General features: G+C 35.8%; 7 protein-coding genes across 10 annotated transcripts in view; 1 reads left to right on the top strand and 6 right to left on the bottom strand.

The window, feature by feature from the left end:
• The window catches only part of LOC113691315 (umecyanin-like), a 1,297-nt gene extending 429 nt beyond the window's left edge, over positions 1 to 868 (bottom strand). The window contains exons 1-2 of the mRNA XM_027209417.2: positions 596 to 868; positions 1 to 197 (exon numbers count right to left, since the gene is read on the bottom strand). The exon at positions 1 to 197 is cut by the window's left edge and continues 429 nt beyond it. Coding sequence (XP_027065218.1) covers positions 1 to 197; positions 596 to 785 — 387 coding nt within the window. The 5' untranslated portion in view covers positions 786 to 868. The remainder of the gene's footprint in view (positions 198 to 595) is intronic.
• Positions 869 to 3,557: 2,689 nt separating this feature from the next.
• Positions 3,558 to 5,098, bottom strand: LOC113693590 (uncharacterized). The gene is made up of 2 exons (XM_027212134.2): positions 4,681 to 5,098; positions 3,558 to 4,408 (listed from the first exon to the last, which is right to left on the bottom strand). Exons 1-2 carry the CDS (start codon positions 4,862 to 4,864, stop codon positions 3,720 to 3,722), a joined length of 873 nt encoding a protein of 290 aa, XP_027067935.1. The 5' UTR covers positions 4,865 to 5,098; the 3' UTR covers positions 3,558 to 3,719.
• A 9,853-nt stretch (positions 5,099 to 14,951) lies between these two features.
• Positions 14,952 to 20,248, bottom strand: LOC113694004 (glucan endo-1,3-beta-glucosidase 14-like). The gene is made up of 3 exons (XM_027212834.2): positions 19,589 to 20,248; positions 17,810 to 18,840; positions 14,952 to 15,207 (listed from the first exon to the last, which is right to left on the bottom strand). Exons 1-3 carry the CDS (start codon positions 19,656 to 19,658, stop codon positions 15,127 to 15,129), a joined length of 1,182 nt encoding a protein of 393 aa, XP_027068635.1. The 5' UTR covers positions 19,659 to 20,248; the 3' UTR covers positions 14,952 to 15,126.
• A 10,160-nt stretch (positions 20,249 to 30,408) lies between these two features.
• Positions 30,409 to 33,510, top strand: LOC113691676 (thylakoid lumenal 16.5 kDa protein, chloroplastic-like). The gene is made up of 4 exons (XM_027209933.2): positions 30,409 to 30,857; positions 32,690 to 32,829; positions 32,920 to 32,992; positions 33,151 to 33,510. Exons 1-4 carry the CDS (start codon positions 30,491 to 30,493, stop codon positions 33,258 to 33,260), a joined length of 690 nt encoding a protein of 229 aa, XP_027065734.1. The 5' UTR covers positions 30,409 to 30,490; the 3' UTR covers positions 33,261 to 33,510.
• Positions 33,511 to 34,092: 582 nt separating this feature from the next.
• On the bottom strand, positions 34,093 to 38,722 carry LOC113692657 (uncharacterized). The gene is made up of 2 exons (XM_027211125.2): positions 38,506 to 38,722; positions 34,093 to 35,286 (listed from the first exon to the last, which is right to left on the bottom strand). Exons 1-2 carry the CDS (start codon positions 38,578 to 38,580, stop codon positions 34,438 to 34,440), a joined length of 924 nt encoding a protein of 307 aa, XP_027066926.1. The 5' UTR covers positions 38,581 to 38,722; the 3' UTR covers positions 34,093 to 34,437.
• A 5,000-nt stretch (positions 38,723 to 43,722) lies between these two features.
• LOC113691889 (axial regulator YABBY 5) lies at positions 43,723 to 48,074 on the bottom strand. The gene is made up of 7 exons (XM_027210216.2): positions 47,794 to 48,074; positions 46,683 to 46,814; positions 45,598 to 45,724; positions 45,407 to 45,455; positions 45,162 to 45,237; positions 44,949 to 45,017; positions 43,723 to 43,951 (listed from the first exon to the last, which is right to left on the bottom strand). Exons 1-7 carry the CDS (start codon positions 47,875 to 47,877, stop codon positions 43,904 to 43,906), a joined length of 585 nt encoding a protein of 194 aa, XP_027066017.1. The 5' UTR covers positions 47,878 to 48,074; the 3' UTR covers positions 43,723 to 43,903.
• Positions 48,075 to 62,382: 14,308 nt separating this feature from the next.
• On the bottom strand, positions 62,383 to 68,774 carry LOC113691942 (nuclear pore complex protein NUP1). 4 transcript variants are annotated; one of them, XM_027210271.2, is made up of 9 exons: positions 68,241 to 68,723; positions 66,963 to 67,015; positions 66,193 to 66,362; positions 65,150 to 65,360; positions 64,823 to 64,925; positions 64,617 to 64,735; positions 64,442 to 64,525; positions 63,446 to 64,135; positions 62,383 to 62,971 (listed from the first exon to the last, which is right to left on the bottom strand). In XM_027210271.2, exons 1-9 carry the CDS (start codon positions 68,518 to 68,520, stop codon positions 62,486 to 62,488), a joined length of 2,196 nt encoding a protein of 731 aa, XP_027066072.1. In that variant the 5' UTR covers positions 68,521 to 68,723; the 3' UTR covers positions 62,383 to 62,485. The 4 variants fall into 4 exon arrangements, with proteins under 4 accessions (XP_027066072.1, XP_027066074.1, XP_027066071.1 ...); XM_027210273.2 differs by having other exon boundaries at positions 66,800 to 67,015; positions 68,241 to 68,702; XM_027210270.2 differs by having other exon boundaries at positions 64,617 to 64,925; positions 68,241 to 68,774.
• Between the last annotated feature and the right edge of the window lie 2,066 nt (positions 68,775 to 70,840).

Genomic DNA, 70,840 nt, shown 5'->3' on the forward strand with positions numbered 1-70,840 from the left:
AGAAGATGCAACGCTGACTGCTAGCTTTTGCCCCTGAGAACAGTGGATGGTGCACACGTAATAAGATGTCCCAGCGGCCAGGGTGAAGGTGGCCGGACCATTTACTTGATTGCTTATGGGATTGGCTGTGTTGCAATTGTCGTAAGCGTTCTGTACAACTTGGGCTGCGGTGTGTGCTCCGGTCGTGAAGTCGAACACTGCAACCCATGTAGCATATCGGAACAGCAGATTATTACCCCCAAAATTGAAAAAAAAAAATCCAAACTTTTTCAATTTCTGGTTATTATCATTGACTTCATCAAGTTCGACAATGGTTGAAATAACAAAAAGCTACCAATTTACGGTGCTACATGCTACAGCTTAAGTTCCAGCCAGCCTTCCACTAGGCCTAGGAACCAAAATTTAAGTTGACCGGAACAAGCACAAGAAAAATTTTGTAAACGAATCGAATTGGATCGAACTCTTCTTATTAGACTGCTAGGTTTGCTTCCAATTTTTTTAGCAGCTATCCGGACTCCGGAATATACAAATATACAAACACTCAATCTTTACTTCTACCGGGCCAAGGAGTTCAGATGGGCCAAAAAAAACTTACCCAGACTATCCCCAGCAACGAAAGTGTGTTGGGTAGCCCAGTTGGAATAGTTATACCCACCAGAGGGGACTTGCCAGCCGAAGGTGTCCCCTACGTGGTACGTGGTGGCTGCTAAGGTGTGAACTACTAGCGTAGCAGCTGCCACCACCAGGATCTCCATTACCACCAACGAATCCTTTGCTCCGGCCATCCTTTGCTTCTCCCTGCGTCCTCCGGCCACCCTACGTCTTTATGTTGAAATTTGAGGTCTGTAAAACTACTCATTGGCGCCTGCTCTTTATATAGGACGAAAGCCAAGGATAAAGAAGCCTCGTAGTCATGCGGAGTTGGTAGGGAGGGCCATTTCATCGTCAATTGACAAATGCCTCCATAATATGGATACGTAATGCAATAGTATAATTCACTTTGGCTGGCCTGCGTTTGTTGGGAAATGAGGAGTAAGCAATTGGATCAGCATCGGCAGATGTCAACTCATGGGGAGGGCATCCATTTAAGTAATCGCTGGAACAATTCAAAGATTCGTAACAATTCAGTGACACTCTGCTGTTATCTGCAGTTAGTGAAGAGAACGAGTAGTGGCGATCGTTAGTGTAATCGATGGTCTGTGTGATAGAATTTGCCCTTTACCTTGAATGAATCGCTTTTTATTAGGGCATAGACAACAACAATAATGTATGTAGCCAGGGTCTTCAAAAATTGATCTGGGGTTGAACTGAAAACATGATCGGAAGGCAACTCGGTGGCATCGAGAATATATTATATCTCCTAGGTTTTATGTTGCTTATATTGTAGTATGACGAAGGCCCACTGAATTCCACGACTATTTCAACTAGCACCAACCAAAATCCTTTTCGAGTAATAAACATTGCAGATTGATTCATTACTTCCGGAGATACCGACCATAATTTAATATGGAAAGTCTGCTGTTTTCAAGCGTGTTGTTGGATCACGTCTCTAACCAATCAATATTTTTATCATTTTAACCAATCTTTTCAACCAAACATCAAAATAAAGAAAGAAAAAAAATCCCATGTTTTTACCACTGATTATGAGAATTATATCCCACACATACAAACATGATCTAAGAACACGAGGCTTTGCCTTGTTAACCTGTTTACTGAAAATTCAGCAGGTGTTAGTTTGTTTTTTTTTTTTTTGGGTCACAACAATAACAGTTATATAACCTATTTTAATCTAATTTGGGACAAGGGAGAGTATAATAGCCTAGTCTAGGGAAAGGAAGAGTATAATCGACGGAAAACCCTATTAGAGGAAATCACACGAAGGTGACAGCTACAATTAAATTGCAGGTTTGATGAGAGGTAAGGATCGAACCTTTGGAGTTACCAACAGGTATTAGTTAATTTGCTCAGTAATATTGAACTCGTTGGCCTGACACTTGGGTAACTAGTCGACTGACTCTGTATTTTCTTGGTGCTCTCGGTAAAGACAACCAAAGTTTTGTCGGCACCGTTCGATATTTTGATTCAACATATTAAATAAGGGTAAATTGTACATTACCCTCAAATAGTTTAATGCTTTTCTAAATAACTTTCTTATGATTTTTAAAATCTTCAAATGGTCCCTTTATGGTTAACAAATAATTTTTATTTTGACATCGAGATATTTTAGATATTTTCATCGGCTCCGTTACGAATGGCAAGTTCCATCATTTTGTTACTTAATTTTATACTATATAACTTTTGAAACCGTAGAAGAGTTATATGAAAAAGTTCTAAGCAACAATGCAAGAAGTGTAATTTATCCTATTAATAAAAAAGGTCCAGATCACATCAAATCAAAAGAAGATTAACTTCAAAGCTTTTCATTTTTACCCCAATCAATCACAACACTTAATCCTGCAATTATGCCGTTTCATTTTCATACCAAATGAGACGCCTCGTTTCAAAATTGTAATCTGACGAATTTATCACAATTGGAACCTCTGTTCGTGCAAAGAATTTCACTGATAATTTCCAGTAGTTTATGAAGTCCGACTCTGCCAGGATCAGGGGAAAAACCCGATTTAAATTTAAAAAAAAAAAAAAAAAAAAAAAAAAGAAGCTCTCTCTTGCTACCTCTCATTTTCTCTGACTTCTATCTAATACTTCTCATTTTGGCAGGCGGCCTCTCTCTTTGGGAGGGTCCATTCCATGGATCTCGTTTTATTGTGTTTTTCAATAAAATCTCTCCTAAACTTTCTTAACGAGAGTCTTTTGTTTCTCTTAGGGGTTCATAGTGAGAGTTTTCTGTTTCTTCTAGAAGTTTTTAGTGAGAATTTTTTGTTTTTCTCATTATTTTATTGTTTGATCTGAATTTATTTCAGATTTAATTGTCAAATCTGAAATTTATTTGGTTTATGGTGTATCTCAACAAATCTCATCAAGGAGCTTGAAGAACCCATTGATTACACGCCCAGAACAGAGTCAGAGCGATTTATTTATCTCATCAGATCTCATCAAAATTATTGGAGCTTGAACCCATTAATTAATAAATCTGACCATTGAAACATGCACAACAAAAAAGGAGTTACAGCAATTTATGTATTTTTCAGATCTATTTAAAATCATTTAAATCCATTATATTTGTTATTAAATTGCAAGAGGCAGCATGGGTTCATAAATGTTCATTAATGAGTCGGCGTGCAGAAGTAAACGCCTTCTGCCAACCTCGTCCCATTTCCCGTAGTGTTGCTTTAATTATCAGGTCAATCAAAGTGGAAGATGAACTGTCGACAACCACATGCTGGACTGCTACCTGCTTTCCAAATGTCTCTGGGAACTTTAGCCCTAAACTGTAATAATGCATGAAATTAATCCCAATCTTCTTCCTAAACCCAAATTTACTGCGACTTGGGCAGTTTACAAGAGCGGCAAGGCCATTGTCCCATGGTTCTTCGCATTTCTGCTCAAGAATTGCCACATTATCAAATTAAAATTCGTACACAGAATCCATCAAGAAATCCAGCTGAAATAGGGCAGGCAGCTTTTATTTATCTCCATAAATCTATAATCCGTCAATCAATATAATCACACCCAAAAAAAATATCAAAATCAAGTCACACCGAACATATGTATCAACCACTAAAAGGATGACAGTGTACACCAAAAATATCCCCAGAAACCTAACACGTAATACCAATGACAAATGACAAAAGCATGACTACTAAAGTAGCTGTAGCTGTGGCCGTGACAGGGGCAGAACTTGGCGGAGGAGAGCTCATACCCCCACCAGGTGCCCCACCGGGTGAGGTGGGTGTAGGAGCTCCTCCGGGACCAGAAGCACTTGAAGGTGTAGGAGCTCCTCCGGGACCAGGAGCACTTGAAGGTGTAGGAGCTCCTCCGGGGCCAGGAGCTGGTGAGGATGACGGCACTGATGCTGGTGTAGGTGCTGGACCCGCTGGTGTTTTTGGTGCTGGGGCTGGTGTTGCTGCTGCTGGTGTTTTTGCTGGCGCCGGGGCCGAAGTCGGTGGTGCAGGTGTAGTTGACGGTGTTGATGCTGGCGGAGGTGTGGATGAGGGTGGAGGTGTGGATGCTGGTGGAGGTGTTGATGGTGGCGATGATGCTGGTGGAGGGGTGGCTTTAGGAGCTGGAGCTGGAGCTGCACCACCTCCTGAAACGGAGACGGTCAATTTTTGTCCCAAGGAACAGTGCTGGCCGAAGGTGCAAATGAAATATGCCTGCCCTGGGGAGGTTAGATTGATTCTTGCCGGACCAACAGTTTGTAGTGAGATGGGATTGCTTGAGGTGCATCCGTCATAACTTGCCTTTGAAACTACGGCCACATCGTGAGCCCCAGTTGCGAAGTTAAAAACTGCAACAATTTACAAAGTTTCACTACTCATTTATCAAGACACTCAGAATCCTAACCTGTATCATCAAACTGAACACAAAAAAATTAAAAAAAAAAAAAATCTGATGCCAATCAAGCAAGAATTTTATATTAGTAGTTTCATAGCAGCATCGATCCATTTCTAAGTCCAACAAAAACAAAATCAAGAAAAGCTGCTAAAAAAATCTATTCAGGGTTCAGCGTGCCCTGCGACAAAGATGTAGGGGCAGGGTACATAAATATCTCGTACGTACCTAAGATATCACCAACTTTGAAGGTCTGTTGAGAAGCCCAGTTGGGATAGACCGAAGAACCGGAGGGGACTGTCCAGCCCAAGCTGTCCCCGACCACATGAGTTGCCGCATCGGTGTTTCCTAGAATAGCAGCGGCTAGAATTACCAAAAGTGGCACTGCTGCAAAGGTGGTACTTGCAGCCATACTTTCCTCTAGCTAGAGGGGCTACTTATGTGTTCTCAAGTCGACCCCTGCCTGAAGCTTTCTAAGCTTTTGCTAATTGTGGGATCCTGCTCAAGCGTTCAAGAACCCTTCCGTTTCAACCAGGGAAATCAAATATAATAGATTATAGAGAGAGAGAGAGAGAGAGAGGAAACACAAAAGAAAAGGACGTGCGATGAGTAGGATGAGTTTTCCTTGGAAGTGTGTGTGGGAGGAAGAGGATATAGCCATATAGGGGGTTTCAAAAGGATAGATTCCACGTGGAGTGGTAATAGTGCGTCAGTGGTAGCTAGGGATTGGCTATTGAATTGATGAGCAGTTGCTGAACGACTACCCGCATCAGCAATTCAGCAAACGGTAGAAACACTGTAGGAGATTTTTGGTCCAACTAGTGGTCTTCCAACTCAACTGTTCATCGTTCGGTGCGTTGGAAAATGCTTTGCCCACAAACATTGCAAAAGAGGCCTTTGATTTTTCAAGCGCCTAATGAATGTCGGGCGGTGTTAGTGTCATAATCTATAAATTTTGCTAATTCTTGAATAAAATGCGAAGCTTGTCTTTATTCAAGTCAAAATGAAACGTAGATTGAAAAGAAGTCAAAATTCGGACCGTGATAATATCATCATCATTGGCGAATGCACACGCGTGTCCGATCTTCACAGGCGTGGTGGAGTTGCTCTTACCAAAAATATCAACCGCGGATATGGTCGTGCAAATTCAAGAAGTATTCCTGGGTGGAGAACGGAATACATAGCTGATGGGCATGGCTGTAGCCTGTAATGAAGGGGTACGAGAGTACTGTATTTTCACCGGGAAGCGTGACTTTTCTAGTATTTGGAGTTAGTCTACCGTCGGTCGGCATTCCTTTATGAAAGTGGTGATCAAGGCCCACCACGCGTTTTTGCTGCTTCAAACTTTAGAAGTCAGCACAGACCGACCGCTTTCTACGCAATATTGTATAACCTATCAATTTTAGCATAGTTATTAAACACAACCCGGGAGGGAACCCGGTGAGCGAGGTGGGTCAACGGGTTACTGGTTTAACCAGTAGGTGAGAGGTTGAACCGGTGGGTCACTAAATATATTTAAATATTATAATTCATAATTTTAAATATAAGATATAAGATATAAATTGTAATAACTAATGTCATAGCAAATACTCATATAATTTAATTTGCTATAAAATAATTAATTCATATAAGAATCAATAAAATATAAAATTATTTAGTAATACACCAAATTTTAAGTATAAAATTTTATCTATATTCAGTGTAATTATCTAACTTATTTATAAGTTTTAAGTGCAAAAAAATATTAAAAATAATATTTGTCTTTAAAATGAATTATGTAATATGTTATTTTTGAAGTCTATTTTATAACTTATAGAGTTTGGGGGTCATAAATTTTTATTAAAAGATTCCAAATAAATTTGTTTTAGAGAAATGAAAAAAAGATAAAATTGAAAAAGGTTTATATATTATAAGTAAGAAATCTTAGCACCATATTGTGAAGTAGCTTGGTGGTGTCTGCGTTGTAGCAATGCTCATATGTCCAATGTTCGAATCCCATCAAAGGCATAAATTTTTTCTCAGGAACCCGGTTTGTAGACAAAACCGGCCGGGTTTCCGGTTTAAACCGGTCAAACCGCCGGTCCGTTGACTAGAATGCTCATATGTCCAATGTTCGAATCCCATCAAAGGCATAAATTTTTTCTCAGGAACCCGGTTTGTAGACAAAATCGGCCGGATTTCCGGTTTAATCCGGTCAAACCGCCGGTCCGTTGACTAGTCAACGGGTTGATTGCTTAAACGATCTAACTCAAAATCCAGTCCGGTCCAATGTCCGGTTCACCGGTTTGACTGATTCGACTGCCGGACCGAGCCGGGTTTAATAACTATGAATTTTAGACTAGAGAAAAAGGAGAGTCCGAAGAGTCTTTGTGCAGATACATAAATTTTACTAGATTAAAGAAGTATTTTGTCATAATTTTTAAATTTTTTTTACTATAAATGGGATCTAAACCCTCACTAATAGTCCAAGCAGGATTTTAAAACCCAAGCTCAGTGATTACCGCTTTCTACAGTTGAAATGTCGACCAATTTAGCTTATGGTTCTGAACACTGAACTACGAGAAGATAAGAGTCTGTTATCCCTTTGAAATGTCAGCAAAATCTAATGGCTTAAGGGTCACCATTTGTCCCGAAGATGGTTGGCTGAGGAGCCCCTCTTCGCTTCCTTTTTGTTTGGCAGGGAGTCGTTTCATATCGGACGCGGGGTTGGAACGGTTGTCAGAACAACAGCTCCTGAAGGTGTAACATTATTTATACATGATGTAACATCATTTGTACAAAGTGTAATAATAGAATAATAGCGAGTAACACTAGAACAACATTTTTGTGAGTCTCACACGACGTGAAAATCGAATTACAAGACGTGATTTGAACCGCACAAAATTTTGAGACCTCATCCAGACCGTGAACTGCCTGGGACGGTTGTCTCTGGACGAGGGGCCCTCGTCCTTTCATATCATACAATATGAGCCTAGTGAAACAAATCTAAACACATCAATATATAATAAATATTAATTTTTTTTCGCAACAGCGACAATCCACCGCACTACTGATTTTTTTTTTTTTATTGTTTTATACGGAATCTTTTTGTTTCGTATGGAGTCGTTTCATATAATATGAGTCTAGTAAGAAAATCTAAATAAATCAATACGTGACAAATAAAATTTTTGCTTTTTTTGCAATGGCAACAATCTAGTGCACTGCTGTACTTCCTTATCATTTCATGCAATATGAGCTTAGTTAGTAAGAAAAATCTAAATACATCAACACATAACAAATATAACTTTTTTTTTTCAAACCATGACAATTAAGTGGACTGTTATACTTCCTTGTGATGCATTAAACAGACTATTATACTTTTTAGTTTTTATGATGCACTAGACATTATTTAAATCTCACACCTAGGGCGCCGGAGAGATTTAAAGTGACTCTCCTAGACCATTGACCATTGACCATTGGACCAACTCCCAATGGTTACGTAACAACCATTAACGTGAAGTATTAAACTGAACGAAGAAAACCTTCAAGTCCAATTTCTTGATATACATATCATTGTAAGCCAATTGACGAGTGACTTGGGTAGTGTTTTCTCTGGCAATGACCAAAAGCCATAAAAGATGTACAGTCCACATCCATGAAGGAACCAAGAAATACAAATCGGGCATGCCATCAAGTTGGAGGCGCTGAGGCCATGCCTTTATGCGCGGCGGGCCGGGGAGCCAAGCTTGGTGGGGGTGAAAAGATGTTTGTTCTCCCCCCCGGCGGCGGGGGCGGGTTTTTTTATTCGAATTGGCGCAGTGAAATTAATGGCATTTTCCATCCTATAGAAAAAGATCTTCTTTTTATTTCTTTATTTGAAAAAATAAAAGTAAAAAGTGATGACATCTGAAGCTTTAGCCTTTAAGCATTTTTTTTTAAAAAAAAATTATTTTATAGTTGTTTAAAGCGGAAATTGAGAACTGCAAAAACAAATTCTATAGGAGAAAAAGTGCTCCTACAATGGAAAATTAGTGAGGGCAATTCTGCTTGCATCCTTTAAAGTTTGTACAACTACAGGAGTCTACTTTGTGTGTCCCAAGTACTACGTTGAAATCCCTATTATTTGTTTGACATTATGGTTGAAAAAGTAATGGATATATTTTCGTTGGAATTACGTGGTGTCAAGATAATCTTGAAGTAATGGAACATCTTAAGATAAGATATATCAACATGGAGAAGGAGGCTTAGAAAAATGGGGCTTCAAAAATTCGGAGGAATTGTTGTATTTTTGGCTAAAATAATCTACTTTTTAAAAAATAATTTCAAAGTAATGCTCTTTTAGTTATTCCTTTATTAATTTAATTATTGCCATGTAGACTCTACATCAACGGAAAAAAATTACTTGTAAATCTTTTGTTTAAATATTACATAGTTTTTCTTTATTTAGTGCCTTAAGGACATCCTGTCAACAAATTAAAAAATGAAAGTGAATCTATAATTAGTGTTTTTAAAATTGTTAATCACCCTCCAAATTGCAATGATTTTGCCAAAGAACCTTTTTTTTTTCATTAAACACGTACAGAGGAATTAAATACGCCATTAGCTATCAAAACTAGCTTTTGGGGTACGATCAAAAGGTCTCCTTTCCAATAGAAACTCGACGCTCTTCTTCCCCGGGGTCCACCTTTCTATGCAGATGGCAATTGAGGAAACTGCCGACACCTTCCAATTAGAATAAAGGCATATTTTTACTTTGTAGAGAATTTTAGAAAAAAAAGTTGTACCAGGTGGAATAATTCACCCACTATTTATTTCCCATAAAAGAAAGACAAGAAGAGGCCGTTCACATCTATTTCCTAATCATCTCCAACCACCACAAGTCAAGATGAAATTATTTTTGGAGATCCATATGTATATATTTATGCTGCTCTCTTTTTGGCAAAAAAGGAAAGATTACACCAATTATTTCTCACATATTATTGATGATAAATTTAGTTCATCAAATTTAAAATCACCAATTTTAGTTCCTAATAAATAAAACCCACATATTTTTTATGTGTGGTCAGTATTTAAAAGGCAACTCTGATAACTCACTTAATGTTAACTTAAAATTTTCACTTAATCTATTTATTTCTCCTAATTTTTCTTCACTCAAACCCTTATTTGACAAATCCAAAAATATATACACACACCTCCCACTCTTACTATCATCTTCCCTACTATTCCCACTTTCACTTGCTGTCACATTTGATCTCTTCTCACTCCTTTCTTGCCACCGCTTTCTCTTCTATCTCTCTCTTCTTTAGTTTTCTCCTCCTTTTCCCTGCTGATAGGTTGCATTTTAGTGGGTATTTTGGGCATTATTGCATAATTATTTGACTAAATATTTTCGTTAATTGGGTGGATTCTACTGATATTTTGTTTTGGTGCTAATTGCAGGGATGGTTGCTGAAAAGTGCTTAAATTCAACTTTTAGAAGATTCATCGGACGTGGGGCCCATTTGAAAAGTTGAAGAAACCTAATTGTAATAGATTTTATTTTAATATATTCCTAGGGAGTCTGGCTGCAGTTTTGGGGACAAGTAACAATTTCCGGCTATTGGGAATACTATTTATCTCTCGCGCGGCTTAGGTTAGAAGGGGGTTCTTTTTCTCTTTGTTTTGGTTCTTCTTTGGCTCTGGGAGGAGACAAAACAGCCGCAGCTTTGTAGGGAGAAAGGAATAGCCACTTTTGTTGACTTTGGGGATTCTATGAACTATTGATTTGTTCTGTGACCAAATTGAGAAGTGAAAAAACAATTGCAATCTTCCAATCTCTCGTATGTTTTCTTGCGTGAGAGAAGAGAGAAAGTAAAAGTGAGCCGCAATCGTGGACTTTGGTCATTGCTTTTCATTCTGGCTTTGACCGAAGGAAATTGAAGCAATCGTAATCCATTGTCGCTCTTTTCTCTCTTCGGTTGACCGAAGTGTACGAAGGTCAAGTCTTCCGTTTGCCTAGATTAAAGAATTGACGGCTTCCTCCAGCTTTGCCGCATGGCCTGTACTCCAATTATGAGGAGCTAATTCTTCAATTCTAGTCAAGGGGACAACTGACGATTTGGTTCAGAAATTACTGTGAGATCGAATTTATTTTAACTATTTCCTCCATTTATTAATATTTATATATTTCCTGTTTTTAAGTGTTATAGCCGTATGTATGATTGATTAGTGCGCAATAATTAATTGTTCATATAGGCTATTTTGCTATATAGGGGTGATTGAATCCGTAATTGTTCGTTACTTCTATTCCAGTAGCAACTGGCACAATTGGATTTGTGTCAGGGAAATATTTGATCTGGCTTGAATGAACCCTCGTAGCGTGTTTGTTAGTCAGGATTGGGCCTTTCTAATTACTAATGCAATCTAGAAATTGAATCCTACGGTCGTACCTAGGGTTGTTTTTGGGTTAGAGAAATAGCTAACGGTCGTACCTTAGCTATCGATAAATTAAGGAAGGGTTGGTTGTTTAGCGCGTGCGAGACAACTAGAACCAATCTATTAATAAAGGTTGGAATTATTTTTTGCATCAATGATCAGTGCATGAACCATTTCTGAAGTATACCCTTGGCTAGAGTTTCTCTTAGTTATTTCTTTTAATTAATTAGTTTCTGCATTTAATTTGTTCAGTTGGCTTTTGATACCAAAACCCCCCCATTAATCTTGATTTGAAAAGAAACAAATATTTCTCCAGTCCCTGAGGAGACGACCCTGCTTGCCACTGTCTGCTAGTTAGGGAGTTCAGTTAAATAATTAATTCAGGTATATCGGATTAAGCAAACTCTTCGGGAACAGGGTGAATCAAGTAACCCATTGCACACCTAGAGTCCCTGCTCCAGTACTCGAATTGATTATTAGCTGTTTCAGGTGGTAGTTAGGATTTATTTATTATTATTGCACAGGTTCGGCACCTGTCACCTGCTCATTTTTCTCCGACCACTACTCATTCTGCCACCTCTTCTTATTTTCTTCCCTCCTCTTTCTTTCCTATTCTCTTCTCCTTTACTTTCCCATTATTCCTTGCTTTCTCTTTTCTTCTTTCTCTTCTTCTTCTTAACTTTTGTCTCTCCATACTCCCCTTTTTCCCAGCGATTTGGTTGTGTTCCAAGTGAGGGAAAGAGAGAGGCACTAGAGAAGGAGAAAGGGGAAAAAAGAGTGGCAGAGGAAAAAAATAAGACAGAAGAATGATAAAGTGGGAGAAGAAGAGAAGAATAGAGGGAGAAAAAGAATAGGTGGTAGGAGAAGGAGTGAAAGAGAATCAAGAGTGCTGATGGAAGTAAAACGGTGGTGAAAGATGAAAATGGATGTATGTATTTTCAGGTTTGTGAAATTAGGGTTTAGATGGAGAAGAATTTAGAAAAATGATAGATTAAGGTTTTGTTTGATAAAACTGAATCTGAATTTTGAAGTTTGAATTCTGAAATCTGAATACTGAAACAATTAATTTGCTGAATTTTAAGCACTGGAAAAATATATGAATGTTTGAATTTTAATGCTAAACTTATTTATACCGTATGATAAATATTTATAGCTGAATGCTTAATAAGTTTAATTTAACAATTTTGCTCTTATATCATTTCATTCAAAAAAGAAATAGAATCTATTAGTTTAAAATTGTTAGGTATGAAAATGATAATATTTATTTTTGAATCAAATTAATATAAAAGATGAAATATATTATATAAGGAGTATGGAGAAGATGTGAAAGTCATTAAAAAGGGAGAAAAGAGAAACTAAAAATTGTTAAATAGAGAATATTATGTTGTTTAATTAGATAAGAATTTTGAAAATAATTAACAAACAAGAATAGATTTGGTAGATAAGATAAGGTAGTTGAAATAATTTTATTGATTCTTATCAGAATTAAGCATTCAATTAGGATTCCTGTACTGAAAAAAATACACACAGGTTCAGCACTGCTTAACAAATTCAGCAAATAGATTTTCATTTATCAAACACTCAAAACATCTGAATGTCTGAAAAAATTCAGATTCGACACTTTTTTATGTTATCAAACAGACCCTAAGTCAACAATTGTATTAAGTAAATTGTCTGATTTGGCATTTAAATATTGACCATGTGAAATGTTCTAACTTATTTCGGCCAAAATTTGACTTGGAAGGCAACAAAAGACCAAAAAAAGTATTTTAGTCCTAACAAATAAAAATTACTTTTTTAAATCCCTATAGAAAATTTTGGTAAATTTTCTATAGGGATCACTAATACGACGAAAATAAAATAAAGAATGGTTTGGTTAACAGGTGCCTAATGAGCCGCCGTTAAGAGGGGTCTTAAGTATTACTTTCTAGAGGGGTTTCAAGTATTAGTTCTTTAGATAAATTTAGAGGTTTTTGTTTAATGATTAAGATTGAAACTTTAGAATTTAAAGGTTCTGGATTCATACCCCTATTTTTCCTCCTCATTCCTTAAATCTCACCATTCTCCCATTTAAATTTTTTAAAAATGTAATTAATTTAAGAAAGTATATAAATGCAGGGGTATAATAATTATGATTGTGTTCACCCCTCCCCCTTTTTTAAAAAAATTAAAATATAATTAATTTGAGAAAGTATATAAATGTAGGGGTATAATAATTGTGATTGTGTATATTCATATTACAGCTTAAGTGTAATCTAGATGTGCTAACAAATGCCCACTAAAGAACTAGAAAAATTAAACAAAAAAGTCTTTGATTCATTTTGGAAAATTAAAATCATAGGTTTCATATTTGCATTCAAATTGAAGAAGGCCCATCAAATAAAGGCCGTTATTAGCGAATCCATGCTGGATCTAAACTTGACCTTGTCTTTTTCCTTTCAATAAATCTTTGATAATGTTATAGGTGTCAAATAAATCCATTTAACTAAATTTATTCATATTCATCCATGAATAGATGGGTATAGATATTTTAAATTTTTATATATGGGTATAAATATGTTATCCAATAATACCTATTTAATAAATGGGTATAATGCCCAATAATACCCAAAACCTTAAACTCATTTAATAAATAAGTATAATTGAGTAACCAACCAAATATAATTAACCCATTTAGAATTATTTTTACAATCACATCCATTTAGAATTGTCTTCAGCAATAATATCCTAATTTCTTTATCACCTTTGACCAAAGGTAGCATCAAAAAGTGGAGAACCAAACGGAAAGGTGGGAAAATATGTTAGCCAATTTTTAACTAAAAGAATAACTATGCACTTGGAGATTTTTCTGTCCTGTTTTCATTTGTATTTTCCTAGTATCCAGTTTCAAGTTCATAAGTTGGTCAATCATTGTTTAATCTGTCTTTTTCATGGTTCCAAATCCTTTCCCTATTGCACAACAAATTATTCAATTATTAAATAGTATTTAATTTTGTCACACAGCACATAGATGGAAAAAATGTTGGTAATTAGATTTATCGGGCATTATAAGTAAATATTTTAAAATTAATGATCGGTACAAACTGCAAATGGTGGTATCAATTGATAATTTAGTGTATAAAATAAATTTAGATGAGTTTGTAAAAAGTTAAAATAAATGAATTGTAAATGAATAATTGGACTACTAACTCATTTTTTTATTTATTCACTTATATGAATATCCATCTAATTAAATGAGTATAAATGGATTGACTCACTTATATCCATTACCCATTTTAACCCGTCCAGGTTACCCATTTTGATTGATAATCAGCTCTCTTTTTCTCACCTTTTTTGGTTCCTTGCGTACCAAAGTTGGAAGACAAAAGGAGAATCAAAAAGGAAAATGGAAAACCTCAAGAATGCAAACCAATAATGCTAGAAAGTTTCTTCTTGAAGTTATGGGTCAAATTTGGTTCCTTTTTAGCCTGCCTCAATCACCAGGATCATTGTCGGCTTTACACTTTGCTGAACAACCGGATGGCACTCAGAAATCAGTAGACTCTCGAAGCATCGGATGCCCATACAAAGGAAAGCGAGTGATTCAGATCCCATATTCCTTTGGATAAAATATCAATTAACATAGCAAAACTTATTTGGTCAAGGCTCCGATTTATATCAATTTCGAGCCCCAGCGAAAAGGGTAACACACTCAAGTCAATTCGGAGACGGCAATTATCGGATGGAAGAGAAGACAATTACGTCAAGTCCCCGTTAATATCATCAATCCATAGATGTGGCAAAACTTCAAAGTCGCCGTTCTACGACCGACATTGCCGTTCCCATAATCCGGACAACCGCGTTTAAGAGTCCGAAGCCAGATAAATCCCAAAAGCCAGTCAACCATTTTTGTCTTTTCAAGCACAGGGTACTAAGTTTAACTCATTATCCAGATTAACCGGAAAAAAAAAAAAAATATATATATATATATATATATATAATAATAATTAGGAGATTTTTAATTGAACTACATAGACAAGATATCAGACACCAAGTTTATTGGACATAGACATGTATACGTTGGCCAAACAAATACTCCAAACGATCAGCAACTTCGAAAGAAAAAAGAGGAAAAAGAAGTAATATGTTCTTTTAATGCACTGAACGTGACATTTGATGGTAGCTGATCTACAGGTATAAAGATTTTTCCTACTGCTAATCTGGTGTGAAAATTCAAAGCATTGGCCCCCAAGCGAGAAAAAAAAAAATGGTGGTGTAGTTTTATTCCATTCATCCACCCACTTACAAAATCAAAAGAAAGACTACACTTGAGACTGCTAATACCAACGTTTTGGACCCAAACCTCCTTCCACCTTGGATTTCCTGAAACATTGCACGTCATCAGATTTAATATTGATAGGAGGATAAACTATGAATCAATCAAAACTATAGAAACATGACAAGGACTTAAAAAATCTCTTGCTCAAGTCTCTGGCTGACGGAGGGAAAAAAGAAAAAGAAAAAGCCCATCACTTTGAACCAAACATTGAATTGTATAGCATATGCTGGTGATACCCAAGAACTGAAAACGCAGAAAGAAACATTTGAAAACATAACCCTTTATCTTGCTAAGATGAATTGAGACAAGTTGCCCAAATGATAATTTTTCATGCTACTTTTAAAAAATTAGAGCTGCATAATCTTTGCTCCAACGCCAGGCGAAAGCTGTGGCTTATAATGTCAGTGAGAGAGTAGGACACTGAATTGACAGTTCGAGAAGTCAAGAACAACACAAACTCAAGACGACAATGAGTGACAATTTTACCTCCATTTCACATGCATCTGCATAAACTAGAGGATTCCAGGAAACAACAAAAAATTTTGCCTTTCCAGTTAAATTGAGGTAATGTTTAACTTAAGAATTGACTAAAATGGCCGGGAGTTCGTAAAACATTAAGCTAAAAGCAGATTACACAATAATTAGGTTGGTAGATAGATAAAAATCCATGGCTGGGTCATATATCTGCCATGCTCCCATGCCTTGGCCCACACATTATAACATTTAGACAATTTAGAGTATCATAAATTATCTGAAGAACTCAGTTATTTTGGGTGGTCAAGTATAGAAGTTAGAGGTGAGGAAAGTATTTAGATAATTTAGATTATGATAACACCTCGGCCTTCAAAAAGCCTACCAGTACCATCCAGCAAGCCCCTTTTCATTTGCACATACTTTCAATCAATAGACCTCCAAAAGGGGATAGTGTTGCAAAAGTGTTCCACTTAAGGTTCAGCATATTACAAGTTAGCATAGTATTGAACAACATGATTATTACGAAATTGTTCAAGACCTTTTGATCAGAATTAAGTAGGTATATGAGATATCAAAAGAGTATTGCTTACTCATTACAAAATTTAGTTATGCATTCATGAAAAGAGGAAGTCAACGTCAACATTGAGAACACTTGTCAATAGGAATTTTCCTTTTGCAAGGATTTACAAAAAGTTCAACTCATTATATCCGTAAAAAAATGTAGGAACTGAAACCTTAAAAGACAAACCTTCAAAATCCATAATTGATTATTCTTTCAAATTAAACTTTGTGCAAAATCACATACTAATATTTATAAAAGGTGCCATCAACATATAAGCTCATGAGAATGAGATGGTCGAGCATAAGAAGTATAAAAGACAGTTTGGTGGTGCTTTGAATGATATCCATTTTCAGGGATTAAAAAATTTACAAGACTTTCAAACTCAGAGGATATTGTTTGACAGAATCACCTGAAAAAAAAACATATCCTAAGAATCTTTAACTCTAGCCCATGAATTCTTGCAAAAATTGCTTACAATAACATATGAGACAATAGCACCTAAAAATTAACATACTTCCTAGATCCAGGATAGGTTAGCAAACATGATTTATTACACACCGAATTTGCTAAGCTAAAAAAGATGTTATTCAAGGTTAACTCTTTCGGTCCTAGGCTTCAACATCTTTTCTAGAAAACACCAGCCCCATACCCTAACCCCATACCTAAGAATGATCTTCTTATCCAAAATAGAAGCAATATAGTCTGTCAGAGCCATAGCATTTAGGTCATCCTCTGATTGCATATTTCTGTTGAAATGTTTGTAAATGGAAATTTTAACACACAGTACGCTGATATCTCAGAGGAGAAAGACAATTTTTTCTGTTCAAAGATTTCAGAGTTGCATAGCAAAAGATGCACAATTCGCCAAACAAACTGTTTTCATGTTATAGAGAAAACTGTTCCAAGACACTATAGGGGCATAGAAGTGGCTCCTTTGGTTCTTGCCCAATTAATGATTTCCAGAATTTGAAAGCATAACAGGTGATTTCCTTTCCTACAAGTGTTTTTATCAATAGAGAAAGGATATTTTTGCAATTTCACAATCTCTAAGAGAGTAATAGGTAGTGTGGAATCGCAGGGATGCTGTTTTGTGAAAAGGTCAAAATCTTTTTAGACATCTTGAGAACTCATAAGGGTAGAGATTCTGCAAGCCAACAGTTGTTATTACGTACTAGACTGGTTAAGAAATGGTCAAGAAATACCAGACCAGTAAATAAATGGTCAAGAATGATTTGAACTTCAGCACATATGTTATCCTCAAACTCCTGAATGCCTGATTAGACAACCAATAAGGGAGCTGGGTCTTCATCCAACAAGCTTCTGCACCTCTGAAGTTAAAACGACCTACTATCTTCAGTGCCCCAAGAAAAGCTAGATCCCATCTTCATACTACTCCTTTATTACCATCAATTGTTTCATCAAACAATTTCAAAGTTTTTACCCCAATTCCGCAAAAAGGATATGCTATGAGTGTAACTATCATAATCCTAAAGATAATAATTAAACAAAATCCAAAGAATTATGTCAAAGTTTACGGAGAACACCAGAGAGGAGGCAAAGTTCAAGAGGTATAGCCGATAACTAATCACAATAAAGGCATATGAGGATACCTTCAAAGAAACTGCAGATGAAGATTTAAGTCCAGGAAACCCAATGTCATATGAAATGCTCATGTCAGGTTTGTATAGTCCATAGTTCTTCTCAGAAGCTGCACCAGGCTTTTGATCTTCATTAAACAACGCAAAAATATATGCTTTCAACACAGTTTTTGGCCTCAAAGGTGTTCCCTTCTTCTTAGCAAGCCTTTTCCGCAAATTATAATTGTATGTCCTAGCATTGTTTTGTGTGGCAGCGGGCTCATTCTGGTCCCCTTGAGAAGCCCATCCTGTCTCTGTAATTATAACTTCCATCTTTTTATACCCAGCATCTTCTAAAGCAGCATAAGCTGCATCTATCTGAGCATCAAGCAAATTATCATAATGAAGGTTGGTTTTCTGATCGTGTATACCCTCATTTGGCTGAAAGAGGGCATAGTTTACATCAATTTTGTCCGAGGCATAGGTGTAAGCCAGAAAGGGGTAAGCATTTAGACAAAAAGGGGACTTGATTTGAGAAAAAAAGTCCAAGAGCGGCTTCATATATTGAGAAACACTCTCTTTGAAAGTACAGTTGGAAGGAGGGAATGAATTGTCGAAAACACCCGAAAAATGAGCAGTGGAGATCTGAACAATATCATCTATCCCCAACTTTTGGGTTGCATTATGGAGATTTTTAACTGCACCCAGTAAAGATCCCCAAAGATCGGAATTAGCACCATTTCCCAGAATTTCGTTACCAACAGCAATCCCAACAATACGCGTATCAGGAAGAAATGCCTTCACATTATCTTTGACCCAAGTCAATGCGTGATCTACGTTAGTACTCATTTCCTTCACATGGTCATTAGGAAGTCCAATTATTAACTCAAGTCCAGTGCCACTAAAGCCCTGGAGAACACTATGATCCGCATCATAAATTCTGACATTCTTTATCTTTGCTGCCCTAAGGAGTTTAGCAACTTTGTCTGGTGGAGGAAGGTTATCTGCAATTCTCCCGTAATTGATTCCATAAGTTCCCGTGAATGCTCTCACTGTGAGCTTTGCTGAAATGAAAAACAAAGGAAACAGTTGTAACCAAGAAAGAAAACTGTCCGTGACACCATGAACCTGAATAGTTTGAATACAAACTCATACATTTGCAAAGGCTTCGTCTTTCAACCCAGGATACAGTCAGCAACAAACACAGATTTAAATTAGACCAATGGCCAACAAAAGTTTACACATAATTATATAAGATCTTTAATCAAATCGAACCATATTATTACCAAACCCCCCCCCCCCCCCAAGTCTCAATACTAGTTACCATTTCAACGGAGTCAAATGCGCGCTCACACAACACACACATTCCCATAGGCCACCAATGTCGCAATTAGATAGTTGTGGCACAAGAGTAGCATATGAAGAGTAAATATACTGCCCAATCAACTGCTGATATCTTCTTAAGCGCACAGCTCATAACATGTGAATCTAAATTACGAGTGCCATGCAGACAATTTAGAACTTCAAAATCAATTGAAAGTTACAGACTTAAGTCGTACAAACAAATAATAAATGAGAAGAAGAAGCAGCCAACTGATGAAATTTCACCAAGAATAAAAACCAATTTCCAATTTAAAAATGAAGAGATTGGGAAAAGCAAACGAAAAAGAGTACTTAGTTTTCACCAGCAGCACCAGCAGGATGGAAAAAATACTGTTCTTTGGACTGATCTTTAAAAATTAGAAATCAGAAAAAAGCAGAAGCAGAAATCAAGAATAAGAAAAGCTGTAATCAAGAACAACTGAAGCGTACCATTTCCGGTGAAAAGGTTGAAGGCCAAGAGCAGAGAAATGAACCGCACGCAAAATTGAAGGATCCTCATTGAGATACGTAACCAAGAAACCCCAATAGGACGCCCCCGCTGTTGTTGTCTTGTCCTGCTGCTGCTACTGATGTTCTTTCAATTGAACAATCCTTCCTCCTACTACTCAACCATGCCATTAACCCACTACCAAAATTTCATTCCTTTTCTAATTTTCGCTTTTCTTGACAAGCAGTACTAGTATGGTGGCGCCATCAATAATCAGTGCCGACCTTTTTTCTTAGCTCCATCTTGTCTTGTCTTTTGGTTAGCTTTTCAACCAGACCCTTTTCACATCCAACAATAACTAAAAAATAAATCAGATACTCCCAGAAATAGTAGACTGAGCGGCGGCGGTGGCGGCGGGCGGCAGAGGGACACGGTGATGGGTTTAGGGGTGGCTTTCTTTTCTCTAGTCTCGGCTGTTAGCCTGTTACTTTAAATAATTTTGGGTTTAATAACTGAATTTAAGTCGTGTGTACTCTCTGTATTTGGAATTTTGGTTGTGCTTTTTTCTTTTTGGTGACTGTCTGTAGCTTGATAATGGAGATTATTGAAGCTGTGCCAGAACAGTATAATAGACTTACTATTTGAATATGTGAATTGTCTGTGCGAAAAAGACTACTAAAACGCTGATTCAAAACGAAAGAAAGGAAGACCAGTCCAGTCGAACTGTGTATCCGTCTTGCCATTTTTTTTAATTATATATTATCCTTCAAGTGGCCACCACGCCCTTCCCACAAAGTCATGTTGACAAGGCCCACTTTTGTTACTTTTTTTGTTTTCCTCGTTTTTTAGAGACAAATATACTCTTTTCAAGGGAATAAAATTCAGTGTTTTGAGGAGGAGAACTAACGGGATTCTTTTAATATGATTATTAGTAAGTCACCCTTGGAAAAATCATTTGCAATAATATAGCACTTTTTATGAGATCCTTATATTATATAAGACTGAATTTTAGTCAAAAAAATAGGTTGAATTTCAACCGCATAGGTGGGGGCTTTCTAAAAATGTGAAATATTGTGTATTAGTTTAAAACTTTTAGATACAAATTAAGGAAACATATATTTGGGTATGTTTACTGAAATAACCCCATTTTAATATATTTAAAGTTGTCATTGATGAGCCATCTGAGTAGAGGTGGCAATATGGATAAATGGTTCATAATTGGTTTTGACTTAATGGATGGTGGATGAAATTTATTCAATCCATATAGATCCATTTAATAAATGGATCTAAATGGATGGATCTAAATGGATTAAATAAAAATCAATTATCCATTTATAATCCATTTAAATATTTTGGTTACTTTGTTTTTGTATTACCATTTCTTGTAATATGAATAGTTTTGAGAAAAAGCCGGAGTATTTATAAACACAATAATCTTGGACTAGTCTAAATCGTGAATTTCTGGACGTCCTAATCACTTTTTTTCTCACCTTCATTAATTTGATGTGGATCTATTCTGCAAGTTTCCGTTAATAATTCTACAGCATCTGAGATGTCAATTAACAACCACATGCCCCAAGTCTTCAGCGTGCAAAGGGCGTTGGAAATTAGTTATGTTTAAGTTGTTAAGATTTTCCCACTCAATCCTTCATTCAACAGCTGTCACATGTGGTCCTTCATTCCCAGTTGGTTCTAGTTAGAGGGGTCTATCCATTTCTTTTATTTGGTTTTTAGGGAAATGGATATATGTGGTTTTTGTGGATAATCCATATAAATCCATTTAATATAATGGTTTTACTTGGGTCAATCATTTAAAACCAATACCATAAATGGATAATCCAAATCCATTTAATTATGGATTATATGGATGGATAAATGGATCTCAATCCAAATTGCCACCTCTACATATGAGTATTGATGGAATGTGTAATTAGTGTACAACCGTTTTTGCATTTTGTACAACCTATATATGCTTGTATGTTGGTGTAATTATCAGAATATCCCTTAACTACCAATAATTTTCCTTTTCAGCCGCAGATAATCGTTTGAGATGTTGCTTTGTCTGAAACGTTTGAATGGCAATGGGATTTAGGAAATGAGCCGACGATTTCTCTATCAATGGTAGGAACTAATTTCTCTATCATTTATAATCTGCATTTATGAGCCACAAACGTTCGTCAATTTATCCTCTTTCGATTTCAGGAGTTAAGTTTTTCTTTTTTGTCTTTGTCTACAACGATTTGCCTCATCATTTTCTCTTTCATCCGAATTTAACTCTGAAATTACCTATTATCTCATTATTAATTACACCCAATTCAATTGTCAAACCATTGGTATGTTAATGTCCAAATTAAGGAAACATATATTTGGGTATGTTTACTGAAATAACTCCATTTTAATATATTTAAAGTTGTCATTGATGAGCCATCTGGGTATTGATGGAATATGTAATTAGTATACAGCCGTTTTTGCATTTTGTACAACCTATATATGCTTGTATGTTGGTATAATTACCAGAATATCCCTTAACTACCAATAATTTTCCTTTTCAGCCATAGATAATCGTTTGAGATGTTGCTTTGTTTGAAACGTTTGAATGGCAATGGGATTTAGAAAATGAGCCAACGATTTCTCTATCAATGGTAGGAACTAATTTCTCTATCATTTATAATCTGCATTTATGAGCCACAAACGTTCGTCAATTTATCATCTTTCGGTTTCAAGAGTTAAGTTTTTCTTTTTTGTCTTTGTCTACAACGATTTGCCTTATCGTTTTCTCTTTCATCCGAGTTCAATTCTGAAATTACCTATTATCTCGTTATTAATTACACCCAATTCAATTGCCAAACCATTGGTATGTTAATGCCTAAACGGTTGATTATCAGTTTCTCCCTGTTCGCATTCTAAGATTGGAAAAATTCTACCTAGCTTCATACTAATCAGCTCAAAATGCTCTTCAGTCCCAGCTACTCCTGTTGGTTCAGCGTGAGGTTAGATTTCACCCCCCCATTTTTCAGTTCCTCCATTAATTTTGTCGGTATGTTCTTAGTACTTACAATTAGCGACTCTTATCGCGTTGCCTAATTGCAAGATAGCATTTTTCGCTTTACCTAACCCCAATTGGTTTGGGTTGATTATAATCTTATAGGTTTGGAGAAACAGCAATAAAGATCTCTCGGTGGGGATTTTAGAAAAATGTTAGTTTTTTGTGTTGCTCTGCCTTTCTGCATTATCAACGACCTTCAATTTCACATAGTTTTATTGTAACACTGTGTGAATTGATTGATTATATCGTTTATCTTTTCATATTAAGTTTTATTTCTTCTCACAATGTACTATTGTTTGTTCAACAAAAAAATCATATTGAGTTTGTTTGTGCTAACTTGGGGAACCAAAATCAGAGCAGATATCATGGAAATCACTTATTAATTGCAGACCGTAAATGGAAGGCACTAAACACCCGCGCATTGTGCGAGCACTCCGCCTAGTTATGTCTATGAAATAATAAGAAGGTATGCATTTATAATGCAACTAAATAATGTTTTTTGCAAATAATTCTTGATCCAAACACACTTATAAAATTATAACTGGCCATTATTATAGGTAATAACTCACAAATAGTAGAATGAAAACTAACATGTAGTTATTAGAATACACTTATATTTAATTCTTGAAATAGAATGAAATCACGCCTCTTGTCCAAGTAAAATAATAATTGGCATGTATGGATAGGAGATTAATTGTCCAAGTAATATTTTTTGTGATATAATATATATGAGATAAAAAGGACATTTAAAAATATTAAAAAAAGTTAGTTAAAAATATGTTTATGATGCAAATTAAATAATAGGATTAATTGTAATTTATCCCCTTAACATTTATTTTATGTTACTTAACCTCCTGAGAGACAAAATATCCCTCTACTAAATAATTTGTTCCCATATTTTGTATTGTCTTTTCTCTTTTTTTAATTCCAGATCGGTTTTATTTTATCAAAATTTTATTTCTAAGAAAATAATAAATTTCTCTAATTCCAATTTAAGAAAAAATTTTATTCTATTTCTTTATAATTACACTATACACAGTTAATTATCCACTTTTACAATCGCACATTCATTTGTCAACGCTAGACTTTTTCTCCTATAATGAGTTTTTTTAAATTAAAATCTCATTTTTTGGCCTTTTTAAAAAAATAATCAATTGATAGTGTATTCCTTAATATATGCACTGATCTTATGCAAAACTTTACCCACCATCAATTAAAGTCGTCAAAACAAAATCGCAGGTTAAAATTCGATGATTAAAGGAAGTAGATAGTTTGAAAATTAAAATTTAGCATAATAGAGAGGTATTTTTGTCTTTTAGGAGTTTAAGTGATCATAAAAAAAAGGTTAGGGGGTAAAGTGAAAGTTAGGGTAAATTTTGAGGAGATAAATTGTTATTAATCCTAAATAATATTAGAAAAAAATCCATACTCCATGAACAAAATAAAGAGCAGGACGAAGAATCAAACAGCCCACCTATTAGCACGCGAAATCCGATAAACTACTCAAATCTAATCAATCGAAAGATGATGGAATATGTTAAAGTTCATAGATGATCCATGGTGGAACTTGTTCGCTCAATAGTAGGCTACATTTTCCTCGATTACCCTTTTTTTTCGGTTTGATCGGGGAGAATAAAGATTTTACTTTAGCTTGACCTTATACTAGTACGTAAGATTTATGTTTTTTTAGGGGAAAATGTTTATGTTTAAAAAAGAAAAGAAACAAAAAAGCTATTACCAAACAAATCCAAGCTGTTGGCTGGATGGTGTTGATCTGTGAATCTCCCTTAAACTAGTCATTGACTTGATTTTTCGATGACTTTTGAACGTTTCTAATCTAATTTAATTGTGTGTGTGTTTCTACTGTCAATGGTAAAAAACAAATCCAAGCTCAATTGATTTACTTTATGGAGCCCAACCGTCCACAATCAAGTTGTGAGGACTGCAATCAACCCTTTTTAAGTTTTAATCATTAGTCATTGGACGATTTGTAGAGTTCCTTAGGAGCTACGACAAACACAACGACTCCCCACTTTCCATGGTGTAATAATAAACGCGACAGTGGTGACAGACACAAATCCGAACCTCTATAACTGGTTTGTAAAACTATTTTTATTATCATATTTAGTATAAGTTTATATAATTTTAATTGAATCGTGAATTGTAATTATATGATTTATAAATTTAAGCTTATACCCAAATTATATGAACTTATATAAAAATTTATAAGAATTATAACAATTAATTTTGAACCGGAGAAAATTCAAGTTACACAACTAGAGAGGCGTATTGTGTATCTTTAAGGCAAGACTTTATACAGTTTAAAGAAATTTGTCTGATTGAAAGGCTGAAAAGGGGCCCCACGAGTAGTTCGGGCAAGACTGATAAGTCCATCTTTACGGTAAGATCCCGTGTCCGACCCTCGCTATGATAAAATTGATGGCAATCTTGGGCACGGCTCTGCTGTCTTAGGGAAATTAGTCTGACCAAAAAGGCTGAAACACCCCCTAAGTGAAAAAAAAAAAAAAAAAAAGGCTGAAAAGGGGATAATACCACTAATAAGACTGTACTATGTTGTCAATTTGTTGTCTCTGGGCTCCCACACCCACCAAGTCTATCGAGCCTTGTGACTTGTGAGCCTATGATCCAATTTCCAAACGGCATTATCAATCGCCGTCCCCCACTGCCCCTTGCCCTGTCACATGTGACATGGCACGACATTGACCTCGTCCCATCCTTCCAAAGAGTCATCTTCGTCTCGCCTTCCGTGAATTTTGATTTACCAAGTTGCCAACGACTGCCAATGCAATTTCGCAACTGGCTTTTCCTTTTTCCCACTAATTAATTATTCAAAATTATAGCACCCCTTTTTATTGTATTGTTTAGGACTTTTGGAAATATTTGTTTTTTAAAAAATAACATTGTAATACTCTTTTGCAACGTAATATATATATATATATATATGATAAAAAAATTAAAAAACATATATACTAAGAGAGTACACTGCAAATTTTTTTCAAAAAAATTATTAAAAAAAAAGATCTTAGAGTTTTGCTCGATTTCTTAAAGTTTCGTAGCTGTTTATTGTAGCAGCAGTTCGGTAACTCTGGTTAAAAGCTAAATAAATGGATATAATTAAAGGACCCCAAAAAAAAAAAAAAAAAAAAAAAACTTACCAACACGAATAAAGTAGTGGAAAATTCGAAGATATAGGGTTTGCTTCTCTTGCTTGCATGAAATGGAATGCGATGTTTCCTAGTGAAGAGGCTGAGTCGAAAACCTTCGTCAGCAGACTACACTTTCAAGAATTACGCATGGGACACGTAACTCCAATCCTACACGTTGCAGACAGATCCTTCATCGATCCTTTTTGTTTGTGTAAAAGATTCAAGAATATGCAAGTCATTATCGTCAAACCACTAAAACCTCCCGTACTCAAAAGTAGTATTTCAAAGGAGAAATTGATAAAAAGAACAATAGAAAAAGGTTATCACAATTGCATGATCTCATCGTTTTGTCAATTACAATACCCGGAGACTTGCTCGAGAAATTGGTTGACTTGGTTACGGAGTTTTTCCCACTTCCGTTCCTAGATTTGGAATATCTTAGCTCCTAAGGTTCTAATTAAGCTCCCAATATAGGAGGAAAAGGAGAGAATGTAGGAGTAACAAACAAGATTAGCGCGTCAGGCAACTTGATTGTATACATAATAAAATATTTGTGTTGATTTTACGTGATAGCTTGTCCTAGCTGCGATCGATCGCCTCAGACGATAATCTAATTCTATGATCGTCGATGTTCAAATTTCCACATTGAATAATCATTTTAGTTGGCGCAGTTGGTACAAGTTGGCCAACCTCTAAAGTTTCAGTGGGGCAATTACTTAGCACTATGACTAGAGTTATACTACTGTCTTAGCGTGGGTGTATACTTTGTTTAGCTATAGGGAGCAGTAAAGGGCTGCATCTTCTTGCTATAGTTTAATTGTAAAATTAAGGGTTAAAAACAAAAATGTTCCCTGTGGCTGTGGTACACCTAATACACAGAAAAATCTCCCCGTGGTTTCAAAACATACAAAACGATACCCTCATGTTTTGAACTAAATTGTAAACTAGCAAAATTCGTTAAACTTAACGGAATCCGATAAATTTAACGGAAAATTTAACGGAATCTGGTAAACTTAACGATAAATTTAACGGAATCCAATAAATTTAACAGTTGAGACCATCATTTTCGTTAACTTTTAACGAATTCTGTTAGTTTACAATTTAGTTCAAAACATGAGGTGTCGTTTTGAAATCACGGATGACTTTTCTGTATATTAGGTATATCACAGGAGACTTTTTTATTTTTAACCCTAAAATTAATCATGCCTCTCCTTAAACATACATGTCAAACGCGTCTTTTTTTTTTTTTTTTGATTAACGTAAGTAAGAGATTCTAAACCTGAACCACCCACTTGTAATTTCTTTCAACTTATCATCAAACTTAACCGTCCCACCACCAAAAGGGGCATCATTTGGTGAAAGCAAAACTGAAAAAGAATCCCACGGGTCTACCAAACATTTTTGCGTTTTCGGACATGAAGACAAGACGCCTTGGAATATCTATTGGTGAAGCATTAATCATATCTGTTACCATCGTCGCTTTAAACGTTGATTGGAATTATTGGGTAAGCAAAAAAGGCAGGTGATCTTGAATTTCTATACGTGTAAACATAAGATAAAATATTAGAACAGCCTTTCGCCAAATCAAAGCAAAAAAATGAAAAGATATGATATGATAAAATGCTCGGCTGGGTGGACGGGTACTTTAGCAGGCTCAAAGTTTTGCCAATATTAATACATATTCCATAAAGTGTATCAGATAAAACGAAATGGAAAGTTGGAAGACCTTTTAAGCTGTCGAGCTTAGAATGGTCCACTAGATAATTCCGCTTCCTTAAAGTTTTAACCACGAGGGGTGGATGGATGTATAGCACTTTTGCTTTTGCGTCTCCAGCGATGGACTTATTATGATGGGCCGAAAAAGATCCTTGAAAACTTTATTGAATAACGTCCGACTTTAAAGAAACGCCTTTAATGCTGGCTACAGAAGAATGGAGCTTTAATTCATGCAGTAATACATGATTCTTCTTAATAAAGTTGATCCAGACACTTTCCCAGAAGCTGCTGACTGTCATGGAATACCCGGGTTTTCAAGAACTCCTACACCAGAACTAGGCCCAGCCCAGAACCTAATAACACCGGTGACATTGGCCGCTGATGGGTTGAGACCTTCTCCATTATTTTTCTCTTTGTTTATCTATTCATTTTTTTTATACTTATATAACTAATTTTTTGCGCAATAATTTGTTTGTCTCGATAATTTTATTTTCACGAGTAGATAAACATATTTAAAAATCAAGCTCATCCATGAACGTTTTGTCATTCAATTTGCGCAAAATACTTTCACGGTGTGAAATGGGTCAAAATTATGATAAAACTTGTAAAATTTAATTCAATGGTACAATTTCATCAATTTAATTTCAATTTTTTAAAAAATGTATATTATAATTATATTTATTCATGTGTAATGGAGAGAAATTTCTCTCCAATTGATGAAGAGAACCCTAACCTGTTGCCGATAACTCTAACAGTACATAACTCTAACAAAAAAAAAAAAAGATTACAAACGAATTAGGCATCCTTAATTTTCTCAAAATTTTCTTTTTCTTGGGGACAAGGCAAAGTTTCCACATGCGATGAAAAGTTTTTGAAGGACGATAATTGTACTATATTACGATGGTTACTTCGATGTTCAATTTTTTTTTTTAATAAAAAAGAAAGTGATGCCACAGTTAGTTGTTCGTTCATATCAGCTTCACAAGAATCACAGCTACAAGTATGGGCTTTGAAGACAAAACACATTTGTCCAATAATAAGTAAGGCCCAGTTTAGGTCCTAAAAAGGCTTAAAAGCCATGGGTGTCGTAGACCATTACCGTTTCCCGAGAATTGCTTGAGACTACGCATTTTTATTCGGTGTGAGGAATTTGTTTGTCTTAGTCTCGTTGTGGTTTTCACTTATTCCACGTTTGGAGCCGTCCTTTGTTTTGTTATTATCATGTTTTTATTTGAAAGAGTAACTTCTTAATATTTTAATACACATCCATTAAGTGAATATTTTAAATTCAAATGATACATATATAATAAAGTCATTAATGCCATCTCATCTAAATATAATGATTACTATATTTTCATAAAAAAGTTAAATTCCCAAAAAAGATTCCAATATTAGAACGGGAGGAGTAGATAGAATATGCACCGTTTTTTGGTAGATAATGAAGTACTAATATTTACAAAGAATAGGGGTTAATTGGGTCTCCCCAATTTAACCCGCTAAATGTCTCCAAACAAAAAATGATCTAATTTTGTCGGTGGTTAACTATTGTAGATTCGACGTCTAAATTTGCTCGGAGAGGTGCGCGCACGGACACACATATTAAAGTCTAATTTGAAATCCATGAGGCTGAGTCTTGCAATTGGGCACGAAAGTGCAAACATGAGGAAGCACTTCACACTAGGAAATAGGAATGGTAACGAGGCGGGGAATCCTTCCCCTGCCCCTCCCTCACTCCGCTATTCAAACATTCCCCCTGCCCCCATCGCTTGCTCCCTCGTCCCACCCCGCTTTCCTGTGGGGATTACTAGAAATTTGTCCTATTAAGAAAATTTAGCCAAATTCTAGCTAACAATCAAGTATTTTAAACACTAACACATCACCAAGTCATTGTGAACATATAATCCATCGTAATTTCACAATATTTAATCCAAAAAAAATAAACAAATATATACGATTTGAATATAATCCAGCATAATGAGACAAATATAACTCAAGTAGCAATAAATAAAAGTGTAATTAGTTATGAATTGCTGATTGGGAATGAGTGAAGAGTTGAGGAAGAATGAAATTAGGGTTAGTCGTGAATTGTGAAATGTTAAGTGTAAAAGAATAAAAATGTAATTAGTAATTTAGTATAAATGTATTAGTATAACTAATCAGTAATTTGTATTAGTAATAATATATAATTATTAGTATAACTAATAAAATTAATTACATTACATATACAAAATCTGATATTTATAACTAACAATGTAGTTATGATAACTAATAATATTGAATATTATACATATATATGTATTTTAGATGGGTGACAGAACGGGTGTTTAATCCCTCGTCCCCTGTCCAACAGAGGGAGAAAGTGAGCCCTTGCCTTATCATACATGGCGAGAGCATGCGCTACAATTCCCAACCCTATTTCACACTTGCTATTCAATAGATTTATACTCACCTCTAAATTTATACTTCACACTTGCTATTCAATATCTTTTTGGAGTCAGATTTTTTACATTAACACCACATATAGCAACGTATTTGAATGCATGTCACACGCGTAAAAGTTATAATTCAAATTCAAATCAAAATCAAATAGGAATTGATTATCATGCATTCAGACCACCCTATTTATATCATGTTAGTATATAAAAAAATTATTTTCATCTTTGCAGTGCAAAAATATAAGACATATATATTTTTTTTCCCTGATATAAGACATATACTTGATAATCCAAAGTTGAAAGCTGCCTCTTATTTTGATTGTCGTACAGGTTACATTTTTTATTAAATGACTTTAATGCCCTCGAACTCTTTAGTAATGGTTCAGCTGACGCCAGACAGCATAGCCTAGCAAGAAATCTCGTAATCTTATCCTCTATTTTTCCCAACGTCCAAAATCGCCGCTAAATCTGACTCTTTGCCACCGAAACAAACTGAAACAAAAGATAAAAAAAGAGAAAAGAGTACTAGAAAGAGTGAAAATGGCAAGGGTGCTGCTCTCAAATGCAAATAATCTCCTCCCATGCTTCCAATCATCATCTTCCTCAACACCGTTAACATCACTTTACCTTCACAAACAAATCGTTAGGACTCATCCCACCTCATGCAAGTCAGCACTATTGAATCAAGATTCTTCTTCTTCTTGTTCTGTTCTGACCACCAAGAGGAGCCTTTCCATTAGCCTCACAACAGGGTTCCTCTTCTTTCTCTCTGGGAAAGGTTGTTCTGATGCCAATGCAGCTATATTAGAACCGGATGATGATGAGGAGCTGTTGGAAAAGGTGAAGAAGGATAGAAAGAAGAGGCTTGAGAGACAAGGTGTCCTCAATTCAGCTGCTCAAGAGACAGGTCAACAATCCTTCCCAATATTTCCTTGGAATGTAGCCTCTAGAAAGTATTTGCTACTTTGACTTTCGTGTCCTTTAGTTCTTTGACCTTGCTTCTTGATTTTTTTTTTCTTTTGGTTTTTGGATAAAGTTTCGATTATTCTTTTCTTTCCGTAAAGTTTTGATTTTGTTTTCTATATCAGTTGAATTGACACTGCAAGGTGAAGGGATTAAAAGACTTTAGTCTTTAAGGCTATGGTAAAGTTGGTTGGAGATCGTTTATGTTTTTCTAACACAGATAAATTGAGTTAACAAATTAGTTTTCTCATAGATCAACAAAAAGTTGAAATATCCGTTTTTGCTGGTAATTAGGCTGCTTTTGGATGCCGCATGAAGTCGATTCCTCTTCGAATTTAAGAGCCTTTTATTGAATCTTAGTCATTCTTATTGAAACATTTCATGTCATTGCAAAACTCAAAATTGGGGTCGGAATGTGGAGAGACTTGATTATGGTTACTTTCATAGGTGGTGATTACAGTTTAGCCTGCATTTGCTACTACCTCTTGGCAGTTGGCAATCTGCAAGAATCTCTTCAGCAAGTATAGTTGTGAGAATAAGGGAATTACAAGCTTCTGCAGAATCCTGACTTTTGTAACCTAAATTTACGCTGTCGAACATAGCATAATTTACACTGCATATTTCTCCAAGATTTTACTGCAATAAAACCAATTTTGGAGGTACGAGGATCGAATTACCTTAAGTAATTTGCTGGGCAGTAAAAAAGGATAATTTTTGTCCTAAAGGTCAGCTATGATCATCTATTGCAAATATTATATGCTTCCTGTTGGTTTCTCTGTGACCTTTTATGGATTGCAGATTAGAATGACTAGGAAAGTTCAGTATGGAACATTGGAGAAGAATAATTTGGGCTTACTAAATCAAGCTTCAAGAAAATTTTAAGTTACCAAATGCTGTTTGCCTGCCCTAAGATAAACATAAAAGCTAAAACAATTGCGTGTAATTAAGAGGGAGCGGGGGAACCTATTTGCCTTCCTAGATTGCTTTTGGTTGGAATTCACTTGTATATGGAAATAATTGGTTAGCACTGACAGATAAACATGATAGAGAAAAGGTCAAGCCTGGCGACAGAGATCCCTTAGTTATTTAATGTACCAGATCTATTTTGTTAATGACTTATACAATAGTAGTGATCTAGAATCAACTTATATGAATTACTGTCCCTTATACGGAAAATCTAGTTAGTTGAAGCCGTTTGGCATAAGTGCTTTCACTCATGATGTAAGCACAAATACTCAGAAACTTTTACCCCAGCTGAACTGGTTTCTCACTGGCTGGCATGTATCACCAGTGAACATGAGAAAGCCTGGCTGTGTTTAACTATGCATTCTAAGATCTAATGGATAGTTATCAATAGCAACCGTGCCACTCTTGGTTATGTTACTATCTTCATGGAGTTGAAAATTATGATCAAAGATTACCGTTTGTGGGTTTACTTGTCCCTCATGAAAGCATGCACATAAATTTCATTCAAGGGATAGTGCTGTATGCCAGTAATATTATTAGCCAAGATCTGAATAGCTTTCATAGTTCCTACATCAGTCAACTGGATTCTATTATTTGATGTAAATTTCCTTTTGCCCATGCCCCTTGTATTTTGTTTTAGCACATAATTGTGCTCCTAATATGCTTATCTTCATTCTTAGCTTGAATTAAGTCCTTGGCGTGAAGTAAACTGATGCCCTTAAAGCATGACCTGAATGTCGCATTACGGTCTGAGCTTTTGGTCTCTGTCATTTCTGGGAATTGATTAGCTATTCTTTTTTAATGCTGCAGGATACTTGCAAGAGCTCGTTTACAAGCTCAGCAGAGTAGGCCAGGCAATAGAGAAGAATGATCTTTCAACGGCTAGGTCAGTTCTTGGTCAAAGCAGTGATACTGATTGGGTACAAAAAGTTAACTCAGCTTTCAAGAAGGTATCCCATAGATAATAATACTGTACATGCCTTACTGTGTAGATCTTGTCTATATGCATTTACATGCGTTAATTGCCTATCTTCCTGCAGTTGAGCTCTAGCCCTGAGGAGAAATCCGAAGTAGAGACTTTTAGCTCCGCACTTGATTCTTTAATTTCATCAGGTTTGTTCTGTGTGTTTGCAAGCGTGTTCATCTTGGTTCCCACCAAAGGGTTGTGACTTGTGCATGAAAACTAGTTTGCATTGTGCATGCAATTAATATTGAGTGGTGAAATAGTTTCATTTGTTGCTCTGAGAGAGCAATTGATCTGTAATTTGCAGTGACTAAGAATGATATTGAAGCATCTAAAACAGCATTTGTGGCATCAGCATCTGCTTTTGAAAAATGGACAACCCTAACAGGGTTGGTTGAAAAGCTTAAGGGGCTTTGAAGAAAATCAATCTGGCAAGAGAATTCCAGCAATTCCCCCAGAATGCTTCACTAGCTTGCTTCTGGCTCTAACTCTATCTGGTTGACTGCTGTCATTAATGATCGCAAAATTCTTTTAATTCCATGAGCTGTATTAACTTCTCCAGCTTTGTAGTTAAGTGTTAATGACATTGAAAATTTTGATGTAATTATTCTTTGAAACCACCTCGACCACGCAATTAATTGAATCATTTCACATATTTGCGATTCAATGACCTTGGTTCTATTGAAGTTGTTTCCTTTTTCTTTTGCCGTTGACTAATTGGTGTTCGCCTCAACCTTGAACGGAAATTTGGAATAAATGGCGCATGTTGACAGTCACTACCTTTCTCTTTTGCATGATTAACTACGGGATGGACCATTTTTTTACAAAAGATCGCGTATTTAAATTTTACGATGCAATGTAAGTTTTATATTAGTGGACCATCCGTAAGAATTCTTATATGCGGTGCGTCCTAATCCATGGTGACTACTAGGGTGGAACCATCCAAATTTTTTGTATATTTAAAAAAAAAAGTCTCATCAAGTAGTAATACCCCAAAAAAGTGGGGGACCAATTCTTTTTGGGCACTCAGTCGCTATGCATCTCATGGCCTTTTAACTAGCTCAACACTTTTCTGCAACGTTTAGACACCCATCTCGCATTGGTGTCAAAACTTTAACTGAAACAGCGATGCTGACTGCCTGAAGAAGCTTGTCAAAGAGGAGCCAGCTCATCTTAATCACCTCAAAAAACTGCTGCAAAACAACTAACCTACTGATATCCGTAAGCTTGCGAGCCAAGGAAACTCGCGTTAACTGAAGATGACTTATTTTATCATTACATAGACACAATTCTGATCGACATGTTACAGAGATCTATGCAACCTACAATTCCTTCAATGCAAGGAAGGTTGGAATGTTGAAGGCCTACTCTATAATGTAAGGTAGTAATGTTACAAAGATCTCAGTCACTACACGTTCAACGAAAGACAGCAGCGACATTAACCTGCTAATCTATGATTTTACATACTACAGATGTCTCGTGAACAATCGGAGTATCTATTACTCAACAACAACACTACTGTCATTCAAAAGAAGCCACCAGCCTATGAAGGTCAGAACAAGATATTACATAAACAGCATTATGTTTGATAAATTCAAGGCTTGGACTTGTCAACCTCTGCACGATCGCCATTCTGTATCACACCACCCTCAGCCTTTTCGCTCACCAAGCTACTTTGCCCATCAGCGCTCCTGTTTGCTTCACTATTCTGATCGACTTTCTCTTCTGCTTCCACTTCTTGCTTCTTTTCTTCAGCACCAGTTACCTGCTTGTCTCCTTCTCCAGTCCCATCCTCTTTCTCTGCTTCGATGGGTGGTATTTGCTGTTGTTTTTCTTTGTCCTTGGCATCTTCAGAGCCATCAGATACCTTCCCAACCTGGGACTCTTTAGAATCCACCACTTCAGCTTCAACATTCTTCTCCTGCTCTTCAGTATCTTCTGCTTTGCAATCTGTAGCTGGGGTCTCATTCTTGTTTTCATTCTCTCTCTCCTTTACAGCATCTTTATCAGTGGCCTGAGTTTCAATTGTTTGGGTTTCACCCCCTTTCTCATCTTGACCTTCCTTTGCAACATCTTTCTCAGTCACTGTACCAGTAGTATCCTTCACAGATTTTTCTGCTTCTTCCATGTGGACATCCTGTGCTGCTTCACTTCCTTCAGGAGCTTCTTTCTCCTTATCATCCTTCTTTGAACCAGAAGATTTTCTGCTTCTTTTCTTTGGAGTCTCTCTCTCTGGTGGTGGAGTTGCCTTTGCTTTCTCGCTGATCCTTGCTGATCTTCTTGGGGTTTCACCAGTTCCCCAGTCAAATTCTGATATTGGAGGACCCCCAGGGTGGGTCTTGAGGTACTGGTCCAATTGCTTCCTGCTGGTGATCTCCTCTCCTGTTGGGGCTGTGAATATGATTTCATTTTTCTTTGGTGTACCTCCTTTTTTGAGCATAAACTGCATGAGAGGAAGATACTTCATTGGGATTGTGTAAAAACAGAAAGACGACACCACGGGAACTCAACTTGAAGGCTTTTAACTACCAAAACAGATGCATTGGGATTGTGTAAACTACAGATGAATGCCAAGTGAGCTAGTTCCTCAAGGACAAGAATTCAGAACGTAATGAAATCCAGAACTAGGACCATAAGTCTAGGATCAGAAATAGCCTAAGGATCCTGCTTGAATCAAGACTAGACAGGATGAATTAAGCTAACTATTCCATGATAAGGAAAGACTAGATCCACAACAAAAAGATAAAACAGTAAGCCAAGACAAGCAATCAGCCTGTTCCACAATTTTCGGAACATAAATCCAGATTTTTGGAGAATTATAGAGTTCACATTGCACAATAAAACAACACTTCAAATTAAAAAAAAATGTGGGAGTTTATGTTTGATGCTTAGTTAAGAACCCAGACAATGAGATAAGCAATATGTTTAGGAAAGATGCATTAAACCAAGGGAGTCCTACAAGTTGATATTGAAGCATGTGCAACTTGACAAAGATTGGCTCCAGCAATCTTCCTTCCACTCATGTTCAACCTAAAAAGCTTAGCCAAAGCTTCATGTTTCAACTTATTGTGCGAGATATGGTGATGATGAAAGACACATTAAAGGTATAGGCATAGAAGAGTGTACTTCAAGCTAGTCCTTAAGGGCATCCAGTGTTTCCTTCAAAAATAATAAAAACAAATCATAGTATCCTTTAAGCGAATATTGGATTCACATCCACGGTCTCATTTTTCCATACAAAATTTATAAAGTTTAACCATCCCATGTTTTTTCATTTACTAATAAAGATCTCTTCATCTTAAAAAGTTTCAGCACAGTTGGTACATCGTGATATGAATGGCACATGGGCATGCATATAACACTGCCTCTTCAGCTGCCTTGTGTTTGCTCACATTAATGAATGTGAACATTGAAACTCTTTAATGCATTTATAAATTTTAAGTTCTTGAATATGCTGGGTTGTACAAAGTAGAATTTGGAATTCATGCATGGACACAAAGAACTGTAAAGACAACTTAAAAAGTTCTATCATCGCAGCCACAAGCACCGATATCAGACCATGAATGTCAGCAACAGTCGTGACCCATCAGATAATGACCTCAAGCACCAGGTATTAAATTCCCGTAGCAGTCAAAACAATAATTGAAATACTGGTCATACCAGTCATCAAGATAAAAGACATTACATGCCCCAGCAGCAGTTAGGCATACTAAACATTTACACTATCAGGTTTCCAGAAAAGTAGAAAATTAGGTTGTGGGAAGCAAGTAAATGATAAAACTTGGCAAATAAATCAAACAACACGAATTCAATTCAGCAGATATACAGGAAATTAAACCATCAAATCAGTGCTCTTTGAAGGAACAAATTGGCATGGCCTATGCAATAGTCTAAATATAGGTGTTCTATATAGACAAAAATTGCACCAAAGGTGTAAGTATCAAATTAAGACAGGCCATTACCTAATGTGGTTTTGCTTCACTTGGGAAACAGGAAGACAACCATCAATTTTGGGATTTTACCGAAGAGAAGGTCTTTTATTTAATTTAATCTAGTAGTACATCATGAGATGGAAGCATACTTCAAGATCTAGTCCTTTACAAAAGAAGAAAGTGACAACAAAAAACAGCAAATCACCCCAAAAAAAAAAGCCAGTAACAGAAAATTCCATGAGAAAAAAGGAAAATCATAAATAGAATTCTAACCTCAATCTCATGTAAATTAAATCGTGATGATGATAAGTTGACGACCCAAGCCCAGTCGACATACAAAACCAACAACTTCTTGAGTTGCTTTACAGAACTGCTTTCCCAAGCATATAGCTTATCAAAAAGCAATATACAAGCCGAAGGAAAAAAAAAGGCTCTCCAAATCTTAAACGTTACAGCTAACTATTTAGTGGAACGAAATTATGATTTTACCAGACTTCATAATCAAAATATATGGAAGAAAAGAGAAACCTACAGGTGCTCCATAAATTGAAGCAGCTGATTTGGTAGCAATTACAATCTTAAAAGTACACAATAGAATACAACATAGCATTTCAAGAGCTGCATTGCCTTATTAGACGCTTTCCACTCTTAGATAAACTTTCAAGACCAAAAAAAGTCATTTCTATGAAACTCAGGGTTTGCCAGCTTTGAAACCAGAAATACACTGTGCCAAAAGTTTAGAAACATTTAAACAGGGCATGCTACCAATCAAGTACAAACAAGCAAACAACCTTCAACCAGTAACTGCATAAATGAAAAATGTTCCTAAAATTCTGAGCTTAGAAATTGCTAGTGTGTAACCTAATTCTTGACCAAAGCCCAAATCATTAAACCATTTCGAGAATTTAGAACTCAATCCCAGTTGCTGAAAATGCAGAAACCAAAAAGGTAATTCGGACAAAACCAACCCTAGTAATTACGGCAACAAGCTATAGGTCAAACTACAGACTCAATTCAACTTGCACTTTCTTCTCCACAGTCTTGTTAGGAAATCCTAGATGGTATCTTAAAATACACATGAAAGTAAATAACAATAAAACCTAACTCCGACTGATAAAATTGAATGCACGACTAATGCAAACAGAAGGTACAATTAACTATGGCAACGTCGTTATGTAATGCCCCAGCTTACTTATCATCACCATGGAAATTAAGTTCATTTCCTTTTCATCACCAGCAGAATCCATATCCCAGTCCAAAAAACACAGAGTAGAACTCATGCTGAATAACAACAATTAAAGAACCAAAAACAACAAAATGACGCGGACCGATTAAACAAGTTACCATGGCCTTCTCAACCCTAGCTTCAAAATTTACAAATGAACACCCATAGTTGGTCGAATTCCACTTCAGAAACCACATAACCACACCAAATGGAAATATGCCCCTAACCCAGTTCACCCCAAACAAGCCAAAAATAATCCCAAAAAACCTCAATAAACCCGTAAAAAACAAAACTTCAGATAACCCCGGGTGACACACCGCAAGTCTTGTAAATCCCACCTCAAACCAGCATAATTACACAGAATTAAACGAAGTCCAATTGAATTCAAGGACGCAAAACTCAAATAAACAAAACCACAAGAACGCAAACTTTAGAAAACCCAATCAAAAAGCACACAAATACATGAAAATAGAGAAAAAGGAGGACTTTTCTGAAAAGGGGTAACCTTTTTCTTCCAGCCAGAAGGAGCAGGGAGCTCCAAGCACACGAATTCGTTGGCTTCCTCAACCGAGCTCGCCATTTCTCTTCTTTACCTACTCAATTTCCAGAGTTCAAGTTACTTGAATATTTTAATAGCATAAAAAGGGAATATATAATGAGCAGCGAGTCATAGAGTGAGAGAGTCACCAGACTCAGACCCGCACACAAACAAAACGGGACCAACTAACTTTTAACTATATATTAACTGCACCCACACATGTATGTATGTGTATTTACCTAATAATAACGATAAAAAAAAAGTCCCAGTAAATATTTAGCACTGCCAGTAATCTCAGCCACCTTTATTAGTTTCTCTGCCTACTTAATCTTGGGATTTTTCGGTAAATCCTGAAATTTAACCACCTAATCTGACGGTGTTTTACACTGGGATTCATTTTAGTGCCAAGCATTGGAAATGGTTGTACACTTTGCAAAATTGGAGGGAGAGCAATAGCCTGCAGATGTGACACGTTGTTGAGGCAATTTAATGAGATCAGATTTGTGGTATTTTGGCCACATTCACTTCACTTCATTTCATTTAGCCTTTTTTAGCGTCTTTGGCTTATCTTCATTGTTTTATCCTTTCGTGCGGTGGATCATTATTATTAATTTTTCTCTTTTTCTACTTTTACACTTGTAATTAACAGATTAAAGACCTCATCCTTATCCTCTTCTTTGACTTGGACCTGCTTAGTAGTAGTAATAAATTGCAACTTGTCGTGCTTAATTGATATATCAGGCACTCAGCCAGAAATTGGCAAGGTTTATTTATTTATGTAAAAAAAAATATAAATACTATTAGAAATGGAAATGCAATGGTAGCTCATGTTATGGATAAGGTTGAGGTAACAAAAACCATTACCTAAGGGCTCTTTGATATTCCCGCAGTCCTACATCGATCCTAAAGGGTTTGGGAGTTGGGTAGTTAAGCCTCCAAGTTTGTCTCAAGAGTTGCCGGCTTTTGAAATTAAATTTGAGATTAGATTTAATTAGCTAACTTTAAAAATCTGATAAAAAAAAAATAATGGACTCTTTGATATGTCCATGTTGCAGAGCCCACTAAATGGTAATCTAAGAGCCCATGTTGATATGTCCATGTTGATATTTCGGGCTCACAGTTCTGTGTGCCCCAATCCGGTAACTGCTAGCCCAACATTGAAAGGGCTTGGTCTCTGTCCCCAGATATTGCGTGTTCGTTGTGTATCTGTATATATCATGTACTTTTTTCTTGACCTTTGATTTAATTGAACATATCAATGAAGTACTCCATTACTCATAGTTAATATATAATCTGTTCTAAAACTCGAAGATTTAGAATCTTGGTTAGCGCTTTTGTTTGCACTGAAATGCTACCAACAATATACTTTCCTTTTTCTTCTCGGTTAAATGTGCTACTCACCCAGCTTCCAAATTAGCTTTCAGTTATTCACTTCCTTTTTTTTTTTTTTTTTTTCCGGAAACGATAGAAATTCCAGGGCTCTTTCTTGACGTACGTACTTGCAATTTTACACAGCTTCCCACGTTTGTGGTATGACATGCAACCAAACACTACTGGCAGTGCTCCAAATGTTACAACATATTCTCCATGGGTTTTTTTTTTTTTTTTGGTTGGGGTGGAACTTATTCCCATAGCTGGCCTGCTACCTTATTACTCACCCTTCACCCTAGGCTAAAAAGGGTTCAAACTGGGGTAAGTTGATGATAATATGGCCCTACTGATATAGGAGTAGGGATGCTCTCTGACCCAAGAATATGTGGCATCAGAAACTTTAGTGATTTTCACTTAGTATTATGTATTTACCGGAATTTTTATTTTTAATGCATCTTTATTTACCAAAAAAAAAAAAGTATTTACCGGGATAATATCAGAAACCGCTCCTGAGGTTTTTTGTAATATCACTTAGCACCCCTAAAATTTTAAAAGTATCGCTTACCTCATTCTCAAAACTGCAAAATAACTGTATTATCCCTTACTGGATGTATAATTCACATGTCAAATAAATGGAGCTTAAAAAATTAAAGGAAAGAGAAACAAGAATACACTTTCTTTTCTTTCACCTTTTTCCAACATTTTCTCTTAGTCATTTTTTTGGATGACTATGTAATTTTTTATTTGTAAATATAGTAATTAAATTTTGTTTATCTTTTTTCTTTTTATGATCATGATAGAGTGGGATATGATTTCTTTGTTTATTTTGAATAAATTTTTATAATGATTTAGTGCAACTTAAAGGTTTATATCATGCGTTGAGAAGAGGTTGGGAAAAAAAGATAAGATTCATGAGAAATTGAGCTAGCATATAGAGTTGAATTGGTGCTAGTGTATTTCTTTACAAATATCTATTTTTACTTTTTAAATTTACACTTTTATGAACTATAGTTTTGTGATGTTGTGGTACTGTTAAAAATAATTTTTAATGTTGTGATTTTTCTTGGAATAAATAAAGCGATTTAAAAGCATTTTTATTTAGTAATATGAGCAAAAGGATAGTTCGGAGTTTTTAAAAATCTTGTTACACAAAAATAACAAAATAAAGAGAACCAAGCGACTATTTTTAAGATTTTAGAGGCGCTAAGTAAGTAATATTAAGAGAAACCTTTGGAAGAGCTTTCTGACATTATCCCTTATATATTTTGTGCTTTTAAGGGCTGATGAGCTGAGTAGGTGCCGCCGGCCGGGCGATAGTCAGAGAGATGAAGTGACAAGAAATGCAATGAATGCATGACAGTCATGGATTTGACGTTTCAGATTCTGTCCCAGCCGTTTTCGTTCACACAGACACAGCTCTTTTAAATTTAATAAGAAAGAAAGGAAAAGAAAAAAAAAAAGAAAGAAAAAGAAGCAGCCCCAGCATCCTACTGGCGTCGCTTCCCCAAGTTTCCCAGTGTACAGTTATTTTCTAGGAGAAAACATTGCCAGCTTGTAATGTACATTGTAGTAGGACAACCCTCTTTTCAGATCCCAAGGACCAACATTGATTTGATTCATTCCTTGTTTTTTTTAACAGTTTTCCTAGATTTCAGCTTCCGCTCTAATTTTCTTTTTATACACCTTTTTATTTTTGTTACAACAAATAAAAGAAGCATTCACTATTAATATCTCGTACATCAAAACTGTTTTAAACGCCTGCATGAATCCGTTGTTGGACAACAGACGAATGTAAGTGTGAAACCCGCTGATTCTTTTTTCTAATTGCGAAATTGCTCTCTCAATATCATCAAGTAAGACTGAAAAACAAAGAAATGGGCGATATTGTTTGAAACAATGCAGCCAAATTGGCTTGACAAAGTAGTATTTGGTTTTTAGTGGTCTGCTGCGTTGGCCGTAGAGGAGTGTGACATGATGGATGGATGGCAGATGACTAAAATGGTGGTCCATCGATCACTCTTTTTTATCACCAGGATTACATGTGTTGTGGGAATGCGTTTGTACGTACCTATGCTTTGACACAAAAGGTCTTTTCCTGGTTTATATATATATATTTTCAGCTATAGCGAAATGAAAAGCAAAAAGCTTTTGCCACCAATGGCATTTTGCTCATTACAGATGCTAGATTGGCATAGCATGGTACCAAGTATAAGCTGGTAAAAGGCTACCAGGGGACCAGAATTTGGGTTTTAACTTTCAAGCACCCTCACCGCCATCTCTCCCCCCTCCCCCACAAAAATTCAATACCCTGGGATCATGCTAGCTGTTCAATCAAAATCCCTCTTCCCTCCCTCTCCTTGACCACCAGAAAATGATAGGGGGGGGGGGGTTACAAAGAGATATAGGGAGATAGAGTTAAAAAGCCTAGAGCATTCTACCAAATGCAGAACTTTGTAACTTTTCAATCTAGTATTGTTTTCTTTCTTTTCACCCACCCGAAAAGGGAATTTTACGTTCCTGATTCCCTTCTGGTTCAATGTCTCAAAAGATAGTGGCTTGCCTTGCTAAATTTGGTTAAAGTTGTCCACTGAAAGTACCATCGACAAGACATTTGATAAGGTTAGTAAAAATTATCAGAGGAGTAGAATCTCAATTTTGTTGATGTTGAACCTTCACTTCCCGCACTTGTCCATCCATTCTAAAGACGATCTTTGAAAGTTAGGTACGCGTAATGCACGTATCAAGCTGGTAAAGTAGAAGTTTGCCATGAATTCATTCTTAATTCGTTTTCTACTTCAAGCAAAAGATGCCAATTACTTGGTCATAACAAGAAACTTGGCGAAACTAGAACAATTGAAAGCTATCATACAACACTAACTAATTTTTTTTCTTGGAAGATCGAGACATTGTTACATGTTTTCTCTTATATATATGATTAGTAAAGGGCTGGAAGTCACGCAAAAGGAAATGAAAACTTTTGAGAATTTACAAATTCACTATTTTCAATGGTATTTTACAAAATTTAGATAGAGGTCGATCGAATAAACTTCATGTCCCTATTTCAGATGAAAACTCGAAAATTTTACCAATTAGTCTTACATGTATATAACACCTAAACGATGCCCTATATTAATATCCATTAGGTAACCTTAGAGCAAGATTTTAGCACCCCAAAAGGTAAAATTATTAGTGTCTAGACGACGACCAATGTTAGCATTCAAGACCTAAAAGATGGCATGAGGCAAGCTGTTGGCCGATTGAAAGGATGGTTTCTGAGCATGTCATGGATTTGTATGCCTCATTAGCTGTTCGCAAGAAACAAGGCTCAGGAAGAATTGTATGATACTTGAAAGCAAAATCAAGGATGATCGCCCAAATTTTATAAAATTACCATGCCAATTTTTTCAGTGCCCCGCGTAATATCCAAATTGCCAGTGCAGTCAAGTTAAACTATCATTCTCGTTTAGATATTATAAATGCACATCGAATAAACTGCCTATATCTCGATAATAATGTAGGATATGTCCAACAAACACTACTAGAGTTGTAACCGAAAGGACTTTACTATTAACATTTTCTTGTGCTAATCGCAAAGAGGAGCAATCAAATTTTGCATATATCATCAAATAAGATGATTAGTCGGAATATACTTTCTGTAAAATGTTTTCCTAAAGACATAAACCTCCCACAAATTTGTAAAACAAGGGACAAACAAAGAAAAGGGATCATGTATCCATAGAGGCCAGATTGAAGAGTTCCATAAATACATAAGCAAAAGAAAGTAGCTTACTGCAACAGCACACTGGTAGTATCTTCCATACAGCATTTTGTAACAAGTACAACGCAGGACTGGGATATTGTGATAGTAATACAAGCTTAATAGTAATACAAGCTTAATAGTGTCACAAGTCTTGTTCAATTCATTTGAAGAGCTCGGAAATCACTGACAAGCTTTGTGGGGGGGGGGGGGGGGGGGGGGGGGATTATGGCGCTCTCATTTGTTCAATAGTGCAGTCCTTGGCGTTAGGCGCTTCTCAGAATCCTGCCAAAGACGGAAAACCTAAAAGTCATCAACCTTGAATATAAAGACCAAAAAAAAAAAAAAGAGTTAATCAGTTTGTTTCGCAATGATTGTGCAACTAGAATTGAGATTAGAATCTTCTCAATTTTATATTTTGAAGCAGAATGCGCATCTAGCTAGTTAATCACATGCATTTGAAGAGATTGAGAACCAGATGCATAAAACCATAAGAACCCTGTGTCTCCCGAACCGTGGATGCTGTGATTATAGCCCTTGCTAGCTCCTAAATTTGACCCTGGGAAGTAATAATACAGAATCGTGGTACTTTTTCCGTTTCTTTCCTTCTTGCTCTTTTTTTCTCTTTTTTGATCAAGTTATCCTCAGACTAAAATATCAAATGGCTACTCATGATTTGCATACTTATGGTGACAAGTGACAAGAGGCATTTCGCCAGAACGATGGACAGTACATAAGTCAGAAAACTTAAACCTACACAACTAAAGTACGTATCATGCATCTCTAAGAAGAAAAATAAACTTCCGACTCTTTTCTTCTTTGTTAATTTTCTTGTTTTTTTTTTTTTTTTGGATGGGAAAAGCTTGGGATATTATGCATGCATGCAACCACATCCACAGTTCTTCGCATGCCGACTCAGTAAATCAGCAACCCCTATTTGCTTCAGTCAAAAAAGAAAAATTTTTAGTCAAATTCCTCAATTCACGGGCATTAACTCAATAATTTTACTTACCAAAAAAAAAAAAATAAAAAATCGATGTATCTCTTGGTATCTACTTCATACACACAACCTTGTTGATTAATTATAAATATACCATGATCTCTCAATTACTCAAATGTGTTAAGGGGGCCAAGATGGCTATGATTCTTTAGAGGCTCCAAATGACGATCTTTTATGAATTTTAATTGCAGCATAAACCCAAAACTCGGAGAGAGCAAAACAAATAATGATTAGAAACTGAAAAATAGTCTTTTTATTTATTTATTTTTTGGAGTTACGTACCTCGCCTAGTTTGGGTTTGTTATTGGTCTCCAACATGAGCCCAAAGTGAATGTGAGGGAAGTGCGCCCACTTTTACAGCCAAGAATTCAAAGTTCACAAGTCATCATCAGCCAAATTCAACAAAAGTGGTATTACTGCTCTGATATCTGCTGTTGTGCAATCCAAGAAAAGGCGAGACAATTAAAGTTTGCAAAGATTAACGTGCACACTTACATTCTTGGCAGCTGTACTAAAAGCCTCCCTGTGGTTAATATCCGGGTTATTGGCTTTGATCCTCTGAATCTCTTCTCTGCACGTATTTTTGTTTCTCCCATCAATAAGGTGGTGTAACGAAAGTGATAGATCACTTATTGCTACTAATAAGTTCAATGTGGCAATGCCCAAGAAAAACAGATGATTAAAGAGTGGCTAGTATTAATTCAGGTGATGAGTACTGAGGCAGGCGCAGGTGCAATTACTTTATGAACTGGTTGTATGCAGATGGTACTCGCTGTCTCTTCTCAGGAGCTGAAAAAAGGAACTCGTGCGTATGATATGATGAACAAAATGGGAGAAACAATAATTTTAAAAAAAAAAGAAAGAAATTAAAAACATGCATAAGTAGGGAAAACTGGGGAAATTAAATCATTCAAGTTACTAACGCACGCACGTCGATTCACAATCCTTTCCTCAGCGCGGTTTGGTATGGATGGTCGCGTTGCTGGCTTGATGTTGTAACCTTTGGCGGAGGAACCAAAGTCGATCCTGTATTGATCAGGCGGAGTGGAGTTCTGAGCCTGAAATTAACCCCGTGTTACCAAGTTAATGAAGAAACACTCGGCCGGGATTGATTTGTTCAAAAGCATCATTAATTAAATACTATCAGCAAATGTGAAAGACAGGAGTTCTGCATCTGTTGCTCGCTGGCCCCATCACTTCTTCACTCATTTACTACGTCTGCACTCTGCTGAGTTGAGAAGGCTGGATGGGGCGGGGGTCAATCTTCTTGGCGTTGGGTGCTTTGAGTGTGAGAAAGAGAGAGGAAGGGAGAGTTGACTGAGACATTCAAAAGAGTGAGAGAGAGAGAGAGAGAGAGAGAGAGAGGAGAGGATCACAACATAGTTAGGAATATGACGATGACGATGAGAATGGAACCCAGAGAAGTGAAAGCCCCCCCACTAAAGGAAATGCGGGATTAGATGGGGCTGTGTTTCCGCAGTAGAGGACAAGCCCCTGATGGAAAAGAGATCATGGGGTGGCAAAAATAAAAATAAAAATAAAAAACGAACGAAAGAAAGAAGTTAGCAACCTTCAACCAACAAAACCATACATGTCAATCAAAACATCAAATCAGCAGATCCAAAAGCAAAATAAAATATCCCCTGATATATAATCCTAGTTTACTTTAACGGGGCAGGAGTTTGACACTGCCTGACTAATTACACTGTCTAGCCGCAAAAATACGGCCTACAAAGACTAGAAATAATTCTTCTGGCGGCTGTTAGGGTTCTGTCTCAGGTCTCAGAGGGAGGGAAGAAAAAAAGAAAAGACTCGATCTACGAAGATTGCATCTCAAGTTTGTTAATGGAGAGGGCTTGGGAAGAAGAGATTTGAGATTGATTCCCTCAAAAGAAGGAAAAATCACCCCTCCCACCCTAGATTTCAGAAGCCTAAGTAGATGGATCGCCCACAAATTGAGCTGATCAATGTTGTTACTGCCGGCCTGCCATACTGAAGATATTATGGGGTGCTGACCTGAACATCTTGCCAGCAGGAGGAGGAGGACAGCGACTGGAATGCAGCTGCCATGTTCACGGACCATAGATTGGTGCAGTGTCCACATCGGACGGTCACGACATCAAATAAGCTGCTGCATGGAACACTCACCTGAAAAATTCAACAAAAACCACCAAAATAGACTTCTCAGAAGCCGCTGTTATAAAGTTACCAGTCCCGAAAGTCAAGAAACATACGATTTTCTACCTCGAGATCCCTCTTACTCAATATAAATCCATATACCGAAAAAAAGGAAAAAAGAAAGCAGCGATTTTTTTCCCAATGAACTGAGGGCTAACTATTGAATAGCTAAAGGGTTCAAGGGGGCTAATAAAAAAATATAGCTACCTCTTTGATTCAAAAATAATAATAAAAGAAACCCTAAAATGGAGAGAGGGGAAGTAATTGTTCTTTATTTTGCTATTCGCTGGAGTTTTCCATAGAAAACCAGCGGCAGGTGAGTAAATTCACCTCTCCACCAGCCACAGAAACAATAATATGTTTTCTGGATGCTTCCCTTGCTCTTGGGCTGATGGTAGAGATTGAAGTAAAGGTATGGCACAGTGGGAGGAAATCCAAGGCTCAAAGACTTGTCTTCATCAGAGTTTTATCGTCAAAATTTCCTTACTTTGACGACAAATTAAACATTTAAAGGAAATCAATACAGTAAAACCTCTCACTACTCGCGCGCTCTCTCTCTGACTCACACCCTCTCACATACTCTCTCTGGTCATTTTGAAACTTTAAGACCTCAGAGTAAGACTTTTCTTTGACTGCAAAAGAAAGAAGGGAAAAGGAAAGTCCGAACGATGGAGACTTGTCCGCAAGAAAAACCAAGCAAAATTTTGTACAAAAGAAGATTAATGGAATTCGGTATAATAACGCCAAATAGTCTGATCTCTCTGCATCAAAAGCTAGCCTTTTCCAGCAACCATGATGTTCTCTCTTGTTCACCCACCCCTCCGGCGGGAATAACAAGAAGCACTCATCGTGCAAGAAATGACACAAAATATGGATATATAGTTTGAGGATGTATATTAGAAGTAGATCCCACTAGCCAAAAGAGCTTCAGAGATTAATTGATGGATACCGCAAGAACTATATTGCAAAAGTTGCAAGGGATGTAGCAGAGTTGCTCAGGTGGTGGCGGCGAAACATCGCTGCAGCTCGACATGACTGTCTAGTCCTTCACCAAAAAATGGAGCTAGAAAAAACAAACAACGAAGAGGAAGAAGAAGAAAGAAGATAAATATAAAACCAACTCTCCAGACCCTCTCCTGCAAGCACACAAAAGAGAAAAGCAAGCAATATATACGAGGGAAAAAGGCTACGATATATTCTTTATCTATCTTTCTCTTCCTCTCTCTCTCTTGCTCTCTTTCCAGAAGTTCTATGTAAATGTGTATCACAACAGTAGAGCCAGACTTTTGCGTGTATATGAAAAGAAGATTATACTAGTACTAGTATACCAGTAAAGGGATCTTTATTTTCCCTTAGAAATTGGAAAAAAAGAATACAGGAATTGGAGGGAGGGATAAAAAGAGAGAGGGAAGAAAAAAGAAAAGTAGGGTTTGGATCCAAAGTGGCTTCACAGAGAGAAGGGTAGTGATCAATAGGGAATGTGCAATAAAAAAATACTGGGTTCAGCTGTGGCCACGGCTACCAGGTGGTGCCGGACCGGAAAGGGAAAGGTATTGCAGGAAATTAAGGTGAGGGGTGACCGGTACAAGGGGTTGAGAAAAATTCCTTTTTAAAAAAAGAAATAATAATAACAAAATGGGTTTTAGATAGCTGAAAAAGTTGTTCTTAAACGTCTGATATTTGCCAGCCAAAAGGGGCCTAGGGTTTTCATGATAAAAGAAGGAGAGGGCATTTTGGCAGCATTAGCCAATGAGTCCATAAATAGGTGGATTTTAGCCGCTGTGGGCAAAGCGTAAAAGTGTGGCCACTCCCTTTCCCCATCCCCTGCTGGCGGCTTTCAGAACCGCAGCGGACGAGGGGGGCGAAATTTCCCCATCATTCAATACTCTATTTATGCGTATCTCTTTGTTTGTTTCATGTTCATACACTTGAATCATGCATCCCTTGTAATTTAACACAATCTACACTTTAGAAATACCAATTAAAACCTATATATCTTCTAATTCTATAAAAATATTTTCTTAATCTTCGTAAGACTAGAGCGCGAATAAATTGATTCAAAGAGATCTGTGTCACATATATTTTTGAGTCTAATGATAAAACTTCAGAAAGAAGATCGTTCTATATATTTGAATTGTTTTAAGAACAAAAAAAATTTTTTTCTTCTTAGCTAAAATGGTATTCTGTCTTATTTGAAGTGCGTCCAATACTATATTGAATTATTTAGGGAGGTAACATAGATAAAAGAGGGAATTTTACAAACTTTAATATATATGATGGGACCGAAAATTTTGTAAGCCAATTCTATGATTTAATCAAAGTTGTGAAGTGGAAGGGCAATTTTCAACCTCAATTCCTTGCAGCTTTACACTCAAATTGCTTTATTGGGCAATGTTTTGCACAAAGGATCTAGAATTTCAATGATTGTAAAATAGAATTAGAAAGGTCCTGTTTGATAATTTAATTCAGTAGTTAAATTTAATAGATTTAGACCTTAACATATTCAGACTTGTTTAATAACTAAAAATAGGGCATCTTCATAATTAAGTGACTTTGAATTGTCTAGACAAACTGTTCACTTATCACTTAATATAAAATAGGATCAAATATTAAGGTTTAAGTATTTTTTATATGACAAAAATAACCCACAAAATAACATGTTATTTTCTTTTCTTGTTGTTCATCTTCTAGATTACACATACATCGACTAGCTTTTTTATTTTTCCTCAAATAGTTTTGTTATGAATATTTTTTTTCATTTTATGGTTCATTATTTTTTATTTTAATAATTAATTCTTATTTAAAATAAAATAAAATATATAATAGATAATAGCATCATTAATGAATAAATTAGAATAAGGACAAAATTGTAGAATATATAAAATTTAGTATACAATTGTCTACAATTATCAAAGAAGCATATTGTATTCAATATTTGGATTCAGATAACGAGTTTTATCAGATAATGAGTTTTATCAGATTTCTTACTCAATAATTCAATAAATTAGTAGATTAATATTTCAGATTTCAAAATTTAGGTTTATCAAATTTCTAAGACAAGTAATATCCAAAAATACAATAAACTTTCTCTCTTGTTGTAAGTTATATTGCACAATCAGTGTCATGTATTTCCTTTAAAATCAACCCGTCACTATCTTTTAACTGTCTTGTGCAATTAACGTACACTGCTATGACTGCCAATAATCCACTCCTAAGCACAAATGTTATATTTTGCATTTTGACCATTGCCTAATAATAAATCTAGGATGCAACAACAAAATTCTGGTTTCATAAAAAATAATTATTCTTCTATTTTTGTTCTATCAAGTAAATTTAAAAATTTTGTTTAACAGACGCTTAGTTGAAGTTGAATTATAGGTTGATTCAACCATTTTCGAAATCTTACTTTTATGGATTAATTCCTGTTCCATGATAATAAATAGTTTATCTTATGTGTAACAAATAAGTAATTGTGTAAATTGGTAAAGCTGGTATCAACATTCTCAATTTGTCAAAGAATAAATATCACCTTAAGACTAAAAAATAATCGACATATGATAATTATTTTGATAAGAGTTCGTTCATTTTTTGTTAATTGATCAAGCTAAATGTGAACAAAGTTTAGTTTGTTTTTAGAGAGAAATGCAGTTTTGATTCTCAATGCTTGGTATTTGTGTAATTTTGGTCAATAAAGTTCGAGTAGAAACAAATCTAGTGCCAAATATTTGATACTTGGTGCAATTTTAGTTCTTAAGCTTTGGGCAAAAATGTTCTGGCCTTTAATATTATCAATTTAAAGTAGATTTAGGACAACTGATTGATTCTCTCAAATATTGGTGGAATCATTCATGTACAGCCACATGTTTGTTGAATTAAACTTCTTAGAGAAGAAGTAACATAGCAAGTAATTTTGAACAATAAAAATAACTCATGTCATGGCACTTTAGCAACTAATTAACCAAGAAATAAAAAAAAGAAAGGAAATTTGTTAATCTATATGAAAAAAAATTAAGTTATCAGTTCTTAATTTTATTGCTTAAAGTTAGCTATTAGTTTGTTTCTTTATTTTGAAATTTAATTATAACAGACATATGACTAGACATGAATAAATTCTATTATTAATTGGGAAAAATTCTTTAAATGTCCTAAATCTATTTTAAATTGGATACACTGAGGACTAAATTTGTTGTTGCCAAAATTTTAGGGGTTCAAATTGTACATGTACTAAATGTTGAGAATTAGATTTGCTTTTTATCAAAATTTTAATGACTAAAACTGCATAAGGGATAATTATTGGGGACTAAAATTGCATTTCTCCATTCCCCCTTCTCCCTCTCTCTCTCTCTCTCTGATTGAGAGACTTAACTGATTGAAAAAAAAAAAAGAGAAGAAAAACTTTAGTTGAAGAAACTAATTAAGTGCCTATTTGATAACATAAAAAAGTGCTGAAACTGAATTCATTCAGACATTCAAATGTTGTGGGTGTTTGATAAATAAAAATTCACCTGCTGAACTTATTAAGTGGTGTTGAATTTGTATGCATTTCTTTCAGCACAAGAATCGTAGCTGAATGCTTAATTTGATAAGAGTCAAGAGATTTATTTCAACTACTTTATTTTATCTACCAAATATATCCCTGTTTGTTAATTACATTCAAAATCCTTATTTAATTAAACAACCTAATATTCCCTATTTAAAATCCTTATCTAATTAAAAAAAAACAACCTGATATTTTCTATTCAAATTTTTTTTTTAACAATAGTATTTTTTTGCAGTAATTTTCATCCACAAACATTTATACTTTGATATTTTTTTTGTGCAAATAAATATTATTTATGTGATGCAGCTTATCCACACACACGTGGCTTTATGACACCATATCGAAATATTAGATATTAGTTGTCTGATTTTCGAAATGCTTTTCGTCCAAGATCAAAAGAAGAACGCTTTAACCAAGTACATGCAAGATTGAGAAATGTAATTGAACGTGCTTTTGGAGTATTAAAAGCTCGTTTTCCCATTCTCAAAACGATGAAACCATACCCTTTTCTCACACAAAGAAACATTGTCATTGTATGCATTGCTCTTCACAATCATTGTCATTTTCATACATAACAATTTTAAGTTAATTAAATCATTGGTTCTATTTCCTTTTTGGATTAAAAGATAGAAGGACAAAATTGTACAATTTAGCTCATTAAGCATTAAGTTATGAATATTTATCAAACAGTATAAATAGATTCAGCATTAAAATTCAGACATTCATATATCTCTTTTCAGTGCTTAAAATTCAGCAAATTAATTATTTCAGTATTCAGAATTCAAAATTCAGAATTCAGAATTCAGATTTAGTGTTATCAAACGGAGCCTAAATAGGATTCAGACCAAATACTAGAGAGTCGCTACTGGATCTTTAGCGTTTGGTTCAGTTACACGGCCTCCACATGTTCGCAGAAAATAAATCCATATAGATAGGATTCCCGGCATAGACCAATTAAAACCGAACTTAAAAAATTTAGGGCCCGAATCTGGTTGGATTAACGTAGATATACTTCGTAGTCTCAAAAAAAAAAAAAAAAGAGTAGATATTTTTCATATAGTATGCTGTAACTCACTTAACCAGGAATTGAATCTTAGACTTGGTCCATTTCTGCTAATGTAATAAATACCGTAATGTTATTTCCTAAAAAACAGAAGGCAACAAGACTAACGAGGTGTTTGATTAAGGACGCTCATCCGCCGTTTGAGTTGATGTGGAATTGTAGCGATAAAAACCCTTTTTGTTCGAAAGAATACAAATTTCATTAGCCGGTAACCAGTGAACTAGCTAGCTAGAGCAATGTTTCACGGAACAAGTTATACCTGGGCTTTCGCTAAACCTGATATAAATGTCTTAACTATAAGATGACTACTAGACGTCCTCGACCAAAATATGTGAACCAACTTGGTGGTTTTGTCGATTTCATTCTGTACTTATTGTTGAAGGAATTAGTGATCCACAATGTTGGAGCCTTTATTGACAATCCACTGTGAACACGATGATGATGATGACTGCCGACGAATGAGAATCGATATACGAAGACCCTATAGTTAATGATTTTTGACCATGTAATTGTGGATTTTCAATTTGGTGAACATGACACCATATCAACAAACACCTGTTGAGTTGAGTAGGGGGTTTTAAAGGAGAGTTACATCTTTATTACTTAAAGTTTTAAACATGCCATGATCATTACCTATTCAGGCCATGCACTGTGTTTCTGCAAAGCTTTACCAGTAAATTAGTACGTACACTGATCAAAGGCTTTTTTGGGTGTCAAGCATAGTTAATAAAATATATACTTTACTGGTTGATGCGTTATATATAACTTTTCTTTTTCAAGATCTGCAAATTCGTCGAAAGAATTCATATAAAATTGTTCTCGAGTTATACAAAAATCACTTAATTTTCAACATTCATTCATGTAGAGGACAAATTAGAGCTATTAAAATTTTAACTTCTATATAAGTCAGAATCCGTCTCCATTAATTGCTTAGGAATACATAGGGGAGCCAACAAAAGCGCGCAGTTGTGATCTCCTGTTATTTGATTTCTTGAGGAGGTTTTCTCTAATAAACACCACCTACATACATTATTGATATCTAGGCCTACAAGCCTGTGATTTTGAAATTTACAGTAGCTGCGGTCAAATTACTGCTTAACCAAGTGAAATTTATCCATTCTTTCGTTACTTATTCCTACAATTAAGGAAATATGCATCCCCTCAAATATCCATCTGGTCATCTGAAATCTCAGCAGTTGAAAAGTAAACTTTAATGTCTATTACCTAGGAAAGTACAACTTAAATGTCAAATACTTAGGCAAGTTTTCTCTGCGACCTAAAACTTTAACAGCAATATACAATAGTCACATGCATGGACTTTTTTTATATCATCATCACACATTATTCACCAGCATTTCTCTTACATCATCATAAGCCATATATTATTGTATGTCGGAATTGGTCTCTCATCTATTGATCCATAGACCAGATAACCTAAGTACTTTGAGACGCATAATATTGGCACACCTAAAAAAGTTTCTAGTACTCCTACGATGCCAAATTACGATTTAATGCACGAAATTATCCTCCAATTTTTTTTTTTTTGGCACAAGTATTTGCTGTGTTTCTTTTTCTTTTCAAATTTATGGTCAAGTAAAGATTTTGAGAATAATCTATGTATTGCAAAATGGATTTTTGTTAAGTTTCGCAATATTGATTGTTTGCAAGAGTGATAGTTTACATTGTAATTGAAGATTATTTTTTATGATAGTTGGATGCATCTGTGGCTAAATTAAATTTCAAGATAGTGATTGGTTTAGATTCTAAGCAACACTATAAAATCAATATGAAAAAAGATATTAATTGAGGTAAAAACTATGTGAGTTGATGAAAAAAGATGATTTTGAATCAGAAAAATAAGAAGCATGAATTGAGACATGAACAAGAATAGAAGAAATGCCATGAACAATAGATGATGGAGGGCATTTTTGAAACTCAATGAACATAAAACAATGAGTGGAGTGTTAGAGGCTTTTATTGGAATGCAATTATCATTTGTCATATTTTGATTGAATTTATATGTACATAAACATAGCAATAGTAAAAGGAAACTGATAAGTTCCTTCCAAATTAAAATTAGCTTAATTCATTCAATCCCTTCGCTAGACAAATGCCATGCTAGGAGTACAGGTATTAATTATAATTTAATTATGTTGATCTGTCCAAATTCGCTTATCAATAATCCGCCCAAACCCACACATTAATTTTGAATGGGTCTAAATAGGCACCCATTAAATCCATTTAATTGGTAGATAGTGGGCTGACTCAATTCACCCATGTATACCTATTTAAAATTAATTATACATTTAAATTGAACTTCTAGCGAGTGTTAAACAAATAAATTCGAATTTTTTACCAATCTAAATAACAATAAAATACTATTATTTCTTGTCAAACAACATGCAACAAATTCAAAAAAAAAAAAAGAAATTTAAGTGACTGATAAATGGATATAAATTGATACTTATTTATACCCATTTATTTATATAGATATAAATGAGTTGATCAAATTATAACCATTATCTAATTATGATCCACCCAAACCTATTTGAGTTACTCATTTTGACACCTCTAGTTAGGAGTGAGACAATAGTTTAGTTTTGGATTAAATTTGACAAATCTCCATTGGAAACACCATCCGGAAATGAAACCAAAAGAGAATAAACAATCTCTGAGTTTTCGTTCCGTACCCTTCCTTAACACAAAGATTTGTTGGGATGAACAATGAGTTTGTACATGTCTAGAAAAAGAGTGCATTCCGTCAATGATGAAAAAAAAAAAAAAGAAAAGGAAGAAGGAAATAGTCCAATTCATTCAACGTGTTGAAGCACAACAAATTCGGCTAAAATGTCAGGGCTGCGATATTGTAGCTCTAATAGCTAAATCTGCAGTTCTCCGTGTTCACATTCAACTAAAATGTTGAAGATGACGAAATTGTTAAAGCTATTATATAGCATGAGCAATGAAAAAAAACCAAAACATTATCAAGATTTCTTCGTCGGCTGACCCAACTTGCTGAGCTTTGGTCGTTTTCCATGTCTGGAGTAATAAATAAGCATGAACAAGAGGCTCAATGCCTCTTTTTTTTTTTTTTAATTCTCTTCCCTTCTTTTTTTTTTTTTTTTTTTTTGGGAGGTTGGTAATTGGGTGGGGGGATTATTGTTATTCAGTTGGAGCTAGTGGTCTTGTACGTTATTTCATGGAAGTCCTTGCAATGTGTTCATCCGGCGCCTTTAAGGCTTAAATTGAAGTTTAATCATTGTTTCACCAAATTGTAGGTATCATTTGTGTTCTTTTTTCTTCTTGAGCATCATATATATATTGAAGATCTTCTTTTTCTTTCTCGACCACAACCACAAATGAATCTGTCATGGGCGCGTAAACGATTTTGTGCTTAGTAGTACCGTTTGTTTATTTGAGGAAAACGCTAGTGACATACGACTTGTATCGCAGACATAAATTAAATGATAACTTACTTTCTTGATTTTGAAAATTTTCATATTTATAACATGCCATGACTTTTAATCGCCCTTTTAGGTGAACTCTTTAACAACAAAAGATACTAGATATTTTGTTGGAATCCTGCATCACCTAATGATCATAGTTTTTGGAGATGATTTGTCTAAACTATATGGCGACCAACTAGATCATGACTCGATTAAGACAAGGGTCGACCTTAATTGTCTTAAATCCGTCACCACTATTTTATCTACCTGTAGTTCAGCAATCTATTGATCAATCTACCACAACTGTTGGGACAACGTAATCGCTTTGGGAATAACTTCCTTGGGCGTCCTAAATGTGTGTGTTTTGTTTACTTTCAACCTTGGACTTGGATTTTGGAAGGTACTTGCCGAATGCTGAGCAACACTTATCAGTCATGGATCCCCGGAAAAAAAAAAAAAAAAAAAAAGGAAGCTGAAAGGGCAAAATGAAACTTTAGTTTTGTTACTTTCAGGTTTAACGAAAGTGTAGATCGAAGTAGCAATCTTAATTCAGACACATTTGACTTTACGGCGTCTGTAATACTCCCTCCGTCCCACTTTAATAGTCATGTTTCTTTTTTCACACAATTTAAGAAAAAGTAGTTAACTTTGTTGGAAAAGTAAATTTAGATTGCTATTTTCCTAAAATACCCTCACATTAAATACGGTACAATTTTATGGAAATTTGAATTGATAGTAAAAAAAGAATCAACTCTCATTAAATAGGGTAGCTTTATAGTAACAACTACTTACATTGAATAAGGGTATTTTAGAAAAATTAAAATACAACTACATTCTTCATTTGGAAAGTGAATTATAATTTGGGACAGATGAAAAAGGAATACAGGATTATCAAAGTAGGACGGAGGGAGTAATATATAAACTACTGAAACCAAATGCTCGTATTATGTGTAGAATATATGGCTTAAAGAAAATCAAGTACACTTAGGGTCTGTTTGTTTCGGGTGAAAATGTTTTCCAGGAAAATATTTTCCTAATTTCCCGTGTTTGGTTGCACAAAAGTTACTGAAAACATTTTTCTATGTAAAATATTTTCACTCATCTTATGGAAAACAACTTCCCTTCCAAACTTATTGAAGTTGTTTTTCGAAATGCATGCATCCCGCCTGTAGTATGTTCCAAACTTATTAAAAACATCTTGTAGTATGTTCTTTTTTTTTTTGTGTAAACAGGAGGATTCGAACCCAAGAACTCTTCCTTACACTCCCTCCCCCGTACCACCCAACCCTTCCCTAGTATATTTAAAATTTAAAAAAAAACTTTCATCCTGCTCATCCTATGCTAGTAATTAATTATGTATAATATGGACATTCTTTTCTAGAGAAACTTTCAGCAGTGAGAGTGCAAGATATATGTCACAATAAGCATTGCATGTGATTGATATTTGACACTAAATGGCCAGCAGTTTGTTTATTGCTTAAGGAGATATTTTTTATTCATATATACATTTCTCCAAGATTTTTTAAAGTTAAACAATGAGATAAATTTTCTTATTTTGCATGGGAAGAAGTATGTAATTATAATGTGTAGAAAGTAAAGATAGAGATAAACGTGAAAATATTTCAAAAGTTTAACAAACACCAGAAAAATGAAGTAAGAAAATATTTTCAATAAACTAACCAAACACCTGAAAATGATGAAAGGGAAATGATTTTCATGGAAAATTACTTCCACAGAAAATATTTTTCCAAGAAAAACATTTTACTTCCAACCAAACAGACCCTTAAAATGCAGAAATTCTATCTCAGCTCACCCATGTGGAAGTTTGAACACTTGCATTAATAGAGAAAGTCAATTAGAAGTAATTAAAAAAATCAGTATCAACTAAACCATGGATTTGAATAGTATAGGGTCACTTAAAAGTAAAAAGCTAAAAAAATTGAAGAGTACGTATACTAAAAAAATTGAATCACCCAACCCCCTCTTTCTCTCCTTGGGAGGGGGAGAGGGAGAGTGGGGGACCTCAACCTATATGGTGCACATTGGATTTCTTATCCATGGTCGGTTGGGAAGACCTGGATTTTCAATCGTGGCACGTATAAATACGAAGTAATTGTGATTTGGATTCACCATGGGGCAATGGATACAACTATTTTGGATTTCTTTGGTTATGGAAGCACACAATTTTCACATGTATACTAGCTAGAGTATCGCATATGATACTCGTACAAATAGATACTAGCCAGTTGATAAATTGATGTCCAGACAAATTTTCCTGCGTATCCAAATCGATTGTTAACGCCGACAATATACTGTTCCATATTCCAAATTAAATAGAGGACGATATACATACATACTTGCTAAGTTGAACAGGAAGTGCCCAAGGGGTTACGTACTTCCCCTCGTCCAGATATAGCTTCTAGTTTTCTACTGTAACCCCCACAGCCGTAACTTTGTTTTGCAGGCTGAGAAATGAATTCATCGTTTTAAAACTGAAGTTTTGAAAGCTTATAATCCCCTCCTACTTGCTTAAGTTTTGGTTTTCCTTGAACAAGAATGAAATTCACGGCTGCGCTTTAATTGGTGTTGATTTTTAGCTACTTCTAGTTACCAGAGTCGGGCATGCATAAAGTATACATCATAGCAAGAGTAGATGGTTAGAACTAACAAGGAGTTGAACCACTACTACTCCTGACCATAAAAATTAAAGGGGAAAAAAGAAATTTTTTTTTAAAAAAAAAAAAGAAGAAGAAAGAAAGAAAGAAAATAAGGGCTATGGGGTGAATGGTAGGATCATTAAGATTGAGTTCTGAAGAGAATCCGAACCAAACAGAAAAAAGTTGGATGAAAACTCAAAAATAGGGACTTTTTGCGGCAGCATTGCTATTTGCTGCCCCCCTGCCACATTCTGAAATGCGTTCCCTCAAGATGTATTATAGGCTCCAAGATGAGCAGAGACTTAGAGACACCTGAAAAAAAAAAAAAGAAAAATCGCCAAGAATCATCCAAACAAACATTATTGCCTGGTGGAGCCTCATGTCTGGAATAGTGGGAAGCCAAAGTTGAGAATTATAGAAGGATTGAGAAAAAAGACGACTACTACTACAACTACAACTACTAAAGCCAACACTGACGCAGAAGCCACTATTTCCTGCTAACAAGGCTGGCCTGCGAGCAAGCATATTCACAGATGTTGATTCTGCCGCAGTCTTGAATTGCACTTCCTACTTCCTACCCTACTATTTCTACTTCTCAGTTATACTACTATTTCCCTTTTTGCGCTGAAGAAACGAATCAGAAACATGAAAAGGGCTAACGAATTTATAGCCAAGGAACAATAAAAACGGAGAGAAAGCGAAAGGCGTGCCCCTCCCTTCGCTGCTGAGACTGATCCGCATACCCCTTAAAAGATGTCTCGAACAGAGTGTCTTTTCATGAGCTTTCTTTGTTAATACTGACTACATCATTGCACCAACTTTCTTGGTTAGCTTTCTAGTTTGGTTCTGTTCTTTTTGAACCAGAAAGCTAAGCTAGGAATTCGTTAGCAACCAAATTTATTACTTAATTTCAATCCGATAATGTATTTTGGACTAGATCATCTGCAACAACAGCATTTTTTTTTCCTTTGATAAGAATTGGATGGTTTTGGCTCCAATGAGTCAAGACATGTCTCTGAAACTGTAAGTTACTCACAAGATTGCTTATAGATCACTTACTATTATAACCCTCAAGTCTACAGTAAAAATTGTAACCCTCAAATCCACAGTAGAACCCTAACAGGCGGACCTTTTGCAAAGAAATGATCCGTGCTAACAAGTTAATCTGATATGTGTTGGCCAACAATAGCTGCATGCCATGCAGCGCTTCTTATGATGGCAATTTTCTCTAATGTGGAGAACGAATCGCTGGGTTCGTACGCGAGTCATTGCGTGCTCACTCTACTCGATGTACATTGTTAGTGGTAAAAAACTAAGACCCCTAATAACCTCTTCCCAATAATTAAAAAGAAATGAAAAGAAGTCAGACAAGAAATGAGCACCGAAATTTAGAAATGAAATAATAAACATATCTAGCAATGTATAGCTCGAAGCAAATTATTACTATGCCTTTTCTCTTCTCACATTAAATCCCAAAATTTCTGACATAATTGGCCCCCCCCCCCTTTTTTTTCTCTATCTGAAGAGAGGAATCACAATATATATTGCTCATGTTTGTACTGCTTTATACATGTGCTGCACTCACTCTCTCTCAAGAGTCAAGAGTGAGAGACTAGAGACTAGAGGGATTGGGACGAAAACATAGTTGGATGAGTAACAGTTACAGTTAGCAGCGTCTGTCGTGACGTCCATTATTCAGGACGTGGATGGGACTTACCAATCGACCGTGGCTCATATCATATGTGTTATAACCTCAAAGGACTCTACGTACGCAATTTCTTTGTGCATATTGAGATGCGAAATGTTGCATTCTCACATGTTGAAGGAATAATTGCCGGTCGACCAGTATTTTCAGAGTCCTCACCCGATGGTACCCCCTCCCAAGCAATCAAGAAAAGGGAAAAGGAAAGAAATTGAAGCTGAGAAGTTAATGGCGTGGATTGGTTACTGGATGATATTCTTCCTTTCATGAGGCCTATATAGGAGCAGCCGTCTCCATCCGAAATGAAACTTATGCCAACATCCACAGGCTACTATACTGTGCAGCAGAGTTTAGTGTAAGCGAGACTCATTCATTCAACAACTTTCTAGCAGCTACGCTCTGATACTGTAGTAGCAGCACACTTTATCAGAGAGAGTTCCTTTGATCATGTGAGACTGTCTGAGTCGGTTTTAATTAAGTCAAACCTCATCTTCTTCTTCTTTTTTTTTTTTTTTTTTTTTGGGGGGGGGGGGGGTGTTCGTGTGATTCAGCTGGTTTTAACAAAATATATATAGTAGTAATGCAGGAACAAATAAAAAAAATTTTTTTTTTTTTTTTTTGTTGTTTTTGTGTGTGTGTGTGTGTGGGGGGGGGGGGGGGGGGTTGTTAGGGAGGGTATTGAGGAACGTGTTGCTGTCGCTTACTCTTGACGCCATGGATTATGGATATGGAAATAAAAAAAAATGGCATATGTTCTTCTAGTATTGTTCTTTGATCCTCCATTGCATCTTTCCATGTGAAAGCCAACAGATATATAGGCGGCTTGCCTTTGAACCAGCATAATGTAAATTGTCTCTCGTTTTCATCATAATCTCTCCTGATTAATGAAGACTTTCGGTTCCGCTAATCCCCTAACTGTTTGGATGTTAATTAATTGAGTTCTATGCAGTTCATGGATCAGAGTAGGATTAAATGACATTAAATAATTTAATTGATCTCGATCGTGTTATTTCCTATGGAGCCGCATAGAGTTAACACTTGCTACCATCTCAATTTCCATAGTCGGATGATCGCTTAAAATGAGACGTTGAGAACAGTTAACTGACCATTGCAAAACAAAAAGAAAAGAAAGAATGAAGCCATAATATTAATTTGAGGCTTCGAATGCCGAAATAATTTGTCTAACTCGATGTTGAAAGGTGTACAAGATGCTTGAAGAAGAAGAAGGAGGTAGGCGGATAATGATGAATGGATGTAGTTGTACAGTGCGCGTTAAAAAAAAAAAAAATATCTGAGAAAAAGATCTGCCCGTCGGTCGTGTCAGGGAAGGTACCGGCTGGCTGCTAAATCCAAAAGTCTATTTTGTCCTCCAGGCGGACATGGATCGTGGGAGATGCCACACTTTGGGCCTCTAAGGACACATGGGACGTTCGTTGCCATGGGACTCAAATAGACGCGTGCACGATCCACTTGCCTCAAACGGCATCAGTAGCTGGATGACTAATCCGCATATCCGATCCATCCCGCTCTCTCCCCCCCCCCCCCCCCCCCCCCCCCCCCCCCCCCCCCCCAAATTATTAAAAAAAAAATCAAAATATATTTTAATGTTCTCGTACATTACCAAAATACTAGTAATGATCATCATTATCATAATCCGACTAAAGGCATCGGCCAAGACTCTGATTTGAGATCAAAGGTTAGGAAAGTTCTTTTTCATTGTCGTTACAAATTGGGGGTTTGGCTGATCAATCCTAAACGCTCATTTACTCGACCGTCAAGAAAAATTACAACACTTATGTGCTGATCCACCTGTCGCCTATGTAAAGGATGCATTTTCCACCAAATACATTTGGACCATATGTATCTTACACGTTTCTTCGAACAGGCTGTTCTCCTTGTTCCTTATGCTATAAACGAAGAGAGTCAATTTCTGTTGACGTTATTTTTGTAACTGATTTTTTTTTTTAAAAAAAAAAAATCGATTAAATTCATTATTCATTAATTTGTAGATAAAAAGGGCACATTAAATTCAAAACAGATAACCCATCAATTTCGATATATTAATCAAACCAGTGCCCCTTTTTTTTTCTTTTGGAAAATTAGTTTAACTAATTCCTAAAATTGAGCGCATTTGAGAGGTAACATTTATAATGTGACTCAATATTTAGAAGAAAAGAAATCAGCATCGTCCCAATAACGAAAGAGGAACTCTTACTATGGATATATCGCCATCTTAGTAGCAGATAGCATCTTTCCCTAACGAACCGAAGGACAGCCTAGTCTTCTTGTCGGATCCGAAGCTGAACTTAAGATCGTCTGCATCAACTTGAGCAGAGGCACTACTTGTCGAGGGGAATGGGAATGAAAACACAAGCGCTGGAGTTGACCTCTTAGTGCCAAAACTGTAAGCAGGAACTGCAGGCAATTCATTTGGCTGAGATACCACCTCAATCAAAGAGAATGGCATGACGGAGGGTGTTGGTGGCTCTGACAATATACTGGACGAGGCGGATACAGGGAAGGCAAATGCAGAGCCATTATCAGATGACACGGCACGACTCAGATCGTGCCTCCCAACAGAAATTTGTGGCAAAGTCGGCCTTGTCCCAGATGAGTGTGGTGGTGGCTTCTTTGATGGCTCAAGGCCGGATTCACTCTGTGACGTTGTGACATGCTTCCCATTACTCTGATGCTGGGAAGGGTTTTGTAGACTCGACCTCTGCCATAAAGACATTAAGAGTTTGATTCAACAGAATATTCAACAATAGTCATACCGAATCAATTCGGCAAGCATGGATCCTGTTTCTCCATGTAACCAGATTCAACTGGTCAGAAGGCCACCACATCACTATGGCAACTCTACCCTCCGTTCCCTTCAAATGACACTACCAATCAACAAACTACTTCAAGAATTAATGTAATGGCCTCGCATGTTTAGTCTCTCTCTTTCAAGCTTAAAACTAACCGGCACACTAGTCCAACATGTGATCTATTACTATTCACAATATGTTTTATCCAAATCTTTCATGATATAAATGCCAGGTCAAACTCAGACATACATTATCATGAGATTTTAAGATTACGAAGTCACAGTGTGAGATCCATCTAGCTCAATACGAACTGCAAAAGAATAACCTGATGAACCATGAAAAGCAACCACACAAGCGTAACATGATCACAAAGAATTACATACCTCCTGGAAACTTTTTAGTTGAGAAGAAGTACTCTTCAAAGAAAACAAGGACCCACTGTTGGTATCACTTTGCACTGTAGCATCACCATCGTTTATGCCAGGAGGCTGACTACTTGCGACTATAGCATCTTTAGCTTCTTTACTTCTCTCCTGGGATTCTACTTGATTCTTTGAATTGCCTCCAAGTTTATTTCCTTCAGAAATAAGTTTCGGATCAGGCAAATCAGTTTGCTTTAAAGAACCAAATTCTTTGGGATTTGAGAAGCTGATATTTTCCTTCAGCGTAGCATGGGAAGCCCCAGGAGGAGATCTCTTCCATGCAGTAGCTAGCCGTATCTCTGCTGCCTTCTCTTGAGGTGTGGGCTTGCGACTATCAAGCTGTTCCAATATTCTTTTTACTGCCTGACTGCATGATGGGTTCACATGGGTGTTATTCCCAACACCCTTTCCCGCATGGTTGCCTTGCTGTTGTCTTGAAGTACTAGCTTCACCAGGTTCCAGATTCTTCTGTAAATCAGGCAGGAGGCCTTGAAAGGCAATGGGCTGTTGAATTGGTGAAGGAGCATCTTTAGAAGGCTTAAAAAGAATAGACCCTCTTGGTCTGGCTTCTGAAGCAAGTTTATTTCGCATGTGACGGACTGGTCCAACTGATCCATAGCCACTATCAAGCACATCATGTCTTGATTTTACCTTAAAAACGGAAAAAAAATAACCGTAAAACAAACTACTCTATATATACATAAAAGAATGCTACAGCAATTTGAGTCATGATAGTCGATAGAAGGATTGCAGCTTGGATACTAAATCTACTTCTATACGACTCATCAAAAAAGAGCTCAATCAATATCTGACGTTTCAGATAGGATAGACCACCACTGACTCTACAAGCATCTCTTGCAGAGTTGACCATAGGTCGCTATAGAGAAAGATGAATTTTACAGAAGAAAAAGATCACAATGTGTGATGCAACAATAATAACCCACTAATGAGTTATACCTGTCCAAAGAACGGCATTTGAGATTGCTTCGTGGAGATTGGTGAAGTGTTTAGGTACCTGCTATCAGCTTGTGACTGAGTCAGCTGACAACATAAAAGAGAAAATAAAAGCAATCATTTCGAGTGAAAAATGAAAAGTTACATCAGTTCAAAACTTTAATGAACTCACATATACCTTGGCCCTGGACTTTGAATAAATAGTTCTAGAATATGGGGTTCTAGGAACATCATGCAGTCCATGCCTTCCTCTGTGATTTGGTGTTGTATAAAGATGTTTTTCCTGTGCCATGGCACCTGGCCAACAAGTTGATAACCAAGGAGAAGATGAAGAAATAAAGTGCTTTGATGCAAATTCATCACCAATCTGACGAGCTGTTTCACCTTTTGAAGAAACACTATAAGGAACACCACCCTGTTCTGATAGTCGACTTCCCATATAAGCTCTAGCAATATCTATAGGTGATGCGCTAATTTCATCTTGCACCTACAGAATTCATTTGGAACAATTCAGCAAATATTGTAATATTGAAAATAAGAAGATGATAGTAAAGCTGTAGACTATTGAAACTTTTGCAGGCTCATGCATTTGCCAACTCCATTACAATAACTAGAAGCTCAGTCTGCAACAGAAATTTTAATCCTAAAACATGTTATTTACCAACAAGAACATGCTGCAAATAGGACTAGTGAAAGAGTCATTATACTCACACTCGGCTGCGGGGAAACTGTCGCAGTTCTTACGATAGCTGTCTTCATATCCCCCTGATCTCGTTCATCTGACATCTTTGGAAATGGGCCCAGCAAACCTCCTTCACTACGTCCTGCAATGGCCAGGATTTTGTTCTTTTCTTCCCTCTCCACATCTGAAACATCACCGGCCTTAGAGCTTATTATCTCCATCAATCGGTTGATCTCATCTCTACATGGATTGAAGAGTAGTTATACAGATGGTTTAACCACAACTAGTGACAAACTATGCTTGTGATGATGCATATATACTTGACTTTATAGATAGACATGTAACCAGCAGAGCATCTGCAAAAAATTTAACAGCTCCCACAAAAGTGAAATATGAAAGATGGATGGGACTGGAAGAGTTTTTGCATCTACAATGATGACTCAGAGATATCAACAAAATTTCTTCATCATCAGCAAACATCTAAAATATGAAGCTAGGCCCTTAAATTATTTAGAACTCATGCTGTTTCAAACTAAATACATATTCACTATAATGTCTGCATACATCAAATACTGAAGAATGATCCACAGGATGCTTCATGGACAATGACGGAAGGCTTACTTGGAAAGCAAGATAGGACAAGCTCATTGCTTACTAAGCCATTTGTTGCAACTTTTTGTACTGGAAGAAATAGAAATCAAATGAAGACTCTAAAGACATAAACAATTTTAAGTAGGCTCATAAGCAAGGTTTTCCCTGCAATTTCCTCAATGAGCTGACAGTTGGAAAGAACAACATATGTAGTAAATATTTCTCCCAATATTCTTTACCATAAGTTTCTACCTTTTCAAATAAAATCTTCTTCAATGTTCACTTGCAAGCAAATTCAACATTTTAATATTGTTACTTTCAAAAAGCAGCCAAATTCAGAAGGAAAATATTTCATGTAAGGCTACCATAATGGTGCATTAAGGGAAGAGCTAGGAGAACAAAACATAATGAAGGGAACAAAAATAACTGGAGATAAACACAAAAAAGACTGGAGATAAACACAAAAAAGACACCAACGTACCTAGAAAAAGTTTTCCCTTTTATGAGCTGCTCAATTTTGGAAATTTGAGAATCATTGTCACAGCTCTTTGGTTTATTTTGTCCAAACATGTCACTCTGACAATTTCTCTTTAAGCCATTTGCAGCTACTTCACTTGGACCAGGTCTTTCATTAGACTGGGGTACATCATTCTACATCAAAATGATTCCAAAAGTTCAAAATGGGAGTATGTAAAGATGAAGCTACAACATTATTTCTCATTCAATGCACTTGGACAGTTTCACTGTACCAATAAAGCAGCAGTGATAGTAGTTTAACCACTTCTATATCACTATTAGAACCACATACCATAATAGCAGGAGTAACAACCACTAAAGTGATCAATTTTAAATCGAAAGGTTTCAGAGGCAAAACCAACACAAACTATATCATCAAGACAGTCTTCAACTATGACAATGTTTATCTTCTCAAAGTTAATATGATTTGTCAATCTTTTCTCATTTTCTCGTTGCATGATTCCAAAACACTTCCTTTCTCACAATTACATTGAACATAGGATAATGAACACACCAAAGCAACCAGATTATAAAGAAGAAGAAGAAGAAGAAGAATATCCTGAAATAAGCACCCTTTGATGCATGGTCTCAGTGGACACCAAGTCCTTCCTGTCGGCTTAGGTTTGTTTTTGTGAAAAAATTGTTGCCTGGTTCCACCTATCATCAACCAAGAAAAGAAAGAAACCAAAAAAGGACCCACTTAAATATAAAGGCAGGCAACAAACTGGCACTCACAGTGTATTTTTCATTGGCTTCAGCAATAGTTGCTACAACCCCGTCCAAGATATCTGTCAACAACAATGCTTACCAAGTTTACAAAATGAAATCTCAACTGAGGGAGAATACAGTACAAAGCTCCCAATCAAATGTTTATTTTAGGAAAAAAATTACAGGAAAATAATGTAGAAAATAAAAATGATTCCATGATGATGAAATTACACACAATGAAAAGGGACAAATCTGATATTTTATGTACAGTAGGCTCCAGAATTGCTCTCACGTATGGAGAGTTCAGTTAAAGTTTAAAGCTTCTCTACATTCTCTTCTGCTGCCCCCCAAATGTCCATGCGTTGTCAATATTCAATAGTTTCAAGAATAAAGGACAGAAGTGAGTCAAATGAAAAATGACCAAGCAGTCACACTTAACACCCTACAAGCCCCTTCATTTTCAAATTTGATAATACTTACTGACTAGTCTGGTGCATTATTTTCATTTTCAAATTTGATAATACTTACTGACAAGTCTGGTGCATTATTTTCATTTTCAAATTTGGTAATACTTACCGACTAGTCTGGTGCATTATTTCACCCTGAGTTCAAATGAGAAAATAACTCCTGACGGCAAATCTGCCTTCAGTTCTGAGTCGAATCAAATTAGGAAGGCCTCATGTTTTCATCGATGCGTGGTTCTAATCTGTGGTTCTAACTTAAACTTATTAGTACTTAGAGCTCCTAATTCCAGCAACTCTCTAACCCATTCTCTATTTGATACACAAGGTTAACAGCTCTACGCATTATCTAATGTATGGATGACAGGAGAAGATTGTGGTTGAAGAGCTTATGAAAAGCTTTGGAAATCTTTCAAACACCTGACGCAATCTGGCAGCCAGACTCGATCCTAAGAGACTTGATCACAAATTGACGGTTATCACCTCTATACTCATCTCTTCTTTCATTGAGTTCTTTACAATACAATTTGCAGTGACCACATCTACCCTGATAAATACCTGGTATATACCTCACTCTCTGGTGACAATCGTTAAACTTAGTTACCTCCCAAAAACCCTCCTCCTTTTGCGGTCTATTGGATACTGGAGTTGTTGTCATTAATCTTGAGACATTTTCAATAACTTATCGACATTGTAAAGATTCTAAGAGCAAGAAGCAGATTAAGGAGGAGAAAATTACTAATGCTCCGAGAGTAGTTCGTGTTTCATGTATCCAACATTACGCTAATCATTTAACAATTTGACTGGCAGGAAGATCATGAAAACAACCCCCGGAGTTGCTTACCTGGATTTTCAGAAGGGGGAGGAAGTGCGGCGGGGGTTTTGGAGAAGAAGGAAGGCAATAATTTGGTGGCGCCGTCAGCTACAAGGCGGTAGGCAGGGTCGACGATCTTGGAAAACCATCCTCCGGCGGCGGCGCGGCTGGGGCGCAGCTGATTCGTAGGAGGACGAGCATAGGGAGTGGGGTGGGGCTTCCTCGTGGACGGTTTTCTAAGCTTTCCGCCGGCGCCTCTCTCACTATCACCGTCTCCGTACAGGGTCGTCGTCGTCGTTTTGGAATCCATTCTCTCAAGCTCTCGCACCCCTAGGATGTTGGGTGCGGTGGGGCAGGGGTTTAATTTGTTAGCTTGATCTGCTTTGTATTAAGCATAGGGAGTATTATTTTATTAAGCCCTAATTATACATTATTAGCAGAAAAAGAATAGAAACCTACTTCAACTGCACCGCGTCTTCCCCCCCAACTCCCCCCCACAGGCACACACACACTAACACTAATATGCAGTACTCCTAAGCATGAGTAGTCAGCCAGCCGTGGGACGAGGGAAAGCGTAAAGTCCAGAGTCACTACTGTTAGTGGTGGTTTTTTCACCCCAAGTGGGTCCGCCTGAGAATGCGTTGAATTAATTGAGGAAAAATGGAGAGAGATCTGAGACCTCCTTTTTTTTTATCCATTTTTTTCATTTCCCCGGGGTTGGGGAGGGGGGGGGGGGGGGGGTATATTTTAATTAAGGGTTTGTTTGGATGGTGAATTTTTTAAGTATTTATAATAAATTTTACTATAATTGATTTTTGGTTAACTTACACATTTTAAAATATTTAATACACAAAAAAATTTTCTTTCTCTTTTCTTCTTCTTCCTCCCCATCTCAATCCATCATCATTTTTGTCATCGGCCACCACCTCCGCTGTCAATTCCCGCACCGATCACCTCTTCTGGCGCTGATTCTGGTGTTGGCCTTCTTCTTTTTCCCTTCCCCCTCTCCTCCCCTCCCCTCCCCCTCCCCCTTTGCCCGATCTAGTCCTCCCCTCTTTTTTTTTTCTTTCTTCCCCTCCCCTTTCCTCCCCTTCTACCCGATCTGGTCGCGTGATCAGATCGTCGCCAGGGAAGGGTAAGGGTGGCGGGGGAGGGAGAGGGGAAGGGGAAAAGGGAGGAGAGGGGAAGGGAGAGGGAGAAAAGGGAGAGAAAAAAGCAAATAAAAAAAATTCCATGGCTGTTGGTTCTTCTGGCAGGGGAGAGGAAAGGGGAGGAAAGGAAGAAAAGGAGGAGAGGAAGAGAGAAGGAGAAGAGAAGGCGGAAGGGAGGAGGAGAGGAAAAAAAAGATAAAGTACAATGGGTTGAGGTTGGGGAAAGGGATGGAAGAACAATGTGGGGAAAAGGAAATTAAAAAAATTTTGTGTGTTTTTTTATATATTGATGTGTGTATATTATGGGTCCGTTTGGATTCCTTATTTTTGCCTCTATTTTTGAAAAACTGTTTTTCACATTCCAAATGCTACAGTAAATGTGTATTTAAAAAATAATTTCAAAAATATCATATCCAAACATTATATCAAAAACAACTCCAAAATACATATTTAATATGTATATTTCAATTATGTATATTATATATATATATATATATATATTATATTAATATAAATTAAAATATACAAATTGAAAATTATATATTTATATATTATATAAATATTTATATACATCAATATTATACATAATATTGTATATTATACATAATATGTAATATTGTATACATAATATATTATGTACATTACATTATAATATATACATTATTAATGACCTTTCATTATTATGTACATTATTGTGTATAATAATGTATAATAATGTTATGTATAATACATAATATACATAATATGTAATGATGTATAAATGTATATTATGTATATTATATTATATATATACAATATTATGTATATTATACAAATTAAAATTTTATATTATATATTTATATATTTATATAAATATTTATATAATGAAATATACAATAAATATTACAAATTGAAATATTATATAAACACCATATTTATAACATTATAATATTTATAACACCATATTTAATTATATTATATATATTAAATATTTATTTATTTATTCATATTATAAATATTTTATTTTATTTAAAATACATTTTATATATTTATATAAATATTATATATTATATAAATTATATATTATATATTATATAATATATATTATATATATTATACACTTATATAAATGTACATTTATACATAATATATTTATAATATACATTTATATTATGTATTATATATAATAGAATACATTTATAATACATTAATACATTTATATTAATATACATAATATTAATTTTACATTTATATTAATTATATTAATACATTTATACATAATATTAATATATATTTATAATATATTAATTTATACATTTATGTAATATTCATTTATAATTTATACATTTATAATAATATGCACTTGTACATTTATAAATATATTTATATTATATATTATATATAATATAATACATTTATATATTTTTATATAAATATATAAATATATTTATTTATAAATATTTATAAATGTATTATAAATGCATAAATGTATATTTATAT

This window comes from Coffea arabica, chromosome 6c (genome assembly GCF_036785885.1).
Source record: "Coffea arabica cultivar ET-39 chromosome 6c, Coffea Arabica ET-39 HiFi, whole genome shotgun sequence".
In the NCBI taxonomy this organism is placed as follows: Eukaryota; Viridiplantae; Streptophyta; class Magnoliopsida; order Gentianales; family Rubiaceae; genus Coffea; species Coffea arabica.

What these genes read in the sequence shown, in the direction of transcription:
- LOC113693590 (XM_027212134.2), bottom strand. Translation starts at nt 4,864, where the DNA reads ATGGCTGCAAGTACCACCTTTGCAGCAGTGCCACTTTTGGTAATTCTA. An exon ending in CAAAGTTGGTGATATCTTAG is followed by an intron (nt 4,409 to 4,680) that starts GTACGTACGAGA and finishes AAATTGTTGCAG; the next exon opens with TTTTTAACTTCGCAACTGGG.
- LOC113694004 (XM_027212834.2), bottom strand. Translation starts at nt 19,658, where the DNA reads ATGAGGATCCTTCAATTTTGCGTGCGGTTCATTTCTCTGCTCTTGGCC. An exon ending in CAACCTTTTCACCGGAAATG is followed by an intron (nt 18,841 to 19,588) that starts GTACGCTTCAGT and finishes TTTTCATTTCAG; the next exon opens with CAAAGCTCACAGTGAGAGCA. An exon ending in CATCTGCAGTTTCTTTGAAG is followed by an intron (nt 15,208 to 17,809) that starts GTATCCTCATAT and finishes GCAATGTTTCAG; the next exon opens with GAAATCCAAGGTGGAAGGAG.
- LOC113691676 (XM_027209933.2), top strand. Translation starts at nt 30,491, where the DNA reads ATGGCAAGGGTGCTGCTCTCAAATGCAAATAATCTCCTCCCATGCTTC. An exon ending in TTCAGCTGCTCAAGAGACAG is followed by an intron (nt 30,858 to 32,689) that starts GTCAACAATCCT and finishes TTAATGCTGCAG; the next exon opens with GATACTTGCAAGAGCTCGTT. An exon ending in TTAACTCAGCTTTCAAGAAG is followed by an intron (nt 32,830 to 32,919) that starts GTATCCCATAGA and finishes ATCTTCCTGCAG; the next exon opens with TTGAGCTCTAGCCCTGAGGA.
- LOC113692657 (XM_027211125.2), bottom strand. Translation starts at nt 38,580, where the DNA reads ATGGCGAGCTCGGTTGAGGAAGCCAACGAATTCGTGTGCTTGGAGCTC. An exon ending in CTTCTGGCTGGAAGAAAAAG is followed by an intron (nt 35,287 to 38,505) that starts GTTACCCCTTTT and finishes CCTCTCATGCAG; the next exon opens with TTTATGCTCAAAAAAGGAGG.
- LOC113691889 (XM_027210216.2), bottom strand. Translation starts at nt 47,877, where the DNA reads ATGTCGAGCTGCAGCGATGTTTCGCCGCCACCACCTGAGCAACTCTGC. An exon ending in GCATACAACCAGTTCATAAA is followed by an intron (nt 45,238 to 45,406) that starts GTAATTGCACCT and finishes AAATACGTGCAG; the next exon opens with AGAAGAGATTCAGAGGATCA. An exon ending in TTAGTACAGCTGCCAAGAAT is followed by an intron (nt 45,018 to 45,161) that starts GTAAGTGTGCAC and finishes TGGCTGTAAAAG; the next exon opens with TGGGCGCACTTCCCTCACAT.
- LOC113691942 (XM_027210270.2), bottom strand. Translation starts at nt 68,520, where the DNA reads ATGGATTCCAAAACGACGACGACGACCCTGTACGGAGACGGTGATAGT. An exon ending in AAAGGGAAAACTTTTTCTAG is followed by an intron (nt 65,361 to 66,192) that starts GTACGTTGGTGT and finishes CAATCCATGTAG; the next exon opens with AGATGAGATCAACCGATTGA. An exon ending in AACTAAAAAGTTTCCAGGAG is followed by an intron (nt 62,972 to 63,445) that starts GTATGTAATTCT and finishes TCTTTATGGCAG; the next exon opens with AGGTCGAGTCTACAAAACCC.